The 72089-nt window shown below is 46.1% G+C and overlaps 1 protein-coding gene across 1 annotated transcript; it reads right to left on the reverse strand.

Annotated features, from left to right (window-relative positions):
• Positions 1-239: 239 nt before the first annotated feature.
• LOC308467620 (inositol polyphosphate 5-phosphatase OCRL-like) lies at positions 240-39700 on the reverse strand (the record flags this gene model as incomplete). Its single annotated transcript, XM_080989360.1, is given in 17 exon segments — positions 240-355; positions 439-550; positions 1352-1490; positions 1587-1600; positions 2188-2265; positions 2789-2838; positions 2841-2919; positions 6336-6544; positions 20665-20830; positions 21313-21402; positions 21899-22034; positions 25968-26077; positions 36410-36463; positions 37951-38153; positions 38265-38385; positions 39104-39218; positions 39684-39700. Coding segments are annotated over 17 exon segments (1809 nt in total).
• Positions 39701-72089: the final 32389 nt, after the last annotated feature.

Raw genomic sequence — 72089 nt, forward strand, 5'->3', positions numbered from 1 at the left:
GGCAGGGGAATGACTGTCCTCCAACAGGGTCCCTCCCCAAACACCCTGAACCTGCTGCCAATGCCCTGGAACCATGTGGAAAGCCAAGTGTGCAACCGTGTCAGGAGTCAAAAGGAAAAGGTGGAAAGGGCGAAGCACAGGGAAGGGAGCTGGCACATGGCAAGATGGCACAAGGGGAAGGGCAGGCACCAGAGAACAGAGGCTGGGCCTTGCCTCTTCCCTCCCCACTTCGTCTCCAGTCACGCTTGGCACCTTTCGTAGTCATCCGCCCCCAGCAGGAAGCCCAGGAGGAAGCCGATGGCACTCGGCAGAACGTTGAGCAGAGGCCATAGCAGGAGGCTGGCGAAGAGGGTGGCTGCAGGGAAGCGAAAACATTTGCATGAGAGGAGGCGGGAGCAGGAGGAAGGCCAGCTCCCAGCCAGGACAGGCAGGCCTTACCTAGCATGTTGCCACTGACGTTGTTGCTCTCAGAGTATTTCAGCAGCTCCTGCAGGAAAGCCACCACGAAACGGAACACATTCTGGTGCGACCGCGGCAACTGGCAGATCACCGGCAAGACAGGGAGGGGCGGTTTGGAGTTTCAGTGTAGAGCTTTGCTAGAGGAGGGGCATGGATCACTAGCACGGTGTACTTGTTGTGTTTGCAGGTTTAGACCTGGCATTAAAAAAAGAATGTTTAAAATGGTAACCGGACTAGAACCCTGCTGGGAACTTTGGGGAATAATACACCTGTAAAGTCGGAAGGGACCACGAGGGTTAACTAATCGAACCCCCTGCAATGCCTAAGGTGGGGCTCGAACTCAGGACACTGAGATGAAGAGTCTTATGCTCTACCAACTGAGATATCTTGGGGGAAGGGCCATTGCTCTGCTTTTCATGCAGAAAGTCTCAGGCTCCACCCCCAGCATCTCCCAGGAGGGTAGGGAACATCCCTTGTCTGAAATCCTGGAGAGCCACTGCTTGTCAATTTCGACAATACTGAGCTAGATGGCCCAGTATATGGCCGCTTCCTGGGTTGGAAATTCAAGCGAGGTTCACTGAAACAGGTGGGCTATTGTTACAAGTCCTGGTCAGAAAGCAAAAAGGCAACATGTGCGCACCCCACCCCCCTCCACAACCGAGAGGGATGGTTATCAAAGGAGACATCAGCAACCTCTGCAGTTAACAAGGCTTCCCAGACCAGACTAGCCCTCCTGCCAGTGTGCCGGTTTACTGGCTTTCAGGGATGTTTTAGTGGATTTCCTGTTACTCGCGGCAACATTTGGACTAGATGACTTTGGAAATCCCTTCTGATTCTATGCTTCTGTACACACCAAAGACCAGCCAGCAAGAGATGGGGCTCTGGGGCCGACCTGGCGACAGAGGTGGCTGTCATGTGAGCACTCAAGGCAGTGTTGATACAGTTCATAGCAAAGGACTGGTTCTGGCACTGCCTCCAGGAAGATGTGCAGAGCTTCGGCCACCGAGTGGTCACTGCCAGCTATTGACAGCCTGGCAAGGGAAGTGTTCTGTCCTGTTACCTGCAGCCTGCCTCCTTCCCAGGCTGGTCCAAAGCAAGAAGCTTGGTCCTTTTACATCTGGGCCCACCTTGCAAGTTCCCCCTTTTGGCGCAAGGTGGACCTTGAACCCGCAGCCCTGAGATTAAGAGTGTCACGCTCTACCAGCTGAGCCATCCCACTGTAATTATCCCACACCTCCCCTCTTGACGAAGCTGCCTGCAAAGCTGATCTGCCGAGGAAATGTCCTTCTGCAGGCATGGTTTCAATCCAAACAACAAATACTAGTGGTCAACTCCAAAAGTGCGGTCAAGAAACCCTGCTTGCCAAAGAACAATTGAACGCGCCCTTGAAGCTCCTTTGCAGCCATGTCTTTACCTGTCTCCACACCTGACATCACGTATGATGCTAGATGTGGGGCCTGCGGGCCTCTCAAGGTTCCCCACCTCTGCTCTATCTAGCCAGGCTGATGTTTTCAAATGGGGGTTAAAGCTGTGAAGCTGTTTGGATGCATGACTGCACTTGACTGTGGGCATTTCATTGTGCTGTGTCCCAGAGCCTTAAGGATGGAGTGGCCTAGGAACCTAAGCCACCAGGTATATAAAAGTGAGGTCCACTCCAGCCAAGAGCGAAAGAAAACCACCAAGCAGCACTGCTCCCCAACAATGCCCCCCAAAGAGGATGCGGATCGTCTCGGGAATGCTGGTGTCCAGGCACTCAGTTATCTCCTGCAGCTCTTCCTGCATGCCCGGGGTCTGGAAGAGGTCCTCCTGAAGCAGAGTATCACCCATGCGTTAGGAAGGGATGAGGTAAATCCTGGATAGCATGAAGAACAATCCAGCCCTGGGGTGCATAATGTGAGGTCGAGAAATGCCACAATGGAGAGAAGCCCATCACCAAGAGAGCTGGCACAAGGGCTGAGAATTGTATCCCGCCTGCTTTCCACAGTAGCATTCCTACTACCCTTCTCATGATTTGGGGCAATGGGAGAGTGAAATCATTCCCCGCGTCTTCTAGTGACGAGTCTCAGAGAGCCGCTTTGCTAGGGATAGACAGACAATGGTTGGGAACACTTGGGTTCTTCTGAGCCGCTCTAAGGAATAGCATATGCTGGATGTCCCACCCGCTGCCGCTCCACCAAGGTGCCACTATACTCACAGCAGGAGTTTGTAAGAGCGAGTCGGTAGCTAAGATATAAATCAATTGTGGCGTTTGGAACCTGCACACCCCAAAACTGGTACTGGATTCCAGCCCACACCCATGCTTTCAATGGTACAGTCCCCCTCAGCTCACCTGGTGGCAGGCATTCTTGAAGAGGTGGACCACCAAAAGCCAGATCTCTCTGGCCGCTCAGTGGAGTCATCACCATCCTGGGGTACGATATCCAGAAACTGCTTCTCCTGGAGGTCCAATGACAAGCGGGACTGGCATGAGAGCCTGACAGAATGTGTGCCTGTATGCATTCTTTCCTTGCTCCAGCTGGGTGGACAAGTCTTGCCCTCTGAGGCCACAACTAGGGCTGGGCGATAGCTGGCTTTCAACACGGTGATATAGCACTAGCTAAACACTGCAATATGTGGGAATGTTCTGGGGTGCAGGAGAGGATATATTGACTAATTATATCCTTATCCAACTTGTGCTAACAAGTTCCCAAAATATCAGCAGAGTTTATAAACATTCCCCTTTAAGTTCGCAATGGTAACGTGTGCACAGGTTCGCTAGAACCTCTATAATAATTACCCTGGTAATTTCCCCTTTGTTCCCTCTTAAAATACAAGACACGACACAGTCTTTATGAAAGTATAAAAGAGTTTACTCACGTTCTGTTCACAATATGATCCCAGAAGGCAGACAGGCTTAAAAAGGTTATATACATTCAGAATCTATCTCATAGCAAGATAGTCCTTTCCTCCTCTCTTGGCTGAGAGCCAAGAGAGCATCTTTAGATGCTTCCTCATCGAAGGAAAATGGCAGAGAGAGAGAGATGGCTGCCTGCCCTGTGCTTTTGTCATTACCTGCACAGGTGAGGCCACACCCACCTCTGGTCACATGCGGAGGAAGTCCGTCCCCAGGAAGTTTACCTGCTTGCTGGACAGACATCCCTCCCCATGTTCTAACATGTACACTCTAGGAATGTTGTCATTGACTGCTCCTGTGTTTACATCCCACACAATACACCAATATATCGCGATGTCTGAAATAAGATGGAGCTATGTAGAGGCATTGGCTGGCTTCACGGTTTCCCCCGCATTGTGATTTTTGCTGCCCCCTGCAGGAGGGCAGGGGAAAGCTGAACCGGCAGAGTCCACAGGGGCTGCAGGAATCTTGAGAAGCATTGTCTGGCTTCACAGTTTCCCCCCACATGGTGTTTTTTGCATAGCACACACACACATCATGATTCGCAATATATTGCCAGGTCAGAAATTATGAAACCAGTCTCACTATCTAGACTTCAAGCTGATTTCAAAATATATCTATATTGACATATTGCCCGGCCCTAGCCACAGCAAGCATCTCAAGTGGGAAAACAAAAAACAAATTGCTCGCACCCCAAATCCAAGCTCCCCCTCCCCCTATTAATATGCAGCTCGTAATCTTCCCACTCCGGATGTGCAGCTCACCCAAAAGCTTACTGAATATGCAGCTGTGGACATGAGGTTTGGCTAACATTTTATTTAAATTGCTGGAACCTGCCCTGGGACCTTAGGGTGAAGGGCAGGAAATAAGGAACAAAAACAGCAACAGAACATGGATGGGCCTTCATAGGTTGATGGGCTGCAGCCCCAGCCAGCATGATGAGATGATGGGGTCACATGTTCACCACCCCTTGTCTAGAGCACGTTGCAGAGGCAGTGGTAGAAACTGAGCAACAGCTGGAGCCCCAGCCCACGACTTTGTCTGGGCAATGCAGCACACAGCAGCTGGTGAACCATGCCTCCTGCCTCCTTCCCATCTTCCTCTCCAGAAATGTTCAGGGTGGTTAGTTCTATCTCAAGCTACCACATTCAAGAGAAAGAGGAGGGGGGAGCAAGAGAGCTTTAGGAGCACAGCAATGGCAAGCAGCCCATCACTAAAAGGAGCTGGCAAGGATGGAGAATTTGACCCCCTCATCCCCAGGGCAGCTGTTGATTAGGACCCAGTTCATCCCCCCCCCAATACTCCCCGCCCCTGTCTTGAGAGAGAGAGTGTGTGTGTGTATTGGTGTGGGGAATGACACATACTGTATCAGAGTCTTACTGCAAGAGTAGCTGGTGCATGCTAAAGAACACAGGAGCCTTGCTGGGTTAGATCAGCATTTTGTTCCCACAATGGCCAACCACATGCCCTTGGGAGTCCATAGGGACACGGGGACAATAGCACTCTGTCTATCATGTTCCCCAGAAACTGGTAATCAAAAGCATGTGGTTTCTGATAATAGTGGCAAGAAATAGCCTTGACCGGTAGCCACTGATAAACATATCCTCCATGGTTCTAAATGTCTACAGCTGTCCAAATTGACAGTCACCACTGTCTCCTTGTGGCTATGATAATACACCCAAGTAGATATGATTTCGAGAGGAGTGACATTTCCCTGAGCCACCCCAAAGCAGCCACTACTGCTTCCCAAATGCCAGTGCTCAGGTGGTAAGAGTAAGCCAGAGTGGTATAGCCTGTGCAGCAGTTGCTGAGCACAGAGACAAGGAGAAAACTGGCTCTTGGGGCCAGAGGGGGCTGGCGCCTGCATCATGAGACTGGGCTTTCTGCCTCCCGTGCTGCCAATCGCAAGCGGACCCAGTCAAGCAGCGCAAAATCAGTGACAAGCAGTGATGGCAAATTCTGGTTTCGTCTCCATTCTCCTCTGCCGAGTTCTACAAGGGCCACGTTGAGACTAGGGAAGAGACCAAAGCAGAGAGCTAGAGCCACCACCTGGACTGGATTTGAGTCAGAAGGCAGGCAGGTGCGGGTTGCCTGAGAGGAAAGTCAGGTTGGTGGGGTAGTGCCTGGTTTGCCCTAAGGGACCAGCTGCCACTGCATGGAGCAGCTGCTGATCGTTGACAAGGGCAACTCCATTTATGTGCCTTCGGGGCACATGCACACTGGAAGGGGCACTTGAAGGGGCAAAAATGTCCCCCCCAAGAGCACTAAAGCGGCAAAGCGGCATGGAAACAGCATCTCGACTCCCTCCCAGGAGCTTTGGCACCGACCTTTCAGGCCTGTGGAGAGTTGGAGCAAGGAGTTTTGCAGGGAGGCTGGCAAGTGCTGCTGGTTTTCAAAAGGCCTTTCAAAAGGGTTTCCGGAAGTTTAGAGGGTGTTTGCAGGCTTTTCCAATGCTGTCCCCAATATACGCAATTTCATTTAAACGCACGGTACCTCGGAACGCAACCCCCGTGTAAACGGGGCGTTGCCTGTACCTGATTTGAGCCCGCTACAAGAACATCTAGAGGATAGCAAACCAACTGTTACCTTTTCTAGGAAGCTGTCTTCTCCCCGAGATCAGAGGAGGAAGGCAAGAGCAAAAGACAACCAAGGGTGTTAATGGCACAGGCCCTGAGAAGAGAAAGAAACAGCCCGTTGGCTGAACAGTATCTGGGCAGATGGCAGGGAAATGCACACGGTTCAGTGGCCCTGCGAAAGGGCAGGTGGGAGGACCAGAACCTGGGATGACTCAGTCAAGGCAAACAAAGGGCATGAACAGCACACAGGAAGCGGGTGCACAGCTACAGAAGCTGAATGCAGCGGAGGACCCCCAGCCCCCACATTGCTGAGTGGAAGAGCAGCTGTTTTTCAAGCAGGCAAGCAGAGTGGGAAGGGTAGACATCCAGCAGATGAACCTGCCAGGTAAATCAACCCCTTTCCCTACCAGGTCAATAAGTCTGGTGACGGGAACTTTGCCAATCGGCTGCCTCATCCAGCACAAGGCTTCCAAGGAGGTCCTGAAGCAGCTTGGTAGGTAGCTCCCACTGATGGTGAGGAAATAGTCCTTGCCACGGTCAAGGTGAAGGACAAAGATAGCCTCAATCTTCTCTTCCTTGCTGACGTACACATCCAGGGAAATGTCCACCGTCTCACCTAAAACGGGTGGAGGTCAGGTAGATACACTCTTTGGCACAGCCAAGTTGGCTTGTCTGTAAATTAAAAGTTAAGACGGTGAATAATTGAACAGAAGGACACAATAGGAGCCTGCTGGATCAGGCCAATGGCCCATCTAGTACAGCCTCCTGTTCTCACAGGTGTATCGGGAAAACCTTAACTTCAAGAATTAGGAAAAGAAGCGACTCAGTTCCCACCCCCACCCCACTTTCCTCTCTAGTCCTCCAAAGCAGCAGCTGCACAGAAGATGGTGACAGGATACTGGGGGGTGAGAGAAAGTGACCCTAACAAAAGAATATAAAAAGGGAAAGCATTTATTTGTCTCCTAAAGGATTTTTGCGCCCCAATGTAACTTTCTTTTTTAGTGTACATTTCATTGAGTTTTTAAAAGTTTGGCTAGTTCTATATGTTCCTGTTATGTACTGAGTTGAATAGGATCCAAACTGTAGCAGTCTGATTGGTCCTAGAACAATAGGATCCAAAAGGCAGCAGTCTGATTGGTCCTAGAACAATAGGATTCAGAATGCAGCAGTCTGATTGGTCCTAGAACAATGCAGCAGTATGATTGGTTGGCAGGAACCACCCAATCCTGCTCCAGATAGAAGTGAATCCACAACCTGATTGGCTTACAGTAGAATTCCAGAATTAGCCAATCATGTGCAGCCCATTGTGTAAATAATGTATATAAAGCAGATACTGTGAGGAGACATTTATTCATTCCTCCTCACCACTATGAGCTGAATAAAGAGCATGAAATCACTTTGCGACTCTGAGTATATTTCACTGGCGACGAAGGTGGGATCCCGCTGAGCTGACTGCCACACACAGCACCGCAGCACCGCCAACTGCCGCACCGCTGCCTCGCACCGTGTATCCAGGCTTCAGCTCCGGGGCACAAGGAACTCAGAATGGCAGCCAACAGCAGCTTCTCGCCATTCAACCCAGCATCTGGAGACTGGGAAGCGTACGCCTCCCGTTTCACCTTCCTCCTAGAAGCCAAAGGGGTCACCGACGAAGAAGACGCCAAGAAGAGGGCGATATTCTTCAGCGTCTGCGGAGAGGAGACGTTTGAAATCGCCCGGGCTCTCCTTGCGCCTGAAGACGTCGCTACTGTTCCATACAAAACAATAATGGAACAGCTGAAGGGGCACTTTTCGCCGCAGCCCTCAGTGGTGGCTCGTCGAAATGCCTTCTACGCAAAGCGGCAAGCCCCTGGGGAAACCATAACTGGGTTTGTGACCTCTCTCCGCCAAGCCGCCCGGTTCTGCAACTTCTCAGAGCTGGAGAACATGCTTCGTGACCGCCTCGTCGGTGGCCTGAAGGATGAGAAGCTGCAACGACGCCTCTACGCTAAGAAGGACCTAACGTTCCAGGTCGCTCTGGAGGAGGCCCTGGCAACAGAAGCTGCCGAGAGGTCGACCCAAGAGGCACGGCCGAGCCTGCCATCCCAACCGAGGGTCCACCATGAAGACCTCACCGACGACTCAGGATCCGACAGGGAGGAGGTGCACCGAGTACAGCAGCGCACTCAAGCAGCGCACAGACCACAGCTGCCTCGACGAGAAGGAGGGAACTGCGCAAGCTGCGGGGAGAGTCACGAGAGGAGGACCTGCCGTTTCCGCAACGCAGAGTGCAGGCAGTGCAGAAAATCGGGACACATCGCCCGGGTGTGTCGGGCTCGGCCCACCCGACACCAGGCATCAGATGACCAATCCAAGAGCCCCAGGTCCCGGGGCCCAACGCACCAAGGCAACTCGACGGAGCTCACGGACTTCCAGGTATACCAGTTGCCCCACCCCAACGTAGAGAAAATTTATGTAGAGGTACAGATAGAGGGGGCCCCATGCCGCATGGAGCTTGACACGGGTTCAACTCTATCCATAATCTCGGCAAGGACCTTAAGGAAACTGTGTCCCACTGGGGGTCCCAAACTCAGGCCGGCCCCATTCACCCTCCGGGACTTCCAGAAACGTAAGGTCCCCACAATGGGGGTGGGGACCTTCAGGGTGCAATACCGAGGGCGGACGCGGCAACTGGACTTGCTTGTGGTCAAGGGCCCCTACATTAGCTTACTGGGATTGGCATGGTTTGGACCACTGGGGCTAGCTGTCACCGGGGTGAACCACACTAGCTTACAAGTGGACGTGGACGCCATATGCAAGGAATTTCCAGGGGTTTTCGATGGGAAATTGGGACAGTATACGGGCCCCCCCATTGCGCTACAGCTTGACCCCGCAGTACGACCGGTCAGGCTCAAGGCCCGCCGGGTCCCGTTCGCCTTGAAACCCCGTATAGACGAGGAATTGGACCGACTCGTAGAGCAAGGAGTGCTGGAGCCGGTGCCTAATGCTCCCTGGGAAACCCCAATCGTCACACCCGTCAAGCCTAATGGTTCGGTCCGCATCTGCGCAGACTACAAATGTACCATAAACAAGGCCCTCACGGCCCACGCATACCCAGTGCCAGTGGTCAGCCATGTCCTTGCCACCCTGGCTGGGTCGAAAATTTTTGGCAAGCTGGACTTGGCCCAAGCATATCAACAGCTGCCAGTAGATGAGGCCACAGCAGAGGCACAGACGATTGTGACGCATAGAGGAGCGTTCAGGGTAAAGCGGCTGCAATTCGGTGTCAGCGTGGCACCAGGCATATTCCAGAATATAATGGACTCTCTCCTTAAAGGGATTCCTGGCGTCACCCCCTTCTTCGATGATGTGTTGATTGCCGGCCCCACACCAGAGGAGTTTGAGGACCGCCTCCGCACCGTTCTGCACCGTTTCCAGACGGCGGGTCTCAAGGTGAAGCGGGAAAAATGTCTACTAGGAGTGCCTCAGGTGGACTTTCTGGGATTTATGGTGGACGCAGAAGGGGTCCACCCGACTGGGGACAAGGTACGGGCCATTTGTGATGCCCCAGCGCCCAAGAGCAAGACTGAACTTCAGGCCTTCTTGGGACTATTGAACTTTTACCATTCCTTCCTTCCCCACAAGGCGGCGGTAGCGGAGCCCCTACACAGACTCCTGGACAAGCGGGCCCCTTGGGTGTGGGGCCAGCGCCAGGAGGCCGCATTCCAGGCAGTCAAGGACTTGCTTGTCTCAAACTCGGTCTTGGCACACTTCGACGAGAGGCTGCCGGTGGTGCTAGCATGCGACGCCTCACCCTATGGCATTGGAGCTGTCCTGGGGCACCAACTCCCGGATGGAAGAGAGGTACCGGTGGCGTACTTTTCCCAGACACTCAACACAACCGAGCGGAACTACTCGCAAATCGACAAGGAGGGTCTGGCAATCGTAAAGGGAGTAAAAAAATTCCATGATTTCTTGTACGGGCGGCCCTTCACCGTGGTGACTGACCACAAGCCGTTGCTTGGCTTGTTTGCCCCCGAAAAGCAGACCCCCCAAGTGCTGTCTCCTCGCGTCCTCAGGTGGTCAATTTTCCTTGCCAGCTACCAGTATGCACTGATTCACCGACCTGGGAAGGCGATGGGCCATGCGGACGCCCTCAGCAGGCTACCACTACCGGAAACAGGCCCTGACCCAGCACCTGCACAAGAGGTTATGAGCCTGGAGCTGCTTCCCGACCGCCCCATTCAGGCACAAGAAGTTGCACACCATTCCAAGAAAGATAGGGTCATCTCCCGGGTCCTGGACTGGGTGTGGAGGGGATGGCCCAGCAGCAGCCCCGGGCCAGAATTCGCCGGCTACACAACCCGCAAACATGAACTGTCGGCCCACAAGGGGTGCCTGTTATGGGGAAGCAGAGTCGTTGTTCCCCAGCCCCTCTGCAAAAGGGTCCTCACAGCCCTACACGAGACACATCCAGGGGTAGTAAGAATGAAGGCCCTTGCCAGGAGTTATGTGTGGTGGCCGGGGATCGATGGAGAGATAGAGGCCTGGGTCAAACACTGCCAGGCCTGCCAAGAATCCCGCCCAGATCCCCCAAGGGCCCCAGTCCAGTCCTGGGAGTCCGCCCGAGCACCATGGTCACGCCTGCATGTGGATTTCGCTGGCCCCTTTCAGGGGAAAACATTCTTCATAGTGGTGGACTCCTACACCAAATGGCTGGAAGTCGCACTGGTACCGTCCACTTCCACGTCCGCAGCCATCCGGGTACTACGCAGGCTGTTTGCAACCCACGGGCTCCCTGACACTCTCGTCTCAGACAACGGGACTGCATTTACGTCAGGAGAATTCCAAACCTTCACAGCGCAGAACGCCATCCGCCACATCCGTTCGGCGCCGTTCCACCCTGCCACCAATGGCCAAGCAGAACGCATGGTGCGGACCACCAAGGACACCCTTCGCCGCATGACGCAAGGGGACTGGGAGTACCGCCTTGCCACATTCCTTCTAGCACAGCACAGCACCCCCAGCTCAACGACTGGCCGGAGCCCCGCTGAACTACTAATGGGTCGGCGCCTTGCAATCAGATTGGACCGCCTTCACCCCGATAGAGCTCAGGATGAGGTAGTGGTGGGGGAAGGCAGGAACCCCCGGACCTTCGAGGCCCAGGACCCAGTGTACGCAAAGAATTTTGGGGCAGGCCCAGCATGGGTACCCGCCACAATCACCAGGGTCACTGGCCCCGTGTCGTACGAGGTGCTAACGGATGGGGGGCAATGCTGGCGCCGCCACTGCGACCAGATACGGCGACGATTCCCGGGAGAAAACCAGGAGGAGGACAGGTCAGAGGAGTCCCAAGGGAACAGCGGGGCAGTGAGGCCCATAGAGCAGGAGGGGCCAGCAGGAGAGGCAGAATCAGTAAATACAGAGAGGACCCGTGAGGCCGAAAGGACACCGGAACCAGAACCACGACTGAGCGAGCCGGTTGCACCAGACCAAACAGCCGCATCACAGCCAGCATCCTTGGAACACGAGCCAGAACCCGGAGCCCGGACCAGGGAACACCCCAGGCCACAACGCACACGTAGGCCGCCGGCATACCTTGAGGACTATGAATGCGACCTCCCGGGCAGGACTGGAACTTAGAGGGGAGGGGTGTTATGTACTGAGTTGAATAGGATCCAAACTGTAGCAGTCTGATTGGTCCTAGAACAATAGGATCCAAAAGGCAGCAGTCTGATTGGTCCTAGAACAATAGGATTCAGAATGCAGCAGTCTGATTGGTCCTAGAACAATGCAGCAGTATGATTGGTTGGCAGGAACCACCCAATCCTGCTCCAGATAGAAGTGAATCCACAACCTGATTGGCTTACAGTAGAATTCCAGAATTAGCCAATCATGTGCAGCCCATTGTGTAAATAATGTATATAAAGCAGATACTGTGAGGAGACATTTATTCATTCCTCCTCACCACTATGAGCTGAATAAAGAGCATGAAATCACTTTGCGACTCTGAGTATATTTCAGTTCCCCAAGATATTTTTCTTCACAACATAAAAATACGCATTTTTTTTTTAAGAAGTAATTTTTGGACCCACTGCTCTCACTGGTTCCCTGCGATGCCAAAAGGTTTTTTGGGACCCTCCAGCATTGTTTTGCTTCAATTCATTTGTGTGTGTGTGTGTGTGTTTAAAGCTGGTCACACACACTTTTACACTTTGGGCTCAGCTGCTTTGACGTGTGGCCCTTGGAGGCTTGAGCATGGGGCAATGCAGCCCACAAATGTTTTTTTTTAAATAAGATATTTATTGAGATTTTCAAAATATTACAAAATAAAAATAAAAAAAGAAGAAAATACAAAATAAAAATGGTTAAAAACAACTCAATCTTTCCATTACTTATTTTTCATTAGCTTGTTTCCCGGACCTCCTCACGCCTCCTTTTTTTGTATTCCAGTTCGGTTTGTTGGTTCAGCAAATCCTTACCCTCTTTGTTTATCCTAGTCTTTAATCTTAAAATATTGTAACGTTAAATTTTTACCTATTAATAATCCATTTTTCATACTCCCTTATAGTATTACAGCTGAAAACCACTTAATTTCTATCCAACATCATCCTAACATTCATTAATTTTACAATATTTCTGTAGATAGTCTTTGAATTTCTTCCAATCTTCTTCCACCGACTCTTCTCCCTGGTCTCGGATTCTGCCAGTCATTTCCGCCAGTTCCATATAGTCCATCACCTTCATCTGCCATTCTTCCAGAGTGGGTAGATCTTGTGTCTTCCAATACTTTGCAATGAGTATTCTTGCTGCTGTTGTGGCATACATAAAAAAAGTTCTATCCTTCTTTGGCACCAATTGGCCGACTATGCCCAGGAGAAAGGCCTCTGGTTTCTCCAAGAAGGTATATTTAAATACCTTTTTCTTTTTCTTTTTTTTTTTTAATGATATTTATTCAAAGTTTCATCAATACATAAAAAATCCCCAACCCTAACCCAAAAAAGAAAAAAGAAAAAATAATAAAATAAGAAAAAAAGAGAAGAAAAAATACAAATCTCAAATTTCGACTTTTCATTTGCTTGATTCTTGAACCTCCTCACACCTCCCTTTTCGTATTCTAGTTTAATTCGTTATTTCAGCAAATTCTTCCCATATTTCTCAATTTTAATTTATAATTAATCTTCACAATCTATCTTATTTGTTAATCGACATAACCTTTCCCTCTTTTAATATAATCTGTTATTCAATTTACCTTAATCTTTAACCTTATCTTATCTTAAAAATCTTAAAATTTCGAAATCTCATCACATTCATACATTTCTCCTTAAAATCATTTCTACTAAAGCCAATTTGGTTCCTTTCCAGCATATTCCCTCAAATTTCATTGATATTAGACAAATTTCATTAATGTTAGACTAATTCCAAAATTATCATAAAAATTTCTATGATTTTCATCCAACGTCCCATCTTCCTGGTTTCAGTCATATCAGTCCTTTCTGTCCGTTACATAGTCCATCAATCTGGTGTTCTGATGTCCGAGGCCCTTAAATCACTTCTAGGCCCCTTCTGCAAATTTTTTTGTTCTTGTTTGTGTTTACGCAGTTCTTTGTCTATTGTTGGTTTCTGGGGGAGTGGGTCTCCGGAGGGTTCCATCCAGTGATAATTTCCATTTTCCTTCATTATATTGTCCCCTTCCCCCCAGTCCCACTCCCAATCTTCGTCTTTGTAGTCCAAAAAGTATGTATCCAGAAGATAGTTATTCACCTGTTTCACGGTCACACTGGAGTTAAAAGCTTCCTTAACTTCAAATGCTTCCCAGCACTCTCCAAAGTCCATCTTCCAACGCAGTAGCTTTTGTTCCTGGAAAACTTTGGGTCTTTCCATTTGTGTTGTGTAATAGATAGCTACTGCCTCTTCCTCCTCCATCTGCCCTTGGACTTGCTTTATCAAGCCAGGTTCATCCTTATTCCCTGTTAAATCATATTGGCTGGCCACAGCACTCATAAAATCCAGTTTTTCATTCATCAGACTCACTTTCTCGTGCAGCTGCTCCAGCAAAACATTAGTCCTACCAAGGGCAGACACCAAACCTTCCTGCCAATACATTTCTATTCGAAAACAAGGTCAAACGGCTGTTCCCACGATCCAAATCTCACAAATGCAAGCTGCGACTGCAAACTGACAGGCTCCCTCTAGGGGACACAATTTCTGTTTGTATCCATTATTATTATTATTATTTAAAAGAAAGTATCCAACAAAGAAAGTTACTTTCAATTTCAGGTCCTTTCAATTTCAAATACTTTGTTTCTTTAAAGAGCAAAAATGCAGAAGGTAGCGTTGAAGTTAATTTGTTTCTTCTTCTTCTTTTTTTTTTTTTTAACTATCTGTCAAAAGTACTCCACTTTCAATCAATGGACGTCTCAAGCGATTTCTGTCCCGACACCCCGTCCCCAGGTTTGGGACGGTGGAAATTTAGATTCCTTTTCTCACTTCCTGCAGGATTAAGCTGTCAAATCCCCCCCCCCCCTTCTCCTGCTTCCAAGGGGGTTTTGTTGGTTATGGGTGCCGGAAATTTCCAACTTTAAAAGAACTTTTCAGGCTATTAGGTTGCAAGATCTTTGCTTCAAGCTGTATACAAGGACGGGAGGCGGACTTCCTGTTTACACCTTCCCGCTTCGTGCCTAATTTCATAAATTTAAAAGTTCCTTAGTCCAATTCTCCGTTTTTACTCACGGGTACTTGATTTAGAGTCCAAATGTCATCAGGAAAAAGTCAGCGCTCTCCGGCGATGGCTGCGCGGCTTCCCTCCATGGAAATAGCAATCAGTTCGCAGCACTGCGCTGCTCCACCCGCTTCACTCCGGAGCCCCGAAAATGGGTTTCCTCGTGAGTAGGGGAGGCGCTTTGGTGCTCTGCCGAACCCCACGTTCCCAGGCTTCTCCCGCCTGGGATTTCTAGTGGGCCCCCGCCTTTGCCGCGGCAGGAAGCCCCAGTTTCCACAGAGACCGTTCCTCCAGTCGGAGGAACTCCGCCATTCACCGATGGCGCTGACCCGGAAGTCCTTATTTAAATACCTTTTTCAATTCCTTCTAGATCATCTCCCAGAAAGCCTTAATCCTTGGGCACGTCCACCAAAGGTGAAAGAATGTACCTTCAGTTTCTTTACATTTCCAACATTTATTATCGGGCAAATGACAGATTTTTGCAAGCTTGACTGGGGTCATGTACCACCTGCATATCATTTTCATAATATTCTCTCTTAAGGCATTGCATGCCGTAAACTTCATACCTGTGGTCCATAACTGTTCCCAGTCAGCCATCATTATGTTATGTCCAACATCTTGTGCCCATTTAATCATAGCAGATTTCACTGTTTCATCCTGAGTATTCCATTTCAACAGCAAGTTATACATCTTTGACAAAATCTTAGTTTTGGGTTCTAACAGTTCTGTTTCTAATTTTGATTTTTCCACCTGGAAACCAATTTTCTTGTCCGAATTATATGCCTCCATTATCCGATAATAATGAAGCCAATCTCGCACTTTGCTTTTTAGTTTCTCAAAACTCTGCAATTTCAGTCTATCTCCCTCTTGTTCCAGAATTTCCCAATATTTCGGCCACTTGGCCTCCATATTGAGCTTTTTCTGTGCTTTTGCTTCCATCGGTGACAACCACCTTGGGGTTTTGTTTTCCAATAAATCATTATATCTTATCCAGACATTAAACAATGCTTTCCTGACAATATGATTCTTAAATGCTTTATGTGCTTTGACCTTATCATACCACAGATATGCATGCCATCCAAATACGTTGTTAAAACCTTCTAAATCCAAAATGTCTGTATTTTCAAGAAGCAGCCATTCTTTCAACCAGCAGAAAGTTGCTGATTCATAATAAAGTTTAAAGTCTGGCAGGGCAAATCCACCCCTTTCCTTTGCATCAGTTAATATCTTAAATTTTATTCTGGGCTTCTTGCCCTGCCAGACAAATCTAGAAATGTCTCTCTGCCACTTCTTGAAGCAGTCCATTTTGTCCACAATTTGCAATGTTTGAAACAAAAACAACATTCTAGGCAATACATTCATTTTTATCGCAGCAATACGACCCAGCAGTGAAAGCTTCAAATTTGACCAAATTTCTAAATCTTTTTTCACTTCAGCCCAGCATTTTTCATAGTTGTCTTTAAATAGATTCCCATTTTTAGCTGTCATGTTAATCCCCAGGTATTTCACTTTCTTAACCACTGTTAAACCTGTCTCATTCTGAAACCTCTCTCTTTCAAACGGTGTTAAATTTTTCTCTAAAACCTTGGTTTTTAACTTATCCAGTTTAAATCCTGCAACCTGACCAAATTCTTGAATCAGTTCTAAAACCCTTTTGGTACTAGATTCTGGCTCCTGTAACGTCAATACTAAGTCATCTGCAAATGCTCTCAATTTGTACTGTTGACTTGTACTGTTGACTTGTATACCTTTAACTAACTGGTCCCTTCTAATCATATTCAGCAAAACCTCCAGGACCGATATAAAAAGCAATGGGGAAATTGGGCAACCTTGTCGTGTCCCTTTTTCTATCTTAAATTCTTCCGCCACCACATTATTTACAATTAGTTTAGCCTTTTGTTCTGAATAAATTGCACTTGTACCATTTTCAAAGCCTTGGCCTACCCCCATCCCCTGTAGGTTCTTCTTCATAAAACTCCAAGAGATATTATCAAAAGCTTTCTCCGTGTCCACAAATATCAAAACTGCTTTAGTATTTATGTTCACTTCTAGTTTTTCCAAAATATCAATTGTATTCCTCAAATTGTCAGACAAGTGTCTTCCCGGGAGAAAGCCCGCTTGGTCTTTATGAATCTCTTCCATCAACACTTTTTTCAATCTCTTGGCCAAAATGTCTGCAAAAATTTTGTAATCCACATTAAGTAATGATATGGGGCGGTAGTTCTTAAGCTGAGTCTTTTCAGTCTCTGTTTTCGGTATAAGTGTAATATACGCTTCTTTCCACGACTCTGGTGCCCTTTTCCCTTCCAATATTTCATTGCAGACTTCCTTTAAAGGTTGTACTAACCACTCTTTCAAGGATCTATAGTATCTAGAAGTCAGCCCATCCGGTCCTGGAGATTTGCCCAATTGCATATTTTGAATGGCACCTTCTACTTCCTGTTCAGATATTTTATATTTCAACATTAATTTACTTTCTTGAGAGATTTTTTGTAATCCATTTATCTTCAGAAATTGATCTATGTCCATTTCTTTCTGTGGCCCTTGTGTGTATAATTGTTTAAAGTACCTCTGGAAACAGTTTCTAGTCTCATTTGGGTTGTGTATGTTCTTTCCTTCCACTTCTAAATTTGTAATAATATTTAATTTTTGTCTTTTTTTCATTTGGCAAGCCAGCAATTTCCCACATTTATTAGCTGATTCAAATGTTTTTTGTCTCATTTGTTTAATTTTCCATTCTATTTCCTGATTCATCATTTCCATATATTGTACTTGATATAACTTTATTTCTCTCAAAATCTCCTGCGACTTTGGTTTTGCTCTCAATTTCTTCTCACTTTCTTTTATTTTCTCCAAAATTTTATCTTTCTTCTCATTTTGGCTTCTCTTCTTTATTGCATTCTGTTGTATCAGGAACCCTCTCATGACCGCTTTGCTTGCATCCCAGATTACTCTTTTTTCAACATTAGTGTTCATATTTATTTCAAAATAGTCTCTCAAGGTTTTTTGGGCCTTTTTATACACTTCTTCATCTCTGAATAAGGTGTCATTCATCCTCCATCTGAAGGAGCCAGTTGATATTAGTTTCATCTCCATCCTTACAGCATTGTGGTCGGAGCAGGTTTTTGGACAAATTTCCACTTTCTTTATCTTTGGTGCCATTCCTCTAGTTACCCATATTTGGTCAATTCTAGTCCATGTCATCTTGGCTTCAGAAAAGAAGGTTCCCTCTCTTCCCAACGGATTCTTTGTTCTCCAAGTATCGACTAAGTCCAAGTTGTCTGTCAGCTCGAAAAATGTTTTCGGTAGTCTACCATCCTTGGTGACTACCTGTCTTTGTGCCTTATCCATATTTGTAGATACTACTCCATTCATATCCCCCATCAAGATCAGATTGTAATCCAAATAGTCCTTTAAGGTCTCATGCAACTTTTGAAAGAATTCAGATTTCCCCTCATTCGGTGCATAAATTCCTACTATCAAAAATTTCTCTCCTTGAATTTGAATTTCAATTGCCACAAATCTTCCTTGATCGTCTTTAAAAATGAATTTCGGTGATAGTCTCTCCTTTGCATAAATCACTACTCCTCTTTTTTTAACTTTGTCAGATGAAATAAACTCCTGTCCCAATCTCTTGTTGATCAATACTTTCCTATGTAGCCTTATCACGTGTGTTTCCTGTAGGCAAATCAAGTCCAATTGTTCCTTTTTTAGTAAATGAAAAACACTTTTCCTTTTCCGAGGAGAGTTGAGGCCATTACAATTCCAACTTAATAGTTGCAGAGCCATGATGGGGTTACTTCTCTTTACCTCCAACTGCGCCAAGTGTTTGTTCTTGTTCTGTCGGTGGTGTCACTTTCTCTGAACCATGCAATCCAAAAGATAAGTTTGCTATATCTAGTATTCCTCTTTCCAGTGCTTTTGGCTCTTCTCCAGATTCCACTTCTTTCTGTAGGTCTTCTCCGTGGTCTTTCAAGAATCTATCTTTGTCATTGACTGATCTTATTTTTATCTTTCTTCCTTTATATTTAAAGGACAGGCCTTGAGGGAATTCCCACCTAAAGATGATTCTCTTCTCAGCAGGGCAACCAGATCTCCGTAATTAAGCCTTAAGTCCAAAAGATGTTTTGGAATGTCCTTAAATATCTCCACACTTGACTCATATATTTCCAGAGTCTTTTGGTAATGCAGATTCAAGATTTTGTCTCTCTCCTCTTTTGTTCGAAGGGTAATCAAACAGTCTCTCACCTTGTTCTTCCTTCCTCCTCTTCCAAGTCTAAATGCGCTCACTATCTTAAATTCTTCCTTCCCCAAATCCTGTTGCCAGAAGTCTGCAAATTCCTGCGTAAGAAAGTCAGTCAAGTTATCTTTCTCAAGTTCTGGTACAGCCCTGATTCTCAAATTTCTTTGTTTCTCCTTCAATTCAATCATAGACAACGTCAAACCGTGGTCCTCGAGTTGCCTATATATCGGTGGTATCTTCTCTTGAGTAGCAGTTGCTATGTCTTTTGCTTCTTCGGCTGTCTTTCGGGTCAAAGCAGATTCCTGTAACAATTTCTCAATAGTCTCTGTATTGGTATTCACCTTCTGTCCCAAATTATTAATACTTGTAGTATTTTGGTCAATTTTAACTGATGCTTCGGCTACTTGTTTATTTGTTTCAGCTACTTGTTTAGTTAAATTTTCCAAAGATTCATTAATTTTTCCTAGTGCCAGGGCCAAAATGTCTTCAGACAACATTACTTTTGGTTTAACTTCTGGGGGTGCAGCCCCTGATAATCCAGATGGTCCAGAAGGACCAGATGTTGAAGCTCTTCGCTGCGACGCAGTATCTGTCCGATAGGGTCTGCCAGACCTAGTAGTTTCTTCCTGAATCAACTCTAACTTTCCTCTTCCATCTGCCATAACACTCTCATAGAAGTCCAAGGTCAATCCCACGGCTAGAATTTGTTTTGAAATGGAAAATTCCCCTAGCCCAGTTGTTATTGTAGCAATGTCAAACCTCCTCTAGGGGGACACAGTAACAGTCAAAGCTTGCAACTTTTTTTAAAAAAGTAGTCCTTATAAATCCCCCAATTCACAAGAAAACAACAGTTTCAATTGCACTTAATCAGTTACTTTAAAGCCAGGAGAAGTCCAGAAACACTATCTCTCTTGCAGAGTTAGCTGTCAAAAGTACTCTGTTTACCGATAGTGCTTTTCACAGAGCGGCATTCCTTGTCTCAGGGCAGTCCGTTCCCAGGTTCTAAGCGGTGGATTTTAGCTTCCTTTCCCTCTTTTTTTTTTTTTTTTTTTGCAGATAAATACAGTTCAAACCTTTCCCCCCTCCTCTCCTGCAATCCGGAGGGGAGATCGCTTTTCTGATGTTAGGATTTAAGTCTTTTTTCAAACGTCTTTCAAAGTTTCCGCTTACAGTCTCTTTCCTTTGATCTGTTTACAAGAAAGGAAGGCGGACTTCCTGTTTATACCTTCCCGCTTCGGTGCCGAATTAAGTTATTTTTCCCTTTAAATCCAATTTTATCCTACTCACGGGTAGTTGCTTTCGAAGTCAAATTGTCCCAGGAAAAAGTCAGCGCTCTCCGATAACGGCTGTGCGGCTTCACTCCGCGGAAGAAGCAGTCGACTCTCAGCACCGCGCCGCTCACCCCGTCTCGCTCCGGAGCCCATAAAAGGGTCCCTTCGCAGTTTGGGGGGGGCGCAAAAGGTGCCCGCCAAGTCCCCACGTTCACAGGCTTCACCCGCCTGTGATTTTTGAAGGGTCCCCACTTTGCCGCAGCGGTCAGACCCGATCCCACGGAGCTGGTCCCTCAGAAACTCAGAGGGAATCCGCCATTACCGATGGCACCAACCCGGAAGTCTCTGCAGCCCACAAATGTTAAGCCTCCCCTGCTCTACCAAACTCCCAAGGTTTGAGGGAGGAGGGTTGGGAAGAGGAGGGGAAAAGGGGGGATGAAAAGGAAACCAAGGCCTTCCCTAGATGACCCTTGGGGTCCCTTTCCAACTCTACAGTTCTCTGATTCCAGAGAGAGACGCGCTGGGCTCCAAGTATCCCTCGCAGGGCTCAGCGCGAAGCCATGGCTTACAATACTGGCTGTCACTGAGCTTGGGGATAAAGGAGAAGTGGAGGGTGACCTGCCCGTTGTTTGTGATCTGGAACTTCTCCTTCTGCAGCTGCCGGAACGTCACATTCTCAAACGGAAACTGCAGAGCAAAAAGGGGGGGGGAGGAAAGAGAGTGCTTGCCTTCAGCAGAGGCAAGGAAACGTGCTCCAGGGGGAAGTTTGTCCTTGGCCCCGGGCTATCATTTAGGGGACTGCACATGCAACAGGTCCACGTGGGGCTCTCCAGATCTTGCTGCACTTGCCACTGGCCATGTTGGCTGGGGATGATGGGAGTTGTAGTCCAGCATCTGGAGGGCAACATGCTGGCTACCCCTGGAGTCTTTGCCTGCGAGGAAGAGGAAGAGGCTGCTGCTCAGTGGAAGGGCATCTGCCTTGCATGCAAAGGTCCCAGGTTCTATCCCCAGCATCTCCAGGTAGGGCTGGGAGAGATCCCCCGGAAATCCTGGGGAACCGCTCAAGACTGAGCTAGATGGGCCAAGGGCTTCTTTCCCCCCTGGTCTTTTTGCAGCAAACCCTCTTTAAGGGGTTGGAGAGGATCCTATTCGTCTTTACCTCCCTCCAGGGAGGGAAGGAATTCGTTCTCCATCCTGTCCATCAACTGAACAATATCTTCAAACACTTTCTGGTACTGTCGGTCAGCCACAACCTTCACCTATGGGGGGGGGCAGAGCACATTTGTTGGGGCTATGGACTGAAAGGGGGGGGCACGAGTTAAGAGCAGAAAGGCCTGATGCACCCCCCTGTTCCCAGCCCTGAAAGAGGCAAGTACTGTAACTCTGAGAGCTTTCCCAGGATGGCAGCGGCTGTGACTTCCAGACCCAATGGGCTGAAGCCAAATGCTCCAAGCCAAGTACCACAGAAGCTCCATTGCATGAATGGAGCCAACGGTTAAGGTATACAGTTCAGCCCATGTGGTCTGCCATGCCTGCAGGAGCAGCGTGTACTCAGAACAGTGGAGAATGGAAGCCTAGGGATTTAACAGAGCCAAAACCTGCCCACTCCTTGCACCGGAAGTCATTGGCCAAGGAGGAGCTCTGTGGAAAGGGGCCTGGTTGTTGGTCAGGGCTTGCCCAGATTCGAGGAGGTGCCACATAGCAGGCAACTAAAAACCCTGAATAGACGATAGCCCTGGCCAGGGCAGGTGTTACCCCTGTGAGGAAGAGGGAGCTGACGGGCTTGTGGTCGCTCCTTTTCAATTCCATGTGGCTTCGGTAGCTGAGCTGATTCACGCTGCCTCCTCTCCAGAGGATTGGCTCACACCATGCTGGCACACGGCACTTCCCACTGCAAGGAGACAGGAGAGACACCAGGACTGTTGGACTGGCTGAGGCAACACACAAGGCTCACACAGTCAAACTTTGGCTTCACACATGGCGTGTGATCTTGACCACGGTCAAGAGCTGGAGATGATGGGGCTTGGGAGTCCAACTTCTGAAGGGGCGGACCTTGCAGGTGTGCAGGCATTTTGCCTCATGGAGAGAGTTGTCAGGAAATCAAAAGCTGCCTTCTACCAGGTCAGAATGAATTTCTGACCTCCCCCAGTTTGGATTCCTACATTGCAGGGGGTTGGACTAGATGACCCTCGTGATCCCTTCCAACCCCACAATTAATTAAGTCTACTCTGGCTGGCAGCAGCTCTCTGTGGCCCAATCCTTTTTCAGGTGGCGGTGCCTTTCAACTTGAGACTCTGCATACAAAGCATATGGCACACCACCAAATGATGATCCTTCCCCAAAGCAAGGGGCCCCGTTATTCTTGTTCAGACACTATTTTTTCAGTGATCCAAAAGACCCTTTCTGGCACCTGAAATGCTGCCCAAAGGAGCCTGCCCTTTTCCGGCTTCGTCACTACATGTTCCGCCTGTCCTTTTGATTTCCCCATTACCACAGCAAGAGCAATTAAACTAGCAGGCCTAGGTGGCTTCTGACAGTTGTCCAGAACCACAAGAATATGCCAAATCCTGGATGGTGAGGCTCAATGGCTACTAGCCATAATGGCCACAGAACATACTCCACCAGGAGAAGCAGTATGGCTTGGAGGAGGGGAGCGTGCTGTTGCACTCAGGTCCTGTTTGTGGGCTCCCCAAGAGGCATCTCATTGGCCAATGTGAGAACAGGATGCTGGGCCAGATGGACCAATGGCCTGATCCAGCAGGGCTGCTCTCATGTTCTTATGCCCTGGCAGACTCATCTTGAGAGAGCACCAAGTCTAATTCCCAGACTTCCTTGACACAAACAGGATTCTCTGCTTATACACGCCATGAAACAGAGGATGCTGGTTATCAGGACAAATGTGGGGGAAAGGCTGCTTGTGGAAAAGGAGCCAAAACATTTCCAGAGACTTTGAGCAGGGATGGCTTGAGGAAGACAACATATCACAGCCTTGCATTTCACAACTCGCCTAGCAGCCTTTGGCAACCAGGAATTCCATGCAAGCAAAGTGAGCAGGTGAAGGAGTGTAGCACCCTGCTTGTGGTTAACGCTTAGCTGGAATGAAATACTCAACGCAGCAATAGAGAAATTAAAATAATAATTTATTTGTCAGACAAATAAATGAGAGACACAGTGGTATATGAATACCAAAGCTCTGCCCACTCCAGCCCTGATGGCCAGCACTTATATTTCCTCAGCCCAGCCCCCTTGCTCCTCCTTTGGCTGCCTCTGTGCAATCAGCCTGGTTGAAATTCCTATTGGCTGTTTGCTAGAACCAATCATAAAAGATACACCCATTTCCTATTACCTTTTATGGGAGACAAAGAGCTATATTTCCTTCTATCCATAAATGGCAGACAAGTAGCCATATATCTTACATTTGCCTCGACCAGGCACCTTAATTACCAGATCATCTTTGCCCTATTGCCCTTTCACTCCAAAACAGATGGCTAAAACAGATGGCTCATGGTTTTAATTTTTGTCTTAAACAGAGATCTTGGGTTCACCTTCTCACACACCATCAATGAAATAAGAATCTAACATAAGAATCTAACATTTCTTACTTTCTAAATCCTTTGCATAATTACATTTAAGCCAATATATTTCATACATAACATATATAGATTTTTAGAAGAAAAGGCCTTTTCAAAGTAAAAAGGAACTTAGTAAAAACAGTTTCCAAAAGCAACCCCTTAAATTTACACCCCCCTTTCAAGCCAGCTGCTGTTTCTATTAGCTCTTGCCCTTTAACCTTAGGAAGATGTGGCTCGAGTCTGATGGGAAGCACATGGTATTTTCTGTTAAACAATAAATTTCACTATTTACCAACTCTTAATTAGTGTTTTTGCAGCTTGATTGTATTCTGTAATTTGTATGGTCAATATGACCTTTTGCTCCCAGCCTGTAATTTCCTTTTACAACTATAAGAAACGTGTCTCCTGTTATAAATCGGGGGGGGGGGGGCTGTTCAAGGAGATAAACATCTGCCAAAGTACTTAGCCAGCTGCTTTATGCCTGGCATGACAAGCCTTGATCAGATGCCTCAGGAGAGCTGGATCTCTCTCTTCCTCCGTGGCTTGGTGTCCATTCTGGCTGCAGAGGAAAGGAAGTCCATCCAGCCCTCAACTCTAGCCCTCTTCCAACAGCTTGCTTAGCAGAAAACCATTTTTAAAATATATGTTTTACTAGCCTGCTCAGGAGGATGGAAAGGCAGGACACTACTAGCATCTCAGCAGACTAGGAAAAACAAACAAGCCTTGCAGAAGAATGATTGAGAGGACTTACTTACAACGGCTCAACTATCTTTTTTTAAAAAAAAATATTAATTGATTTTCCAACCGTTTACACACAATAAAACAGAAAAAAACAAAAAAGGAAAAGAAAAAGCAAAGAAGAAAAAGAGAAAAAAGATAAGATTAACAAAACAAGACGCAAACCATTTAAAGCACAAAACGATTTCAATGTCTTAACTTTCATTCCCGTATTTCCACGACCTCCTCACACCTCCCTTTTTGTATTCCACTTCTATTAATTGTTTCAGCAATTCCTTTCCATCTTCCTCTGTTTTCTATCCTATGATTATCTTAACATATTCTAATCTTATTTTTCCCTTTAATACTCTATTAGTCTATTTATACTTAATTCCTTATAACATTTCTACTAAAACCATATAACTTCATTCCAACATTTTTCTAACATTCATTATTTTTGCAATATTTCTATACATAGTCTTAAACTTTTTCCAGTCTTCTTCCACCGACTCTTCTCCCTGGTCTCAGATTTCTGCCAGTCGTTTCCGCCAATTCCATATAGTCCATCAACTTCATCTGCCATTCTTCCCGAATAGATAAATCTTGTGTCTTCCAGTACTTCACAATGAGTATTCTTGCTGCTATTGTTGCATACATGTGACAAATTCTATCCTTCTTTAACACCAATTGACCGACCATGCCCAGAAGAAAGGCCTCTGGTTTCTTCAAAAGGGTATATTTAAATACCTTTTTCATTTCGTTATGAATCATCTCCCAGAGTGTCTTAATCCTTGGGCATGTCCACCAAAGATGAACTCTAATCCTCAAATTCGTCTGTTTTTCCTTAAGTTCAGTCATAGCGAGCGTCAACTTATGTTCATCAAATTGCCTCTGTAGGGCTGGGGCTCTCTTTCTCTCCAGTTGTGTTTCTGTACCTTCAACAGCAACAGCTTTTTCCTTGACTTCCTCCACAGCTTGCCATATCAAAATAGGTTCTTGTATCAATTTCTGGGTGGTTTCTGTATTGGTATTGTCCATACTCCCTGCATTCAAGTCAACCTCAACAATTGAAACGTCCACTTTTGCATTTATCATGTCCATTTTCCTGTGAAGCTGATCCAATGAATCATTTATCTTATATAATGCAGCCACCAAAGCCTCTTCTGTCGACATTCCTCTTAGTTTCAAATGTACTAGTACAGAGACAGCAACAAAAAGAACAGGAGGGCCTAATATTAGACCTCTCCTGGATTGTTACCAAGTCCTCCCAGACCTTAATGTTTTATCAACAGTTGACTGGTCTGTTTTTCCTCTTCCATTTACCATAACATTTGTAAGATTCAAGGTCAGTCCCAGAGTCTCACGGTTTTTAACTTGCAGCTGGAAATTCCCCTAGTCCAACTCTTGTAAATCAACCAGTTTCAAAGGCTTCCACTAGGGGGAAACAGTTTCTCTTTGTAACAGTCAATAGTATCCTCTTTTAAACAATCCAAAGTTAGTTTCAAATTAGTTTCAACTATCAAGCAGGCGCTTACCTGGAGTCCCAGCGATCTGTTTTAGAGGCGAATTTGTACGTCAGGATGAACTTGATCTCTCCCTCTGTGAAATCAGCAAAAGCTGTCTTTTGGGTATGCTGAATGTTCAGCTAAAGCCAAAAAGAAATCGCTGTCAGTGTTTGTAAAAAGCAAAAAAAAGAAGGAAAGGGTTCTGACCTCCCTTTGTCTCTTCAGCCTGGTCCTCGGACCCTTGTCTGCATAAAAGAGTCCACGAGAATATCCTTGCAGAGTTTTATTCTTAAAAGTCTTTGTGCAAAACACGACTGAAGAACTATACACACCAGCACGCACCAACCCAAACACCAGCCTCAGCACAAACTAACATTTCTCACTTTATATATACAACCTGCTGCAGGCCGCTGAGTCATGCTGACCCAGCTTTATTCGCATTAAAGAAACAGCGGCCATTTTAGCCGTGACACCCCTTCTGCTTCTTAAATGCGAAAAACCCCAACAGAAACAATACATACATACATATGCGTGGCCTTTATAGATTTCAAATCTGCTTTTGATTTAATACCGAGGGACAGGCTTTGGGGAAAGCTAAGCGCCACAAATATAAACAAACGCCTACTGTATCTCATCCACAGTCTATATGTGAAAATACACGGATCCGGGTAAGGTGTGACCGACAGGGCCACCTATCCAAGGAAATCCAAATCCATCAGGGGGTCAGGCAAGGGTGTGTCCTTGCGCCTACTTTATTTAACTTCTATATCAACTCGTTAGTAGGAAATATGGAGAAAGAAAATGCCCATCCCCCCAAATTGGCTGGTACGCCCCTCCCGGCCCTTTTATATGCGGATGACACAGTTTTAATTTCTTTTTCTTGTGTTGGATTAAGAAAACTTTTGAGATCTCTTACCAAATACTGCAGCATCGAACAACTAACAATTAACTACAACAAATCCAAAGTCATGGTGTTCTCTAAAAAAAGGAGGAGGCACAAATGGAGAATAGACAAATCGCTCAATAGAACAGGTAGCAACCTTTAAATACCTGGGTGTAACCTTCCAGGAAAGGGGCTCCTGGCGCTTTCAGATTAATAATACTATTGCAAATGCAGAAAGATCTACCAAAGCGTTAATAAGATTCTTCTATGGGAAAGGGGGCCACACATACCGGCAGCCTCCCAGGTCTTTGCTGCCAAAATACTATCACAATTGTTATATGGATCCCAGATCTGCAGCTTTAAAAACCTTACTCTCTTAGAGGCATTCCAAACTAAGTTTTTCCGCTGCCTGCTGGGGATCCCCTCTTGCGTATCCAACATAGCGGTCCGTTTGGAGGTTGGGCAAATTCCTATCAGTACTCGGATATGGATATTGAAGATCCATTATTGGCTAAAGCTTATTTTCTTCCCGGTTGGGCTGGCACCTTTAACCTTATTAGATACCTACCAATCCAAATGGAAAGCTACACTGCTGGAAAAGCTTAAAGGCTTGGGGATCCCACAGCAGACCCTGATAGCGACAGGCTTCGAGAAAGCTAGGACTACAATTCGCCAGCGTATCTGGGACGTAGAATTACAATGCCACATGAGCGAAATGATCAAACATCCAGCAATAAGGGACCATGGGAGAGGTTTCTCTCCAGCTAACTATCTGTCAGGTCTTCAGGTACCCAAATACAGACGGTCTTTTACCCTCGCCAGATTCAACGTTCTCCCTTCTGCCTTACTTCAGGGCAGATTTGAGGGTAAACCATACACAACACAGGTCTGCCCTTGTGGCTCGTTGGAAGTTGAAACTACTTCACATGTACTATTACGTTGTCGTCTTTATGAGGATATACGTTTGACTTTTATTACACCTGTTTTGCAAAAGTCCAGGAAAGAATTGGAACACCATAGTTTAAAATTACTGTTAGAGGACAAGAATCCCAAGACTACATTAAATGTAGCCAAATTCTGTACGTCTGCAATTAATCGCAGGAAGCAAGTGGTATCCCATAATGACCAAACCCCCAAATGTTAATTATAGGGGGCACGCTAATAATTAACTTTAATTTTTTTTATATTTAAATCCTTGTTATATTCATATTGTCCTCCGTATTTCTGATATTTTTTTTTTTAATGATCTGTGATATTGTGTGTGTTGACGCTGGTCTGTGACCGTATTAATAAATTCATTCATTCATTCATTCATTCATTCATTCATTCATTCATTATATACATAAACCCAGTTTTGTCATCAATTCATTATGACATGTTGCTGGCAAAGGCTTGGTAAACAAGTCAGCAATATTATCTTGTGACTGACAATACTCCAGTTTGATTACCCCATTCTGTACACAATCTCTAACATTCGCATGACGGATAGCAATATGTTTTGGTGCGGATTTCATTATTTCTGAGCCCGCTAATGCAATGCACGATTGGCTATCTTCATACACTTGGATAGGCAAATCTACTTTACAATCTAGATCTTTTAGTATCTGTATAAACCACATGATTTCATTGCATGCTAGCGACAGGCTCCCATATTCTGCCTCACAGGATGAGGTCGCAACAAATCCTTGTTTCTTTGACCTCCATCCAATTATGGAATTGGCAAACATCATAACCATTCCACTTGTAGATTTTCTGGTAGCTACACAGCTTCCCCAGTCCGCATCAACAAATACTTCTAGTTTTTCGTCTTGTGTACTAGATATCTTCAAACATACATTTAATGTCCCCTTTAGATATCTGATAAGCCTTTTCAAAGCACACCAATCAGCAGTACTGGGTTTAGATACACGTTGACTCAGAACATTTGTAGCGCATGCAATGTCTGGCCTTGACCACTGGCTTAAATACAACAGTGATCCTATTTTTGAGTGATACAACTCAGGCTGATCAAATTCATCATCACACACTGTCTTTGGGAAATCTGGTGTCATGGGAGTCTGAACTGGCTTACAGTTTTCCATGCCAAACTGCTCTATCAAATGAAGAATTTTCTCTTTCTGGCTCAATAGGAAGCTTCCATCAGCTTCCTGCCTTACTTCTACTTACAGGCCCTAAGGCTTTAAGCTTAAACCTTTTCCCCAGTTGACTTGTGAGCTTCTGGATCTCATCTGTGGAACTCCCTGCTACAAGCAAATCATCAACAAAGACTAAGAGCATTAGATATTTGTTGCCTGTCCCCTTGGTGTACAGGCATGGATCAGCCACACTCCTTTTAAAACCAATTTTTACAAGGGCTTCATTTAAACACTGGTTCCAACACCTTCCACTTTGTTTGAGACCATAAACAGCTTTTTTCAAACGCCAGACTGCACCATTCCCCTCTTCAAACCCAGGGGGTTGTCTCATTAACACTTCATGGTCTAAATTTGCATGCAGATATGCAGCATCAACATCAAAATGGTGCACTGCTAGTTGTCTTACAGCAGCAATGGAAAGCATTAAACGGAAAGTTTCACTCTTTACAGTGGGAGAAAACACTTCATCATAACTCTCCCCTTTAATTTGAGTGAACCCTCTGGCTACTAATCTGGCTCGAAAACGTGGTTCCCCAGATGCAAGGGTTTTTCTTTTGTAAACCCACTTGCATGACACCACTCTGCCACCAGGTGGCGGCATTATAACCTCAAACACTTTGTTACGTTTAAAAGAGTCCATTTCTTCTTTCATGGCTTGTTGCCACAAAGCATGTTCTCCAGGGGGTAAGTCTAAGACTTCATTATAACTTTGTGGTTCCACACAACTCACATTGCATACTCTCACTCCTCCTAGGGTCAAACGCTGAGGAGGTACACCCTTGTTTAAACGCTGGGAGCGCCTAGGCACAAGTACTTCTTCTCCGCCCCTTATCTCTGGCTCTTCTTCCTCTTCCTCTAGAGAAGTATTATCTATTGCCACATCCTTTGGGGAAATCTGTGCCTCCTCCTCATGCTGCTCCTGTGTTGCCAATGGCGTAGAAGAAGCCTCTTCTCTTACCTGCAGGGGCAGTAGGCAATCTGGGTTGGCATGGATCACAGTCCATCTGTCCTGGTCAGCAAAGTCTGCGCTTCGTGACAGAACCAAGCGTCCTGGGCGTAAATTGAAACGCCACCCTTTGCCATAGGACTGATATCCCACAAACCGCAGTTTCTGCGCTCTAGCGCCCCCTTTCTGGCGCTGAGCTTTGGGGATATTTACATGTGCCCAAGCACCCCAGTTATGGAGCATTGTCCACTCTGGTTCTTTCCCAAACAACACACGATAAGGAATATCTTTTATAGAGCTAGACCAGGTTCTATTAATCAAAAAGTTCGCTGTCAGAAAATCCTCGCCCCACAGCCTATGGTTGTGACCCAATCCTGCATCCACTAGGAGGCAGTCCTTTACTGACTGTATTACAGCCCCACGTCTTTCACACAGACCATTTTCAGCAGGGCTATAAGGGTTAGTCAAACGATGAGTGATCCCCTTACATCGCAACCATGCCCCAAATTGTTTGTTCAGAAGTCTCCGCCCCATCTGTTTGCAGCTGCACAACAGGCTGAGCGAAGAGCTTTTCAGCTTGGGCAACCCATTCTCTGAATGTGGAGAAACACTCAGATTTCTGCTTTAACAAAAACAGCCAACTAAAACGTGATTTATCATCTATTACCAGAAAAGCATATCTGGCGCCCCCTTCAGTCTTCTGTGGGAAAGGGCCTATCACGTCACAATGGACAAGTTCTAAAACCTCTTTAGATACTCTGTCACTTTTAGAAGCCACAGGCTTCCTCTTAGATTTGGCCATTTTACATACATTGCAATCTAGGAAACAGTTACAGCTATTTACTTTTAGGTTCTTGCACACCTTTTGCATCTCTGAAAGCACATGGAAATTGGCGTGACCCAGTTTTCTGTGCAGTTCATGTACACACCCCTTATGAACTGGCAAATTTTCCTGAACCACCTGGGCTGCTTTAACAGGCTTGTCCTGCATTACATATAACCCATTTTCCAACTTTGCATGGCCACATACCCGAGTTCCATTCTTTATCAGACAACCATCCTGTGTGAAGTTAACACTATACCCTGCATTAATCAAACAGCTTACAGACAGCAAACTATAGTCCAAACTGCGGACAAACAGAGTCTCTGGTAGAGTAGTGTTCAAGCACTGCAGGAAACATGTTCCCTGGCCATCAATCTTGCTTCTACGACCATCAGCAAGATAGATTGAGTCTTTTCCATCGGCTGGCTTCTCCAGGGTCTTAAAGTCCTCCCGACTGTTGCAGATAATCCTGCTACTCCCAGAGTCCAGCAACCATGTTCCTCGAGGTATCTTTCTCTCCTCTCGAGAAAATGCAGACACAAACTGAGCAGAACGCGTGTTCTTCTTCCCTGAAGAGAACCCCTTCTGCTTATGTTTCTGCGTCGATTGCTGTCTCTGCTCCACGTCGTCTCCTGGAAGTCTTGCCCTGCATTGACGTTGGAGATGCCCGGCTTGGTTGCATCTATAGCACCTCCTCACCGCCATGGCCAAGTCCAAACCTTGGCGTTGCTCCATTGGCAGATTCTGCTGCTGGCCCCCTTGGCTGTAACTCCTCCGTTCTTGGGGTTCAGCCTGTCTATCTGACCTTCTTTCTGCTTCTTCGGTCAATCTTCCAACCACATACTCAAGGGTCAGATCTCGGGGAGGCATACTCTCCGTGCTGTTAATCACAGGCAACCAGCTTTCAGGCAAACTTGAAAGGATAATGTAGGTTTGGTCAGTCTCATCATAATGCTTACCTCTCTGCTGTAGTTGAAGAAACAGAGATTTCAGCGTTTGAAGATGAGTTGCCAAACTCTCACCTTCTTTCATAACAGTCCTGAACAGCCTTCTGGTCAGAGAAATTATAGTTCCAGCAGTTTCTCTGACATGCATTGCCCTTAATAAATTCCATCACTCAAACGCTATGCTGGCATTTGCTACATGCAATAACTGAGAGTTGCTCAAACACAGCATAATTTGGGCACGAGCCCTTTCATCTAGCCGTTTTTTCTCAGCAGAGTCAGTCCTCAAAACCTCAGTTTCAACACATTCCCATAGTCCATCTCTCCTTAACAACTGCTGCATTTTAATTGACCAACTCAGCCAGTTGCTCTCTGAGAGAAGTTCAAAAGGGATGCCTCCCCCAATATTTACAACTTGGGAAGACTGGAAATCTGCCATCTCTGCTGGTGCTTGCTGAGCCCCTTCTGTGGGGTCTCCAGCAAGCTCTCCTGACTCTCTCTTTAGAGTCCGACTGGATGGTCCTGGCTGGCACTCACCGGCTTCTAGCTGCTGCCTCTGTTGACCCTCAGGTCCTGCCTGGCCCTGCAACTGGTGTAGCCGCTCTGTGAGTCGCCTACTGTGGTCCTCCAGTAGTTCAAACTGTTCCAGTAGCTGACGCTGAGTGCTTTCCAGATCCTCAGATCCTAGCCGCTCCAGCGTCGCTGCAGACAGTTACAGCTTGCCACCAACTGCTCCAACGCACAGCCACGGGCTTTGTACACCACCAGGACTCAACAGCTCCCTGCTGAGATGCTGTCAGTCGTTTTGCACTCTGCACATGCTCAGAAACACTGGGCCCATAATCTGTCAGTGTTTGTAAAAAACAAAAAAAAGAAGGAAAGGGTTCTGACCTCCCTTTGTCTCTTCAGCCTGGTCCTCGGACCCTTGTCTGCATAAGAGAGTCCACGAGAATATGCTTGCAGAGTTTTATTCTTAAAAGTCTTTGTGCAAAACACGACTGAATAACTATACACACCAGCACCAACCAACCCAAACACCAGCCTAAGTCTCAGACTAACATTTCTCACTATATATATACAACCTGCTGCAAGCCGCTGAGTCATGCTGACCCAGCTTTATTCGCATTAAAGAAACAGCGGCCATTTTAGCCGTGACAGAGAAGCAAAAGACCCCCTGTTGCCTGACAATGGAGTCTATTAACAGCCACTGTTGTGCTGGAAGACCAAGGTGAAGTACTAGTAGGTTAAAGGTAAAGGTAAAGGGACCCCTGACCATTAGGTCCAGTCGTGACCGACTCTGGGGTTGCGGCGCTCATCTCGCGTTATTGGCTGAGGGAGCTGGCGTACAGCTTCCGGGTCATGTGGCCAGCATGACTAAGTCGTTTCTGGTGAACAAGAACAGCACACAGAAACAGTGTTTACCTTCCCGCCGGAGCGGTACCTATTTATCTACTTGCACTTTGACGTGCTTTCGAACTGCTAGGTTGGCAGGAGCAGGGACAGAGCAAGGGGAGCTCACCCCGTCGCGGGGATTCAAACCGCCGACCTTCTGATCGTCAAGCCCTAGGCTCTGTGGTTTAACCCACAGCGCCACCCGCGTCCCTACTAGTAGGTTAGCCAAGTGCAAAAAAAGGGGTATACCTGCTGAAATCCTATCTTATACACAATTATTAAAGGTACAGGATGCTTGTGCTTTTTTGCCCCATGTCATCTTAAATTACTTTGCTGCATCACACGACAGGAAAATCCTCTAACTCAGGAGCAGCAGACACGTGGCCCTCACAATGCTGCAGAACTACAATTCCCATCATCCCTGATTACTGGCCATGATGGCTGGAGCCAACAGGAACTGCAGCTCAGTAACATCTGGCAGACCACAGGTTAGCTATACCTCCAATAGACAATGTTATATGTACCAATAATCCATACAAACTGTTAACAGCCACCAGAATACACCCCCGACACTATGAGCAACTGCAAAACCATCCTTTTGCAGGTGTGGCAAGGTGTACAAGAATTAACAGGGTATAAATCCAAGGACTCCCTGGCAGACGAGGGAGGGGCATCCCTCGCAGAGGATTTGAATGCCTTTTTTGCCCGTTTTGAAGTAACATCTGCAGCAACACCTGCTGAGGCGTTACCAACACCACCACCACTCCCTGTGAAGGCTTTGCCATCATCACCACCATTACCATCATCAGTACAAAGGAATGTAGTAGTCTCTGTGGAAAAAGAAGAGATGAGGAAGGTGTTGAAGGGAATCAACCCAAGGAAGGCCACAGGGCCAGATGGGGTAGCTGGAAGGGTATTGAGAGACTGTGCAGATCAACTAGCAGGAGTTTTCACTGGGATTTTAAATCGGTCCCTAGCCCAGGCTATTGTTCCATCCTGCCTAAAGTCCTCTATTATCGTTCCAATAGCAAAAAAATCTAACCCGGAAGATCTGAATGATTTTCGTCCAGTAGCACTCACACCTATAATCATGAAGTGCTTTGAAAAGCTGGTCATTGCCTGCCTACCAGAGGGACTGGACACATTCCAATTTGCTTATAAAACGAAAAGATCGACAGAGGACGCTGTTGCAATTGCCCTCCATGCCGTCCTTGCACATTTGGAGCAGCGGGGGGGGGGGGGGGGTTATGCCAGACTGCTTTTTTTAGATTTCAGCTCGGCATTTAATACCATTCTACCACAACGTCTGATGTCTAAACTGGAAGATCTGGGGCTTCCGTTATCACTTTGTGGGTGGATATTGGACTTTTTGTCAGACCGCCCCCAGAGGGTTCGGTTGGGCCCTTATACCTCTAATATGCTTAAGACTAACACAGGAACACCACAGGGATGCGTACTCAGTCCGCTCCTTTATATTCTCTACACGTACGATTGTGTCGCTACTCACCCTAATAACAGGGTTGTTAAATTTGCAGATGACACAACCGTGATTGGGCTCATCCCTGAAAGGGAGGGTGAAACGGATTATAGAGATGAGGTGGAGCAGCTGACAGAGTGGTGCAGAGCTAACAACTTGCTCATAAATACAAGGAAGACAAAGGAGCTTGTGGTGGACTTCAGGAGACAGAAGAGCAAGGTCCAGCCACTTTTGATTGATGGGGTCTGTGTGGAGAGGGTAACAACGTTCAGATTTTGGGGCATTGAATTACAAGAGGATCTGTCCTGGAGTGTCAACACAAGGGGGCTTGTGAAGAAGGCGCAGCAGAGACTGTACTTTTTGAGAATACTAAGGAAAAACCATCTTCCGCAGAAACTGCTGCTTGCCTTCTATCACTGTGCCATTGAGAGCGTGCTTACTTATGGCTTATGTGTGTGGTACGGAAGCTGTACTACCCAGGACAGGATGGGGTTGTGCAGGGTTGTTAAGGCAGCAGAGAGCATTGTTGGCTGCCCACTCTCCACCTTAGAACAGATTTATGCCACAAGGTGCCATAGGAAGGCACTGGACATAGTAAAAGATCCATCGCATCCTGGTCACTGTCTCTTTGAGCTCTTGCCGTTGGGACGGAGATACAGGACGATGAAGACAAGAACGAGCCGTCTTAAGAACAGCTTCTTCTCCAGAGCGATCTCGGCCCTGAATGGGAAGCCCGGACTTTGAAAGTCATCTAATCTCCCTTGCTGTATTATACTGTATTGTTTAATTAGTGTTTTTATGGAGCAGTCAAGTAATTTCGTTGTCCCCGAAGGGGGCAATGACAATAAAGATATTATTATTATTATTATTATTATTATTATTATTATTATTATTATTATTTTGCATTCTACGTTGGCTCCCAGGACGTTTCTGAGCACAATTCTCGGTGTTGGCGCCAACCTTTAAAGCCCTAATTGGCCTCAGCCCTGAAAGAGTGTCTCCATCCCCATTGTTCAGCCCAGGCATCAGGGTCCAGCACCGAGGGCCTTCTGGCGGTTTCCTCACTGTGAGAAGCGAAGTTACAGGGAACCAGGCAGAGGGCCTTCTGAGTAGTGGCACCTGCCCTGTGGGACACCCTTCCATCAGATGTCAAGGAGATAAGTAACTATACAGCCTTTAGGGAAGTTTTTAATGTTTTATTATGATTTTGCATATGTTGGAAGTCTGAGGCTGCCCCCCCTTGCCTTCCTTGCAGCATCCTTTTCAAAGGGCTAAGGCATGACTACGCTCACAGTTTAAATCCACCATAAGGTGCAGCAATCAGGCCTCTGTTTCAACACAAAATACCAATGATCCTTATGCCAAGTGGGAGAAAGGTCGTCAACATGATGAACACACAAACCTTGGAGAGAAAAATGTAAAACAAAAGGCATCAGCAATTTTATTGGACTTAATGGAAGTCTCTGCTGATAAGAACATGTGAGCAACACAGATTTTCCAGACAGATGCAAAACCTAGAGCAGGAAACCTTAGACCTTTAGATATTGCTGGACAGCAGCTATGCTGGGGCTGATGGGAGTCCAACAACATCTGGAGCGTGTGCTGAGCTAGGAAAGCCCTCTAACTGGGAAATTGCAGAGCAGTCCTACTTATTCCAAAGCAACCCTCCAACTTAATTGGGACTTGCTTCTAATTCAGGTTGCACAAACCTGCAACCTTAAAAAGCATTTGTAGAAGTCGCAGTCATCCTATGTTCTTTGCTCCTAACTGTCTGAAAGTGGTTTCTCTAGCCTAGGCTGGGGTATCCCAGACAAAGGAAATAAACAGGGCAATATCCTAAACCACCACATATAACACAAAGATGTCTCTCACCTGGCCGTAGGTCAGAAGTCGCTGAAGCTCATTTTTAGTGATCAGATGACAATGCTGGAAAAAAGCAAAGAAACCACAGCTACAGGCTAGCTCACGGGGGCGGGGGGCAGCCTGCTGCCACTTCCTGCAATATGTAGTAAGACTGATAACTAGGATTGGGCAGTATGATCATATTAGGCTAGTGCTCTGTGAACTAGACTGGCTCTTGAACTGCTTCCAGGCCCAATTCAGAGTATCCCATTTGGCCTTTAAAGTGTTTCAAGGTTTGGGAAAAGGGTACCAGAAGAAGGCCCACTTATTTTTGCACTGCCTCTCCACTGACTCGAATCTTTAGCAGGGGCAGCCCTTTCCCAGGGAACTCCTGCTCTTTCAAGTATGGCAGGGCCTTTTCAGTCATGGCACCCGACCTTTCAGAATAATCTCCCAAAGAGGTTCACCTGGCCCCTGCTTTGATGTCCTTTCAGCAAAGACTTTTAGAATTTCCCCTGGTTCTTGAATTCATGGGCAGGGCGCTTGTGGCCCTCCAAACCCTGCTGTACTACACAGGAACATAGGAAGCTACCTTATATTGAGGCAGACCATTGACCCATCAAGCTCAGGATGGACTACATGGACTGGCAGCAGCTTTCAGGCAGAGATCATGCCCAGCCCTATCTGCACACACTGGTGACTGAGCCGGGAACCTTCTCCATGCAAAATGGCCACTCTGCTTTTGCATTACTGCCCTTAACAAACTGCAACTCCCACCCCGATCACTGGAGAAGTTGCCCACATTTGCTATAATCTAATCTAGTACATCTCTGCCACTCGGTTTATGTTGCTCTCTACTGGCTGCTCTAGTAGAAACCTTAGTGGTGCAGCTGCAGCAGCAGGGATCGCCGACACTGCACCCTCCTGGTGTTGCTGAAGTGGAACTCTCATGAGCCCCAGTCAGCAAGGCCAGTTCTTAGCAATTATGGGAATTTTGGTCTATCAACATTTGGAGAGCACTATGCTGCCTGCCATAAAGAAGGCTGATCACCGAAGAATGGATGCTTTTGAATTCTGGTGCTGGAGGAGACTCTTGAGAGTCCCATAGACTGCAAGAAGATCAAACCTCTCCATTCTGAAGGAAATCAGCCCTGAGTGCTCACTGGAAGGACAGATCGTGAAGCTGAGGCTCCAAGACTTTGGCCACCTCATGAGAAGAGAAGACTCCCTGGAAAAGACTCTGGTGTTGGGAAAGATGGAGGGCACAAGGAGAAGGGGACGACAGAGGACGAGATGGTGGGACCGTGTTCTCGAAGCTACCAGCATGAGTTTGACCAAACTGCGGGAGGCAGTGGAAGACAGGAGGGCCTGGCGTGCTCTGGTCCAGGGGGTCACGAAGAAGCGGACACGACTAAACGACTAAACAACAACAAATGCTGCCTACCCTGAGCTACACACAGGCAGGAAAGTTACAGAAACATGACTCAATTTGCTTCTCCAGATAGCGGAGACCAGCAAGTTACATCAGCCAAGGCTCTCTCCCTCCAAGCCCTCGAAACGCACTTGTGTTTCATGATTGTCAGCTGCAGCAGACCCTGGTCAGGGGGCAGGAAGCTCATCTGGGCACAGATATCCTTGTAATCCTGGTTTCGGCACTCAAAGTCTTCCACGTGGGCAGCAAGGTGGGAATTGACAACGCAGAAGCTGGTATTGTTGCAGACAAACCTCGCGGCCACACACCCCTTGTTACCCTGCAGGGGCGGAGCAAAGATGGCTGTTAGAGAGCAAGCAGGAAAGAGGGGGGAACTGGTTGGCAGAGATTAGAAAAACAGATAGACAGACAGAAAGAAAGATTGACGTAGGGAATTCCGCTGTCAGGGTCTACTCCCCATCTTCCCCATGATGCCTGTGCCCACTGTCTCCCTCATCACTTCCTTGATGCGGCTGAGCTGGTCCTTCCTGACAACGATGAGCAACATCATTCCGACTAGACGCACCAGCTGCACCTAGAAGATGCAAGGTACTGGGATGTCTACCAGCTCTGTTCAGTGCTTGCTGTCCTGGGCCGGCTGGATGCAGATAGGAGTGGCAGGTGGCACCAACTGGGGATCCCCCAAGGGAAGAAGGCTCAGAGCCAGGGAACTGGTGGGGGGACGACGAGGCTGAGTCGTCCGAGGGAGAAGAGGGAGCAGACTGTGAGCAAGAGGAGGAAACTGAAGAGGCAGGAGGGCAGGAAGATTCTGTGGCAAACAGCAGCCCAGAATCCGAGGCAGAAGTGGAGGCTGGAGGCGGGGGTCAAGAGGCAGAGATCAGGCAGGCTGCTGAAGAAGCCAGGGGGTCTCCCCATCCTGCTGCGATCAGCTCCCCTCCCTGCTGGTCTCCCAAAACACAGAGAAATTAAGAGGAGGGAGCAAAGACAGGCAAGGTGTCAGAGTCTCAGGTTGCTTGGGAAGGACCAGGGGGAGGAGGAGACTTCAGAGAGTGGTGGGAGGGTAGCAACCTTCAGCCTTCACAACTACCTCACTGGGGCAAGACCTGTTGGGAAAGGTTTCTGTGATCACGAGGCCTGCACGGTTTGGGTTTCTTTGAATAAAGAATGTTGGCTTCTTTTGAATAAAACACCACTGACACCAGGTGTTTTTTTCTGGCTGACCTCCTCCTCCTCCTCACTCCAGCTCCTGACAGCTGTCTGGCTGCTGAAGAAATGGGTGGGGTTGGACTTACTTTCTTGTACTTGGACTTGGAACGCAAAGCCTTTTCCACAGCTGTCAGCCACTCTTGCTCCTTTGTCGAGTCCAAGTAGAAGAAAGCCTCTGTGCTCAGGTCCAGCTCCTGGAACCTAATGCCAAAGTGCCAAAGAGAAGGATGTGGAACTGCAGGAATAGGACTCCAATCGGAACAGACGTGCTGGTTAAATATGCAAAGACAACAGGAGTGTGCAAGGGCAGGCAAGATCAGGACCAAGAACAAACAAGTAATACCAGCCACTTCTTCCTCAGCTTAGCTATTCTGGGCCCCGGACTTCCGGAGGCGGCGCAAAACGGCAATGGCGGTCCTCTTTGCGCTGTGAAGAGGGGCTCCGCGGAAAAGGGTCGTCCGCTGCGGCAGAGCGGAGACCCGTTAAGAAAACCCACAGGCAGAGTGAGCCTGTGGCCGTGGGACTCGGCGGGCACCAAGAGCGACCCTGAAAACGAAGAAGGAACCCCGTAAGGGGCTCCGGAACGTGAAAGGGGGAGCGGTGCTGTGAGTTCATCGCTCTTTCCGCGGAAGTGAAGCCGCGCGGCTGCTGCTGATGAGCGCTGACCTTTCTTCTTTGAACATCCGATTTTAAACAACATACTCGTGAGTAAGAATCACAAGATTTGGGGAACTAAATTATTGAATTCGGCTGAAAACGGGAGACGTCAAAAGGAAGTCCGTCTTCCGATGCTGCTTAAAGTTTAAAGCAAAGACCCCGATAAGCGGGAAGCGCTGAAAGGGGGATTTTAAAGGAAGTTGGTTTTTACTGTGCAAATTCTGAACTCGTTATTTAGAAGTAAAAAAGACTATTCTCGTGTAAATTGACTGGACTTGGACTGGGATTGTTCCTTTTCTTGGTGGATTACAAAAATCCTGAGAGACCAGTCTGCGGACTGTCAGGATACAAAAGAACTGTCAATTTGCGGAAACTGTATTTAAAGCTGAATGTGCTACATTTGAGCATCATTGTGGGATACAAATAAGGAACTGTTGCTTGCACCATTATTGAGACTTTGTTTTTAACTTGGGTAAAGCTCTGCAAGTTTAAAAGGATATTGAAGGTGTTTCCCCCCTTTTTCCTCTTTTTTTTTGGTCCACTGGGAATTTAATGGCGGAAAGTTTTCCCCTCTCTCTAACTATTGGGGAGCTCCCCCTATAGGACTGTGGAATATTTAGTCTCTGAGAACTGCATATTGTTTTGTTCATCTTCTGCCTGGATGTTTATATTCTGGACTGTTTTTCCCATGGGATTTACAAATTGACCTTGATACATAGACAGCTGTGGAATGAGTGGCGCAGGAAAAACAAGGGCTGCCAAATCAAGAGCTAAACAATCTGAACTGTTGCAAACAACTTTGACTGTGCAGCCACGTAGATCATCTGTCCCTACTGTTTTAAGCTTGCAAGAAGGAGAAGTTAAACAGCCAGCCCCAGGGGATATGGCTTCAGGAGGGCTTGACCCAGTCTCTAAAGAAATTTTGGAACAACTGGCAACTTTAAATAAAAAAGCTGATGAACAGGCGTTAAAATTTGACCAAGTGACAGCCACTATTAACAAATTGACTGAGCAAGTCTCTCAAAATACACAAGTAATTGGGAATATTCAGACAACAACTGCAGAGAATCGTAAACTGGCTGAAGAAGCAAATCAAAAAGCAGAACTAGCCAATAAGAAGGTCGAGGAAGTAAGAAGGGAAGTAAGGCCACTGTGCAGGCAAATCAACGAACAGCAGGCCTATCTGTCTATGGTGGAATTGAAAAATCGGGAAAGCAATCTCAGATTGAGAGCAATACCAGAACTTGAAAAAGAAGATTTGATTGGCTTTTTGACAGCAGAATTATCAAAGTTCTGGGGCATAGAAGAAGATAAGGACTTTAAAATTATCACCGCTTTTAGACTGGGAAGAGTGGTGAGGAAGGATAGATCTAGAGATTGCCTGATCATTTTGAGATCTAGGCAAGAAAGAGATAACATACTAGGCCTACATTTTAAAAATTCACTGGTGATTCAAGGCAAAAAGGCAGAAATCTACAGAGATATACCGAAACAACTTTTGGATCTAAGAACTACATATAAAGATCTAGCAGGATTATTGAGAAACAACACAATTCCCTACAGGTGGGAGTTCCCCCAAGGACTATCTTTTAACTTCAAAGGGAAAAAAGTAAAAATCAGAACAGCAGAGGACCAAGAGAAGTTTTTGAACGACCACGGGGAGGACCTTCGGAAAGGAGTGGCAGGAGCCTGGCCACCACCTTTGCCGGAATCAAAACCCGGGCCACCTCCGGGTCTGGACGAAAAGGAAGACGCATCTCTATAGGACTTACAAATTGATTCAGGATGTCTCTGCAGCTACTTAGTTGGAACATTCATGGCGCAAATTCCCCGGAGAAAAGAAGACGGATCTTTCATATATTGAAAAAAGAACAACTGGACATTATTTGTTTGCAGGAAACACATGTGACTAGGCTCCATAGGAAAGTGTTAATCAACAAAAGACTAGGCCAAGAATTTATTTCATCAGACAAAGTTAAGAAAAGAGGTGTAGTGATTTATGCAAAGGAGAACCTGTCACCGAAATTTCTCTTTAAAGATGAGCAAGGAAGAATCTTGGCAATTGAAATACAAATACAAGGAGAAAAATTTTTGATAGTAGGAATCTATGCACCAAATGAGGGGAAATCGGAATTTTACAAGAAGCTGCATGAGACAATGCTGGACTATTTAGACTATACCAACATCATCATGATGGGAGATATGAATGGGGTGGTCTCCACCTACATGGACAAGTCACAAAGCCAAAATCTAACTAAAGATGGCAGACTACCTAAAACCTTTTTTGAACTAACTGACAGTATGGACTTGATTGACATTTGGAGGACAAAGAACCCCCTAGGTAAAGAAGGAACATTCTTCTCTGAGGCCCACCTGTCATGGACAAGAATCGACCAAATATGGACAACTAGAGGGCTGGCACCTAAGACTAAAAAAGTGGAAATCTGCCCAAAAACCTGCTCCGACCATAACGCTCTGAAAATGGAATTGAGACTTACTCCAGTCGGTTCCTTCAGATGGAAAATGAATGACACCCTGTTAAGAGATCAGGAGACTGTGAAGAAGGCCCAAAAAACTTTGAAAGACTACTTTGAAATAAATTTGAACACTTCGGTGGAAAAGAGAACAATCTGGGACGCAAGTAAAGCGGTTATGAGAGGGTTTCTGATACAACAGAATACGATTAAGAAAAAACTCTGGAATGGAAAAAAGGATAAGATATTAGAGAAGATAAGAGACGGAGAGAAAAAATTGAGACTAAAGCCAAAATCAAAAGAAGTTTTAAGAGAAATTAAATTCCATCAAGCACAATATGCGAAATTGATAAATCAAGAAGTTGAATGGAAAATCAAACAAATGAAACAAAGATCATTTGAATCGGCAAATAAATGTGGAAAACTGCTAGCATGGCAGTTGAAAAAGAGACAAAAATTGAACTTTGTTACCAATCTGGAGGTGTAAGGGAGAAATATTCAGAAACCAGAAGAAATTAGAAAGTGTTTCCAGAGATATTTCAAAAAACTGTTCACGCAAGGGCCTCAGGAAGAGACTGAGATAGACCAATTTCTAAAAATTAATGGATTACAAAAACTATCTCAAGAGAAGAGAACAATCCTGAATTACAGAATAACACAACAGGAAATTGAGGGCGCCATTCAGAATATGCAACTAGGTAAATCTCCAGGCCCAGATGGACTTACCTCCAAGTATTATAAGATATTAAAAGACTTTCTGATTCAACCATTAATGGAGGTATGTAACCAGATCATGGAGGGGAAAAAGGCACCAGAATCGTGGAAAGAAGCTTTCATCACATTGATACCCAAACTGGAATCTGATAAGACCCAACTTAAGAACTACCGTCCCATCTCACTCCTTAATGTGGATTATAAAATTTTTGCTGACATTTTGGCAAACAGACTTAAAAAAGTGTTAAATGAAGTAATTCATAAAGACCAGGCAGGCTTTCTCCCAGGTAGACACTTGTTTGATAATACCAGGAATATTATTGACATTTTGGAATTACTGCAGACCAATATCAACACGAAAGCAGTTTTAATTTTTATAGACGCAGAGAAGGCCTTTGACAACATTTCTTGGAAGTTCATGAAGAAAAATTTGGAAGGGATGGGAGTGGGACGGGCGTTTCAAAATAGTATAGAAGCAATCTACTCAGAGCAAAAGGCCAAACTGATAGTGAACAATGTGGTGACAGAAGAGTTCAAAATTGAAAAAGGGACACGACAGGGGTGTCCTCTGTCCCCTCTGTTATTTATTTCAGTCCTGGAGGTGTTTCTGAATTTGATTAGGGAGGACCGGTTGGTGCAAGGAATACAGGTCGGAGTGAAACAATACAAACTGAAAGCTTTTGCAGATGACTTGGTTTTAACATTACAGGAGCCAGAATCTAGTACAAAAAGAGCTTTAGAACTAATTCATGAGTTTGGTCGGGTGGCGGGATTTAAGTTGAACAAGCAAAAAACCAAGGTTTTGGGAAAAAATCTGACACCTTCAGAAATAGATGGGTTTCAGAAGGAGACAGAGTTAAATGTGGTTAAAAAAGTGAAATACCTAGGGGTCAATTTGTCTACTAAAAATTTGAACTTATTTAAAGATAATTATGAAAAATGTTGGTCAGAAATCAAAAAGGACTTAGAAACCTGGTCAAGACTAAAACTTTCCTTGTTGGGACGAATTGCAGCTGTAAAGATGAATGTATTGCCAAAGATGTTGTTTTTGTTTCAAACCCTACAGATCGTGGACAGAGTGGAATGTTTTGGAAAGTGGCAGAAAGATATCTCGAAGTTTGTCTGGCAGGGCAAAAAGCCCAGGATAAAATTTAAAATATTAACTGATGCAAAAGAAAGAGGGGGATTTGCCCTGCCGGACTTAAGGTTATATTATGAAGCTGCATCTTTCTGCTGGATGAAAGATTGGTTTTTACTAGAAAACGCTGATGTCCTAGATCTGGAAGGGTTCAACAATGCTTTTGGATGGCATGCATACTTGTGGTACGACAAGGTAAAAGTTCACAAAATGTTTAAAAACCATATTGTCAGAAAAGCTTTATTTACTGTCTGGACTAAATACAAAGACTTGTTAGAAAACAAGACCCCGAGGTGGTTATCACCAATAGAGGCTAAGGCCCGAAAAAGACTTAATATGGAGGTTGGTTGGCCAAAATACTGGGAGATAATAGATAAAATTGGAGATAATTGGAGGCTGCAGAGCCTAGATAAATTAAAAAACAAGGTGCAAGACTGGTTACATTATGCTCAAATTCAAGAGGTCTTTAAAATGGATAAAAAAATAGGTTTCCAGGTGGAAAAATCGAAGTTAGAGACAGAATTACTTGAACCAAAGACCAAGGTTCTCTCAAGAATGTATAACTTGCTGCTCAAATGGAATACCCAGGATGAGACAGTTAAGTCAGCCATGATAAAATGGGCGCAGGATATCGGGTATAACATCATGTTTGAGGACTGGGAAAGGTTATGGACCACCGGTATGAAATTCACGGCATGTAATGCCCTGAAAGAAAATATTATGAAAATGATATATAGGTGGTACATGACCCCAGTCAAGCTTGCAAAGATATATCACCTGTCTGATAACAAATGTTGGAAATGTAAGGAGGCTGAAGGGACATTCTTTCACCTCTGGTGGACTTGCCCGAAAGTGAAGGCCTTCTGGGAAATGATTTACAATGAGCTAAAAAAGGTATTTAAGTGTACCTTTCCCAAGAAACCAGAGGCCTTTCTTCTGGGCATTGTTGGCCAGAAAGTGTTAAAGAAGGATAGAATTTTCTTTATGTATGCAACTACAGCAGCAAGAATTCTTATCGCCAAACATTGGAAGACACAAGATTTACCCACGCTGGAAGAGTGGCAGATGCAATTGATGGACTATATGGAACTGGCTGAAATGACTGGCAGAATCCGAGATTTGGGAGAAGAAATAATGGAGGAGGACTGGAAAAAATTTAAGGACTATCTACAAAAACATCATAAGCTATATGAATGTTAAGAATTTGCATGGCTCGGAAAGTCTAGCTTCAGCAATAAAATTTGATGATTTGGGAAACTAAGTTATAACTACGAAAAGACCAAAATCTAAAGTAATTTTTATGCCTATTTTAGGATAAAAGTAATTTGATAATAAGTATTTTAAATTTAAAGTATAATTATTGAAATTACAAAAAACGCATGAAACAAGGTAACAATTTGCTGCTATCTTTATTGTAAAGAATGCAGGGTGAGGGAGATGTGGGGAAGTCCGGTCGGTTATGAAAAAATGTTCTGGAAAGATGAAATTTTTTTATTTTCTTTTTTTTTTTTTTTTTTTTTTTTTTTTTGCTGCTTCTGTTATTTATCTGACTATATATTTGTACCTGGAAAAAAGCAATAAAAAATATTATTAAAAAAAAAAATATTCTGGGCCCCAAAGGAGCTTTGCTAATGAAAGAAAAAAAGCTTTTTCCTTGTATTTTTTAAGATGTGTCAGCCAGCCTGATATCTAAGCACTATCCCAGTAGCCACAGGCAACCAGAAATTCTTTGAAGGCAAGTGAGTTAGTTGATCTCTCCATTCTTCATTCACCTGGCAACCTGGTTTCCAGGCGGGCTTTCCGGGAGCAGAAAACCACCTCTCAGATCTGCTGTGCCAAGCTGGTTTGCTAGAAGATTACCCCGTAACACCCTTGTCCTCTTTGCAAACCTCCTAAATGGCTAGCCTTCTGTGTTTCCATGCTGGCCATGAAGGAATGGGCATTCCCGACTCTGAAAACAGCACAGAAATACAGCCTGTCTAGTAAAGGGGTAAAAAGAGCAAGCTAAACAGCCTCTGTAAAACAGTAGGATCTGAAGCTGCTAACCACATACTGATAAACATATCATAAAAGCAGACATGAAAAACAAATGGCCACTGGGTACTACTAACGGTACGAGGAAATAACCAAAGCAAAAACTTTGTTTGAAGTAGTAAGCTTAGCATTATAAGGATGACCCACACCAAGTGTTGGGGGGGGGGTCACACCTCCCTGTCCTCCAGCACAGCTTTTAGGAGGAGTTCCAAAGGTTTTGCTTCAGTTTTGGATTAACTGCATCTTGTCACAATGTCTGAAGCTGCACAAACCGCTTCATTTGAACCATGGCTCATTGAAACAAGCCAACTTCCAATCGTGGGTTTACAAAGCTGGTAAAATTAACCACCATAGGATCTGGACACACCAAACTGTGGTTAATTTAAAATCCAAGTGGAAGCTTCCCAATAGGCTTGGGGTGGGGGAGAGGTGTGCAAACCTGGAGGAGAGGCTGCCGTCCTGCTCATAAAATGAAGCCACGGCTCAGTATGTGGCACCAAGGAAAATTGCCCACCACAACTAATACTTTCCATTACCCACCCATTTGGCCTGAGTGAACAGGACAGACTTTGCCTGGCACCCAACAATAAAGCTGTCATGTAGATGTCGCTTTCTCCAGCCCCAACTCTGATACAGGTTCCACTGGTCTTTGCATGGTGTTTGCACTTTTGCATGATCTGACCTGAAATTCTGGGTGTTGACATATTCCTTCTCTCTCTTGGCGAGGACGTGCTGGAGGAGTCCCTCTCTCTGTCCGGACTGCGTATGTGTGGAAGGCACAAAGAGCTGGCGCATAGTGTGGGTCATTGGGGTTGCTTCTTGCTCATGCTCTCCTTGTCACGGATACGCCTCAGGGAGATGAGAACAGAACTCAAGTGGTCCTTAAAAGCAAGGAGGCGGGAGGGCACAGTACACCTCTAATAATAATAATAATAATAATAATAATAATAATAATAATAATAAAATTTATTTATATCCCGCCCTCCCCAGCCGAAGCCGGGCTCAGGGCAGCTAACAACAATCAAATAATCAAACAATCAAATAATCCAACATTCTAAAAACATTTCATTATAAAAAATTAATTAAAATCAAATTAATGGCAACTGTTAAGCAAAATTCTGTGCAGGTTGCCAGAGGAGGGAGTCAGGCTGCGCCCTGACCAAAGGCCTGGTGGAACAGCTCTGTCTTGCAGGCCTTGCGGAAAGATGTCAGGTCCCGCAGGGCCCTAGTCTCTTGTGACAGAGCGTTCCACCAGATTGGAGCTGCAGCCGAGAAAGCCCTGGCTCTAGTTGGGGCCAGCCTAACCTCTCTGAGGCCTGGGACCTTCAGGATGTTTTTATTTGCAGACCGTAGGTTCCTCTGTGGGGCATACCAGGAGAGGCGGTCTCGTAGGTACGAGGGTATAGGGCTTTAAAGGTTAAAACCAGCACCTTAAACCTGATCCTGTACTCCACCAGGAGCCAGTGCAGCTGGTATAGTACCGGATGAATGTGATCTCGCAGCGAAGACCCCATAAGGAGTCTCGCCGCGGCATTCTGCACCCGCTGGAGTTTCTGGGTCAGTCTCAAGGGCAGCCCCACGTAGAGCGAGTTACAATAATCCAGTCTGGAGGTGACCGTCGCGTGGATCACAGTGGCTAGGTCAGGGCGAGAGAGGTAAGGAGCCAACTGCTTAGCTTGGCAGAGATGAAAAAATGCCGCCTTTGTTATAGCTGTAATCTGCGCCTCCATAGAGAGGGAGGTATCGAAGATTACACCCAAACTCTTAACGGACGGTGCTGGCACTAATTGCACCCCCGCAAGAGATGGGAGTTGCCCCCCCCAATCCCATATCGTCCCGTCCCAGCCAGAGGACCTCTGTCTTTGAAGGATTTAACTTCAACCGGCTTCCACATAACCATCCAGCCACAGCTTCCAAACATCTGGTCAGTGTGTCTGGGGCCGAGTCAGGATGGCCATCCATCAACAGATAGAGTTGGGTGTCATCGGCATACTGATGGCAACCCAGACCAAAACTCCGGACAAGCTGGGCGAGGGGGCACATAAAGATGTTAAAAAGCATCGGGGAGAGTATTGCACCCTGAGGCACTCCACACACCAAGGAGTGGCGCGATGACAATTCCCCCCCAAGCGCCACCCTCTGTCCCCGACCAGAGAGAAACGAGCGCAGCCATTGAAGGACTGTGCCCTGGATCCCCACGTCGGCAAGGCGGTGGTCCAGGAGTTCGTGATCGACCATGTCGAAGGCTGCTGACAGGTCTAGAAGAATCAGCAGCCCCGACCCGCCTCGATCCAGCTGCCTGCAGAGATCATCTGTTAGGGCGACCAGAGCCGTCTCGGTCCCATGAGCAGCGCGGAAGCCGGACTGGAATGGATCCAGAGCCGATGTTTCATCCAGAAACCTACCAAGCTGTTCAGCAACCGCTCTCTCAATCACCTTACCCAGGAATGGAAGATTCGAAACCGGGTGGTAATTGGATAGATCTAAGGGATCTAATGATGTTTTCTTTAAGAGCGGGCACACCACTGCCTCCTTCAGTTCCCCTGGGAATGTCCCGGTGCCAAGGGACAAATTGATGATATCCCCCAGGGGGGCCCGCACCTCGTCTGGACACGCTCTAATCAGCCAAGACGGGCACGGGTCAAGAGGACAGGTGGTGGGCTTGCTTACAGCCTGCTTGGTGGCAGCGGTGGGGGTGGAGGCTCCCGGCGGGCACTCATTTGCTGATTCTGCAGGTTTCGTTCCTTCTCCATGAAGTTATCCTCGAATCCCAGAATTCCGGAGAGAGGAAAAGACTTCTGAGGTTAGAGAGGCTTCAGAACCGTTTGGGGAAGTTTCGGGAAAGGAACTTAGAAAATACTTAACTGCAGGAAAATCTTCCTGCCTCCTCACAGCACCACATTTGCCGGACAATTGCCTCTCAGCTTATGCACGTTAGGAAGGATTGTGAAGGCAACAGGTCCTCCCCTCAAGGCCTTTTCCTCTAAAGGAGGTAGACTGGTCTTCTCCAATCCTCTGGCCACTGCTGAGTTTTCCAAACTTGCTGGCATATTGCGTGTAGCACCTTAACAGCATCATCTTTAACAAAATTTAATAGTTCAGCTGGAATGTCATCACTTCCACTGGCCTTGTTATTAGCAGTGCTTTCTAAGGCCCATTTGACTTTGCTCTCCAGGATGTCAGGCTCAAGGTCAGCAACCACACCACCTGGGGTGTATGAGACATCCATATCTTTCTGGTATAATTCCTCTGTGTATACTTGCCACCTCTTCTTGACGTCTTCTGCTTCTGTTAGGTCCTTTCCACCTTTGTCCTTTATTATGGTACTCTTTGTATGAAATGTTCCTTTCATAGCTCCAGTTTTCTTGAACAGATCTCTGGTTCTTCCCATTCTGTTGTTTTCCTCTATTTCTTTGCATTGCTCGTGTAAGAAGGCCCTCTTGTCTCTCCTTGCTATTTTTTGGAAATCTGCATTCAATTTCCTGTATCTTTCACTATCTCCCTCGCATTTTGCTTGCCTTCTCCAAGTCCACCTTTCCTTTTGAAGCAAAATGTCCTTGAAATGGGGGAGAAATGCCCTGCATGAAGTCTTGGGTTTGCAATTTGGGGAGAGGGAAGACTGTCTGTGGCGCTGGGGAGCGGGCAGGCTGGCGAGGCCCCCTAGATCTAGAGGCCCTAGGCTTCAGCCTACTTAGCCTATACATAAATCCGGCCCTGCCTATGTCACAGTGAGCACAGGCCCATCAATCACGTGCAAGGCATTCTGCGTGTTGGGAAGGAGCCTCCTGTTCTGGGCCAGGGGGAAGAGTGACACCAGCAGAAGACTGGGTGCTGGGGTCGAAGCTGATCCCGGGGAGCACGTGAGGAGTCAAGGCTTCCCGCATGAAGGCCTCGCTTCCCCTAGAAGTTCCTGCCTCCTGGTCTGTGTTCGCTTTCTTCTTCAGGTACAGCGCCAGCATGGATCCATATCTTTCTGGTATAATCTCCTCTTGTCCTTTATTATGGTACTCTTTGTACCATACTTTGTACCATACATATTTTGTGCCACTACTCTTTTGTCTCTTCCTTCTGAAGGATCCCAGTGAACAAGCAAAAAGCCCATGAAACACACACACACACACACACACACACACACACACACACACACACGAGGACAAGACAAGACAGGGCTGTGCACCACAAACCATCCCAAAATAAGCCTCCATTCCCCATCAATCAATATTGGGCTAAAAGCTAAATGCACCTAAAAACTGGTTTTGAAATAGCCTTGGTCTTGCCTAGTCCCTCAGCCTTGTGAGTTTGGGAGCTAGTCTGCAAGGGTGAAAATCTAATGGAGGATTCCATTGTTGAATTAACCAAGCAAGGGTCATAGTTGCCACCTATGTACCTTGTGGTTGCTCTGTGCCAGAGGGCAAATGAGGGTGGGCCTCCTCCCTCGCCTGGCTGGGAATGAAAAAGGAAAAGGTCAGAGTTGTGTGAGAGAGCTGGGCTGGAAGTTGGCCGAAGTCACAGAGAGAGAGCCATGCCTGATTTCTTCTTGATTCAAAGGCTGTAACTGGAAGAAGCAAGACCTTCTAGGGCGTTAATGCTGTGAGCCTCTCCATCTTCGGCTCAGGTTGTATATGTGTGTGAATAAACCATATATCATAAAGACACCACAGTCTCCGCTGAGCCTCATTCCAAGGAAACTTGCACTAACAACCTCACTAATGCAGCCCTTTCAGTCCTTTATTCTAGTTCCCCTTTCCATGCCATACCATACAAGGCTTTGCCAGTATTTTCAGGGTCATTTTCCACCACAATTTAGGGTTGCCATATGTCTGGGGAAACCTGGACATGTCCTCTTTTGGGGGACCAACATGCCTATCTGGGCGATTTTTTACATTTTAAAGGAAATGTCCAGGTTGAGGGTGAGTTGTTGGGGTCTCGGGCTCAGGTGGCTCGGGATTGGGCTGCTCTGCCCATCATGGCCCCTGCCAGCCCGAGCTGGGGAAAGGGGCATGGCAGTGGCAACCCCGCCCACCTCTTTTCCCAGCTCGGGCTGGCAGTGCCTCAGGCTGTCCTCTTTTTTTGCTCTTGTACCTTTGTTTTCAAACAGCTTAGTTCTTGAACGTTTTGGCTCCCGGAACTGATTCCATTCAACTTCCAAGGTACGACTGTAATCAAAATCAAAACAACCACCACCCAGTAACCCACAATTGGATGGCCCCATTGGGTTCTGGAATTATGGAGGGATGAAAAACTGATCGCATTCCACTTGCTCTACACTATGCGTGTACCCCTGACCGTGTCCTCCCTTACTCATTTCCCCCCTAAACTAGAAAGCCCCAAATGTTTTAGCTTCTCATCTGGGAGTTGCTTCAGCCCCTTGATAATTTTGGTTGCCCTCTGCTGAACATTCCTGCCCCCCTCCCAAGCTCTGTCTTCAACTGCAAACGTGGCAGACAATGCCTTCCCAAAAAAGTGCAGTTTTACTTTTAAGGACAGGAAATTCTCCTGCAGGCCATCTGTGCTAAAGAGAGGGTGCAGATATAACTCTCCTTGTTTTAGACCACCCAATTTGCATAAAAATAAGACAAGATTAAAAGTGTTGAGTTTTCCCCACCCCATGGAAAAGGAGCAAATGAAAAATCCTCTCCTGAGCTGTGGCTGCTACTTGCTGAGCATGAGAGATGAAAAGGGCCTGTATGGATTTGGCAAAGTCAGCATTCACAGTTCGAGAATCACACTTGGCTCATGACCAAGGGTGTCCAAAAATAGCAAAAGCCAAACTTTTGGCTCAGAGTTGAAATGCTGACGTTCCTCTTCTCTATGGCCTGCTGGTCAGCGGATGCCTTCACCAAGGCCTGGTTGTCTAACTTTAGACCTTTCGCCTACACCTGCTGTTCTGGGCTATGAAACAACAGCAGCAATTCAGCCCTTGGCTCACTGCAAATCATGTGTGCAAACTCAGAATCTGGCTTTGGGCTGCTTTGCCTCTGACTTACTTTGCAACATCCTCTCCCTCCAGAGGAATCTTGCTTTGAACAAAAGTAACCCACACTGGAGGATCAACTTCACTGTATAAGCCCTGCCCCCCCCCACTCCACCCCACATATGGGGGAAATAATACTGTTATAACTGACCTCTCCTGAGGATCCCTTGCTGTTATTCTGTGAGGTCCAAAGCTTTTCGTGACTCCACCAAGCCCCAAACAATGTGGTCCTTAAAAAAATATATGCCTGCACCCGCTTTTACACTTCAGTGGCACTTACTTTGACATGTTGATCATGAATCAGTGTGGCCCTCAGCCTGAAATGGGATTAGCTATCGCTGGTCTGCCCCTTAACTCAGAAGTTGCTGGATCCACATTTCAAAGCCTGCCTTAAGACAGTAAAGCATATTTTTCTACAGCTGAGGTGGGGAATCTGTGTCCCTCCAGATTTTGCTGGTCTCCAATGCCCATCACCATCATGACCAATGGTCTGGGGTTATAGGATCTGGAGTCCAGAAACACCTGGAGGGCCTGAGCTTGAAATTAGGAGCGTCAGTTTTTCACTCTGGGCCTGTGACATTCTAAACAAAGGGACAGTCTCTGCAAGAGCGCTCCAATGCTGAAATGAAAAATATGGCATGTCAAACAATAGCTTGGGATCACACATCTGCTCCGGAAGTCCTAAGGCCAGATGTGTGGGAGCTGCTTGGGCTTACTCACTGATCAGAGAAATGAGTTCTGGGCACATCATTTTTTTTAAAAAAGCATTCCCTTCTTTTCCTTCTTTAATTTATGCAAGTGGGTTCTGAAACAGAACGTTGCAACTTGGCGAGTACTTATGCCCAAGGCCAGCCTAAGACATTTTGCTGCCTGAGGGAAAGGACAAAATGCACTGAGGTCAGCTGGGTTGTTAGAAAGGTAGCGGGCAAGGCACGTGACAGCTCTCTTCTCCCACAGAAGCAGCCTAGTCAGGAGTAAGAGCTGAGGGGAATACTTTGCTGATAAATCTCATGGTAGTAATGTGCCTAGATAATTAACATTTTCAGTACAAGTATGAAATTGGTATTGTTTATACAGTTGAACAAAAATATATATTTCCTAATAACATCAACTCTGATTTGGACCTATTTATAGTATATCCTGAGATTTTGCCAAGACATCTATATTTTGCATTATTCTCCAGACATGCCTGGAGTTGTTCAGTGACCAACCGCTCAATCACCTTGCCGAGGAATGGAAAGTTTGAGACTGGACAATAATTGGACATAATGGCCAGGTCCAAATATGTCTTTTTAATAAGCAGTTGAACAATCGCTTCTTCAGGTGGTAGGTTTCACTTGTTCAAGTCTGTCCACATCCTCAGAGGCAACAGGTTGTAATGGATCCCATCCAACTTGACTAGACCCAGTGGCATAGTGGGCTGTGGGGGCACAGGGGCAGTCGCCCCAGGCACAAAATTGTTAGTGCTGCCTCAATACAGCTGCACGCTTCCATCACTGGGGTCCGATGACAATGGCTTGTCCATGCGATCAGGTAAGTGACCTCTCCAGACAATGGGGTGGCTCTTCTTTTCTTATCTCTGTGGCTGTGATCCCCTGGGTGATGTGGATGCCATTAGGCAGTCGAATGCGCATGCATACTCCGTCCGTTTCCCTCCCTCCTACCCCCTCCTCCACGTGGCCCCGGGAACTGGCAAGCCATATTATGTCTCTGACTAGGCAGAGCTCTGGCACCCTCCTACCTTGGTGGAGTCTACCTCTTTCCAAACCTGAGCAATTTTATCTGGAAAAAAACTCATGACAGGAGTCATTACAGGAGATCTTGGACTCTGTATCAGACCCTGATGGCAAAGGTGGTTCTGTTAGACTATGAACCACCTGAAAGAGTCTCCTGGTACTGTTTTCACCAACAGATCCAGCAACAATGGTCCTCCTCACCGTCGCTATTGCCACTTGGTAGGCTCGACGTTGAGCTCTAACCCTTGTTTGGTCTCATTTGACGTGGGTTTTTCACCACCAGCACTTTAGCTGTCTCAGGAATTGTTTCCTCACCCTCAGCCCCAGGGGTAGAACCACAGGGTCATCCAAGTTCCATGCCATTGGAGAGGGTGCTTTTTAAGGTTTGTGGAGCAGCACCCTCTTATTCCCCACCACCAAATGTGCTTTCCATGTGTTTGGCCGCCATCTATCGGGTCTCCCCAGATGAATTTGCTATTAGAAGGAGGCATGTGAAGCCATAATCCTGGAAAGAGATTCTGGAGAGAAGCACTCGACCCAATTTTAGCCTTTGATTCTGTGAGAGGCGCCCAGTGCTTGGTCTTACTAGCTGCAGCTCAACTTTAACTATGTTTACAGCAGAGGAGCAAGTCCTGGAGGGCTGGCTTCCTATTCTGCCTCTATGGGTGAGTTGGCATTTATGAGGAAAATTCCAGGGTGTGAGGCTACTCAACAGCCCAGCTCGTCGGGCAGAGCCTGCGGGCATTTGCGGTCAGAAATGAAGGAGATTCCAGCCACAAATTGTAGCAAAACAGCGGTCAGTAGACCAAGCTCCTTTTTTTCTTGCGCAACAGGTTCCCACAGGAGTAAGAACCCCAAACATGGGGTGACATTGACTTTTAAAACTTCCCACATTGCGTACAGACTCAATCGCCTTCTCAATCCAGCCCGCGGATGGTCCAGGAATCAGCGTGTTTTAACATGAGTAGAATGTATCCTCTTACTCAAAATGCATCTCTGGGTTATTTGTGGGGCATAGGAATCCGTTCATTATTTTTTCCAAAATATAGTCCGGCCCACCACATGCTCTTGTGGGATGTGAAACACAAGAGCAGTCAAGTACAACATTCCTAGAGTGCACATGTTTACACATGGGGAGGAATGTTTGTCCAGCCAGCAGGTAAACTTCCTGTTTTCTTCTGGGCTGGGACAAACTTCCTCTACATGTGACTAAAGGTGGGTGTGGCCTCACCCGTGCAGGTAACGACAAAAGCACAGAGCAGGGCAGCCATCTTTCTCTCTTTCACCACATGCATCGAAGAAGCAACATCTGCTTAGCCAAAGATGCCCCAGCCGAGTCTTCAGAGATGTCCTGCTCTCAGCAGAGCAGCTTCTTCCAGAGCAGTGGCGGAGCAGGGTGGGGGCGGTCCGCACTGGGTGTCATCCTGCGGGGGGGGACATTCACTGTAGGCTTGGGAAGCTGGGAGTCGTGGGTGGGCGCTCCCGGCTGGAGGAGGCAGGCAGGGGAGAGGACGGGAAGGAGGCAGGTGAGCAAAGAACGGAGGGGGGCAGGAAGGGGACAGGAAGGAAGCGGGATCGGTGGGTGCGCCTTTCATTCTGCCTGGAAGACCAGCGCCTACAGCTGGACTATCAAGTGGATTGAAAGGGTCACTTTGGGGGCAACACTGCAAATGCAGAAGGGATCTTGGCCGGTTTCTAAAAAAGGGAAAGTGAGTTTCCCTCTGACAAACGCTTTTTGCCTCCCCTCTGCAAAGCTCCACACGTTTCCGCCCCACCCTGTCCTCAGCCAACCCCCCACTTAGAAGCCACTCTTGGGTTATTGACTTCTGTGTGCTTGTGTATCTGTGTCTCCCGTGTGGGGTTCCTCTCTGCGTGAAGTCTTCAAGCTGTGCCTGTGTGCGCCTGACAAATCGGCCCCATTGCCTTTCCCTCGTCAAAATTTATCTTTCCCCCCACCTCCAGTCTCCGTTGTTGTGGGTCCTGGCTGAGAGGAAAAACAGAAGACGGGGGGGGGGGCATCGGTCAGGGATAGTCTACTTGAGATTCCTGCATTGCCCCAGGCTTGATGACCCTCAGGGGTCCATTGCAACTCCACTCTTCTCTGGTGCAGGCTTATGCAGCTTTTAGGTACAAGTTGGGTGCAAGGGGTGCAGCCCATCTTATGCACCGCCGGCTCGGGAAGAAGTCCCACTGATCATGATGAGACTCGCAGGCGAGTAGATTGCTGCTGTGCAGGCCTGCTGTTGAAATCAATGTTTTCCTTTTCAGAGCATGGTGAAATCCCCATAACTAAAACCTCCCCTTCCGTAGTTTCTGTCAGGAGTTCAGCCTACACTCGAGCAGGACTTCTCATAGGACTTCTCACTCCTGCACAATCACCCATCCTCATTTTCTGAAGCAATTGCTCGATTTTACCTCTCTGGCTGAGCAAAAAGCTTCCATCCTGTGCACACTCAACACTGACACCTAGATAGGTTTTGACAGCACCAAGCTGTTTAAGCTTGAATCGTTTACCTAGCTCTTTGGCAAACTTCTCCGCCTGTTCATCTGTTTCTGAGAAGAATAACACGTCATCAACCCAAATCTGCAAATACTCTTGTGTTGCCCCTGATCCTCTCAAATAAAAGCAACTATCAGCAACACTTCTCCTGAAACCTAGCTCTTCTAAGGCTTCATTCAGGCACATGTTCCGATTTCTAGCAGATTGACGTAATCCATAGATGGATTTGTGCAATCTCCACACAACATCCTGCCTTAAGTTCTCAAACCCCGGAGGAGGAATCATGTACAGCTCCTCCTGGAGATCTGAGTTAAGGTAGGCAACATCCACATCAAAGTGGTTTACTTTCCAGCCTCTCTGTGCTGCACAAGCTAAAAGCGTTCTCAGAGTCTCCGCTCGTGACGTTGGCGAATACACCTCCGTGAAGTGTATTCCCTTCCTCTGAGTAAATCCTCGAGCAACTAACCTGGCTTTATACTGCGGCTCTCCGGCGTCCGTGGGTTTCAAGCGGTAAACACACCTGCAACTCACAGCCTGCTTGCCCGGTGGCAACTCTGTGAGTGAGAACACCCCTAGATCTTTCATGGACTTCATCTCTTTGTCCATTGCCCTGTGCCACTTGCCTGCTTCTTCCTCAGGTAAACTCTGAATATCCTCGAAGGATTCAGGTTCACATCTTGCAGAACCTACCCAGACGCCTGAAGCGTCGTACCGATCAGGAGGCCTCCTTGTCCTCGCTGATCTCCTCAGTGTGAATGCTGGTGACCCTGCTGCTTCACTGGGTCCAGCTAAATCATCCTCAACTTCAGTGTCTTCCCCCTCTGACCTGCTGCGCCTCTTGGGCTTTACAGCTGGTCCAGCAGGTGAGGAAGGCTCACTCTTTGGCTCAAACTTGACACTTGCCTGAGGAGGTGTTCTAGGTTCCCCCCTCTGAGGGATCCTGAGCTGTCCCTGCCTTGGACTCTGTCCCTGTGGTGAACCCTGTTGCTCTGGACCATGGTCCCCAGCAACAAGTTCCTCTTCCTCCTCAACATCTGAGTTATAGAACTGCTGTGAAATCACGTCTGGATTAGCGTGCAGACGCTTCCAACTGGCTTGCTCACAGAACTCAGCGCTATTGCTGATAACCAACCTTGACTGGTTTCCACTTGGGTACGCAAACCGCCAGGCCTTTGAGCCAGGCTCATACCCTACAAAGATCATTCTTTTAGATCTTGGCTCACCTTTCTTGCGTAGAGCCTTTGGAATAAGCACCCAAGCCTCACAACCAAACACACGGAGGTAGTGTACCTTGGGCTTCTTTCCATGCAGTAAGAAATACGGTGTGTTTCCTACACTAGAGTTGTACACTCTGTTCTGCGTATGAACTACGTAGTGCCAGGCCTCAGACCAATACTTTTCGGGTAGCCCTGCGTCCCACAGGATCGCAGACACAGCTTCCTCCACCGTCCTGTTCTTTCTCTCTGCCAGCCCATTCTGTTGCGGAGAGTAAGGAGCGGTCAAACGGTGGCTAATCCCCTTCTCCCTAAAGAAATCCTGTAAAGCAGAACCAGTGAATTCAGAACCTCTGTCACTTTGAAAACCACGAACTTTGGTGGAAAAGGTTACCTCAACTGCGGTGATCCAATCCCTGATCATTTCAGCCGCCTCCCCTTTCGTTTTCAGAGAGAAGCTCCAAGCAGACCTCGAAAAATCATCAATCAGAAGCAGAGAATACTTTGATCCTCCCAGTGACTCAACTGACATGGGGCCACACAGATCTGCATGAATTAATTCAAAGGGTTGTGTGGTCTGCCTCTCTGACTTTGGATATGAGCATGTCACAATTTTTGCCTGTTTACATGCATTGCAATCTAAAAATTTGTCACAGACATTAAATTTGGACCCTTGCGTCAGCTCTGGTGCTTTCTGGAGATATCTCCCATTCAAATGGGCGAAGCATCGGTGCCAAATATGTGAACAACCATGGTGGGGCGCTACATTCACACATTGGCCCTTCGCATCTTCGGTGTCATCCTCTCCTGTGGAAAAAGGCACATTTACAGCAAACAAATTATCTTTAGACTGCACTGTGTACACGTGTTTCCCATCCTTGGAGAATTCACATTTGTCACCTGCAAAAGAGACATGAAAACCATCAACGAGTAGATCATGCACACTTAACAAACAGTTAGTTAAACCGGGCACTGCATAAGCTTTGACTTCATGCTTAAGAAAGGGACAGAAGAAAAAGCCTGTCTCTGTTAGTCTTTTTCTACTTCCATCTGCAATCGTCACAAATTTCTCAGTTTTTACTGTCCTAAAATTTCTTAAAAGACCAGGAGATGGCACCAACGAGTTTGTGGCACCACTGTCGATTATTACAGTGAGAAAGTCTTGTTGCTGACATTCCTGGGTCGCCAGGGCAACAATCTCCTCACTACCCCCCTCCTTGGGGCTTCTGCAGATGTCCTCTTTGGTTGTCAGGGCAACAGACTCCCCCTGGCAGGAAGGCTTGCCCACGACCTTCACAGCTTCCGTAGATGCAACTCTCTCAGTTGCCATGGAGACTGGACTTGTCTCGGCGTTCTCACACAACTCCACAGCTCTTATCTCTACTTGCTGCAGGTGGCCAGCCTTGAAGCCTCCAGCACGGCTAGGCTTCAGCTCTTGGCGTAAACAACTCTTGGCAGCTTTTGGAGAAAGAGGCGTCTCTGAGCTTTCACTGCTCACTGCCCCCCCACTGCTCACGGGGTCTCCAGGACGTTTTCCTGCACCCCCCCTGATGGGTAAAGGGCTCCCAACATTGGCCTCTCTCCAGGTTCCTCTCACAGACACGTTGCAGCATCCAAACAGCTCCCAGGCTCAGCAAAAGCACCAGCAGCATTGCCAGCAACAGCAACAGCAACAGTCCCTTCACCCCCCTGTGGGGGCTCACAGCTCCCCCCAGCTGTGTATCGGCTCTCAAGAATGTGGCCGGCGCCATCTTGCCTCTCCCTTTCGGATGCAGCCACTTCTCGGCCCTTGCTTCCCACCCCAGCTCCACAAGCCTCTTGGAGTGCTAGCCAAGCGGCCTCTGGCCTTCTTGCACCCAGGACAACTGGCACCAGTTGAGCATCCACATTTTCTGCCAAAAAAGCAAGCACACGCTTCTCAACTTCACTTTGCTCTGCAGCCCTCTTAGCCTCTGCTTTCCCAGCTGCATTCTGTGGGGGCTGAACTACGTCCCATAGCTGCTCCCCCACCAGCAAAAGCTCCACTTGAAAGCTCCACTGAAGCCAATTGGTTCAATGGCACAAGACACATCATATGGGGACTTCCGGCGAGGCAAAATGGCGGGTGCCACGGCAATGAGCAGCTCCTGAAGCTAGCCAGAGCCAAGTGCACTACCAGGCTGGCTCCGGGCTGCTGAGACTGCCGCTACCGCTGCCACTGCCGAGGGGAAACCAGGGATGCCCAGCGCGTCAACTGGGGGAACCGCTGACACACACCCCCAGGACCCAAATCGAGGCAGGAGCGAGAGCGCCCGGCCACATGGCCGACTGCCCAGCGGCGCTCCAGGGCCAGTAGAAACCCCGGAGCCAACCCAGGGAGAAGGAGGAAAGGAGAAGGAGAAGGAAGAGAGAGAAAGAGGAAGGAGAAAAAAGAGGGGAGCCCCGATCTTGCGGTCGCTGAGGAAGAGAGGTAGGAGAGCACCAGGAGGGCAAGGACACGGGGCCGAGCCCAGGCCCGACCCAAGCCTACTCCACGGCAGATAGCACTCCAAGAGATCAGGCTGGGGCCCAGAGGAAGGCCACACGACAGAGGAGACCCAGAAGAGAAGGGGGGACTTCCGGGGTGGCGCCATCGGCAATGGCAGATTCCCTCTGAACTGGAGGGACCAGCTCCGCGTGAAAGGGGTCTTTTCCGCTACGGCGAAGCGGGGACCCTTTTAGAAATCACAGGCGGATGAAGCCTGTGACCATGGGACTCGGCGGGCACCCTTAGCGCCCCCCCAACCCGCAAAGGAACCCATTAGCCCGCAAAGGAACGGGCTCCGAAGCGAAGAGGGGGAAGTGGCGCGGTGCTGTGAGTCAACTGCTATTTCTGTGGAGCGAAGCCGCATAGCCGTTGCCGGAGAGCGCTGCCTTTTTCCTGGGACAATTTGGCATCTAAAATAATCACCCGTGAGTACTTAAACTTTGAACAATTGGACTTTAAATAAGGACTGGCGAGCAGAAAGGAATTGGACTTAAAAATTTACTTCAATTTGGTACTGAAACGGGAAGGCCTAAACAGGAAGTCAGCCTTCTGTTTCTTTGTAGACACAATAAAGCAAAGACAACATAAACTAGAGCTTAGAAAATTACTTCCAAGGATTGGCTTTCATCATTTAAAATTGTTGAACCCCTCTTCGGTAGCAGGAGAAGAAGGGGGATCTTTTTTGGACTGTTTAAACCTGCAGAAGTGAGTTTAAAGTAAAGTAACTTTCCACCGTCCTGATCCTGGAGCGGGGTGTCAGGACTGACGTTTGAAGCTCATTGACCAGAGACAAATGTTTTTGACAGACAGCTAAAAGAAGAGTAACATAGTGATTCCACTGTTTCCTTTCGCATTTTAAAGGAACAAATATTGACAAAATATCTCAAAAAAGAAACTTTGTTCCTATTGTCCTTAAAAGAAAGAACAACCAAAAGTTTTCCCCCTAGAGGGGGGACTGTGTAACTGTAACTAATTCCAGGGAGCTTGCAGCTGTCACAGATTACAATCGTGGGAAAGGACTTGTGACCTTGCAGGACAATGTTTTCAGAAGCTCTGTTGTGTGCTCTCTGTAAAACAAATGCCCTATTGGATCAGTTAAATCAGAAGACGGATTTGATGACTAATGCGGTCAGAACTTTTGAACAGGCAGTGGGAAACTATATGGAGCCCACCCAGGAACTAAAACAGGAGTGTGCCATGACAGAACAGATGAGAGAAGAGGACATTGCTGAATCTTGGGCACCAGAGATGGAGGGAGCTGTGGCCCTGCAGGAATATGAGCCTTTGGATTTGACAAATGAACTTGGAAAAAACCAGATTTGGAAAGATAAAGTTTGGATTGGTCTGGAAATGGGGGGTTGGATTGACCCCCCCCCCCCATGCAGGGATGTTTGGACTTTCCGAGTCTGGCAATGGGCCGTCAGATGTTTGGAGCTGTGGGGGCTCTCAATTTTGGAGGGAATCTGAAACATGGTTTTAAATACGACATGGAGTTTAGTCCGGACTATGGAAAAGGGGCTGATTTGTTGAAAAGGGTCAAAAACATTGCCAAGCTGGAGTTCCCATGAGTGAAAGGAAAATATGAAGAAGAGCCGCGGAAGGGACATGGAAGAGACTTGAGGCCCTCGGATATAAGGTTACCAGGTTAATGCGCTAGATCAATGGGATAAAAAGGACTGACAAAACCCGGGACCAGGAGGAAGGGACGCTGGATGAAGATTGGATTGTTCTTATTTCTTTTTTTTATCATTAGGATTGTTTTATAAATTGATGAATGTTAGAAAAATGTTGAAATGAAATTACTTGGCTCTAGTAAAAATGTTTAAAGAATTAGGTAAGAATGTTATGGTTATGAGAAGTTGATAAAAATAAGATTTAAGTTTTAAGCTTTAAGGTTTTTTATAAGATAAAATGAAAATAGATTAAGGTAATTGTAATGAGTATGAGTTACTCGTGCGTAAACTGGTGCCTCTCTAGGCTAATTTGCCTTGTTAAACCTTTCTGACTGCACAGCCCTTTCTCATCGTGACTGCCTCAGTCGCTGGCAGAATCCGTCAGTGGGCGTTTCTTGAACCTCTTCCAACATAAAAGTTGTTTGACACCCAGTCTCCTCCTCCTCTCACTGCACGGGAGTCTTCTGCGCAGGGAGGGCGTGGGTAGCGGAGGACCTGTCCCCTCCTCACTGAGGTCCAGTGAAGAGTCCTGGAGCCCTCTCTCCGATTCCCCCATCTGCCCCCCTTTATCCCTGGTGTTGCGCTGATTTGCTTCCCCCTCTACTGAGCTGTTTCTCCCCCTGCTGCTGGGTCCTTCGCCAGCAACATCTAGGAGCCTCCCCTTCGCCTCTCAATAAATATCATTTTTTTTAAAAAAAGAGAAGGTATTACTTCTTATTTTTTAAAAAAAGATTTTAAAAAAATAACATTTTTTTCTCTTTTGGGAAAAAAAAAAGTGTCCCCAGATTCTTTGAAAAAAATCTGGTAACCTTACCTTAAATCCTAACCTTCTGATTCCAAGTCTCTTCTTTCTCAATATCCCCATTCCATTAACCGCACCAAGCAACAAGCTGTAAAATACAAGTTTAAAAAGCAAGCTTTCCTTTGCATCTCACAGAACTTTAAATGTAATTCGTGGTTTTTTTCACCTGTCCGCCAAACTTGGGTCGTTTTGCCATCCTTTAAATGGGAAATCAGTAGTCAAGCCATACTTTTTGGTAAAACGCTCGTCTGGATCCCGGAAGTCCTACCTGAGAAGAACAATGGGAGTTTCCGCTAGCGCCAGCCGCTTCTCCTTCTGCAAGCAGCGCCACCCGAATTCCCACCTGGGATGAGCCGCTTGGCGCACTAAACTGAGCCGCCGGAGAAAGACTGGGGCGGGCGGCAAGTGGGAGGGGGAGGTTGTGCGCTTCTGTCCTGTCAGAAAAGTGCTGGGCTCTGTCTCTCCAGTTGCGCTTCCTCGGTTCAGAGGTGGACTATAGCAGCTGGGCTGGGCTGCCTCAAAGCCCATCAAGGCCACAGGCTGCTAGCATGACTCATCCCGGCTTTCTCATCTGAGGTGAAAGGATGCGCGGTCTTAAATGCTGGCCTTGGCAACTTGGCTGAGCTACCTTGGTCCAGTCCTTGGGCCAGCTTAGCCTCCCACCCCAGCCGCTCCAGGATGGGAAGTGCGTCCCGGGGGAAGTGGGATTCAGGCGGAGGAGGACGTCGGATTGGGTGGGGGTTGCCAGGAGCAGCACGATGTCCCTCCAACCCCCGGCTTCCACTCTCCAGGCAAGCGCCCAACGTGGCCAGCTGGCAAGGGCTCTTTCTTACTCCAGCCTTGGCGTGCAGATCCCGGGTTCAGCCCCAGATCTCTGGAGCGGAAAGGCTCTTGGGCGTTGGGTGTGAATATGAAAGGCAGCACCTGTCAGAATAGGTCATACTGAGCCAGTACAGATGAACGTGACTATTGGTTCGCTTCCTCGGCATCCCAGAACTGTGAAGGTTGCCTCAACTGTTGAGCAACACGGCTAAGGAAGAAGGAGTGGAGTGTCTCCGGGGGGGGGGGGGGAGCATAGCTCCCATTCCCTTCCAAACACACAGACAGAACAGTGTGGTGGCACCCAGGGAATAGTTGCAAGCAGCCGGATGGCTGGCAGAAACACACACCATTGCACTCTTTTTGAATGGGATTCACTCTGAATCAGCCAGTTAGTGAACTTGGTGCTCCTGCGCAACAAACCCACTACAAAATTGCTCTTCCCCGCACACTTCCAGGTCCCTCCAGCTGGGCTTTTTGAGTGTGATGGATTTTTCTCACTCCAGAGCAGTTTGTGTTTAAGCTGAAGGTCAGCAGGAAAGCAAGGGAGACTAAAAATTATGCATTTGTTGATATAATAAGGTTTTAATAACACTAATAATGACTGTGTGGAAATCACTGGAAAAAGGGAAAAAAGGAAAATCAAGGTTTTTGACTCTTGGTTTCCTGGAAGATGATCCAAAGACTCCCCTGGACAAGAAGAGACATCTCATTAACAACTGGAGAAATGCCAAAGAACTTTGGATATCTGCTTGGGAGTTTTCTGATGCAGTATTAATTTAACAAGGAGACAGGAGTGAAACTGAAAGTAGACTGACCAGCTGTTGTTGTTGTTTAGTCGTTTAGTCGTGTCCGACTCTTCGTGACCCCATGGACCGGAGCACGCCAGGCACTTCTGTCCTCCACTGCCTCCCGCAGTTTGATCAAACTCATGCTGGTAGCTTCAAGAACACCATCCATCCATCTCATCCTCTGTCGTCCCCTTCTCCTTGTGCCCTCCATCTTTCCCAACATCAGGGTCTTTTCCAGGGAGTCTTCTCTTCTCATGAGGTGGCCAAAGTATTGGAGCCTCAGCTTCACAATCTGTCCTTCCAGTGAGCACTCAGGGCTGATTTCCTTAAGAATGGATAGGTTTGATCTTCTTGCAGTCCATGGGACTCTCAAGAGTCTCCTCCAGCACCACAGTTCAAAAGCATCAATTCTTCGGCGATCAGCCTTCTTTATGGTCCAGCACTCACTTCCATACATCACTACTGGGAAAACCATAGCTTTTACTATACGGACCTTTGTTGGCAAGGTGATGTCTCTACTTTTTAAGATGCTGTCTAGGTTTGTCATTGCTTTTCTCCCAAGAAGCTGGCGTCTTTTAATTTCGTGACTGCTGTCACCATCTGCAGTGATCATGGAGCCCAAGAAAGTAAAATCTCTTACTGCCTCCATTTCTTCCCCTTCTATTTGCCAGAAGGTGATGGGACCAGTGGCCATGATCTTCATTTTTTTAATGTTGAGCTTCAGACCATATTTTGCACTCTCCTCTTTCACCCTCAATGGAAGGTTCTTTAATTCCTCCTCACTTTCTGCCATCAAGGTTGTGTCATCTGCATATCTGAGGTTGTTGATATTTCTTCCGGCAATCTTAATTCCGGCTTCGGATTCATCCAGCCCAGCCTTTCGCATGATGAATTCTGCATATAAGTTAAATAAGCAGGGAGACAATATACAGCCTTGTCGTACTCCTTTCCCAATTTTGAACCAATCAGTTGTTCCATATCCAGTTCTAACTGTAGCTTCTTGTCCCACATAGAGATTTCTCAGGAGACAGATGAGGTGATCAGGCACTCCCATTTCTTTAAGAACTTGCCATAGTTTGCTGTGGTCGACACAGTCAAAGGCTTTTGCATAGTCAATGAAGCAGAAGTAGATGTCTTTCTGGAACTCTCTAGCTTTCTCCATAATCCAGCGAATGTTTGCAATTTGGTCTCTGGTTCCTCTGCCTCTTCTATTTTTTTTTTTTAAATGATATTTATTAAAGTTTCAATAAAAGATTAAACATAAAACATAAAAAAGAAATACACAATTCAAAAATACACAATACATAATCCAAAAGAAGAAAAAAAGGAACAAAACAAAAAAAAAAGACAAAAAGGAAAATAGAACAATTAAAAACAATATCACCTTTTCATCTCCATTTTTACATTTACTTATTTTCTGGACCTCCTCGTACCTCCCTCTTTTGTATTCCAGTTCAAATTGTTTGTCCAGCAATTTCTTTCCCTCTTTTTTAATCCCAATCTTTACTCTTAATATAATATAACATTAAAATTTTACCTTTCAAAGACCAAATTTCCATTTCCTTAAACTTTTTTAATCCTAATCCTTAATCTTAATCTATCCATAACTTTAAATCCTGTACAGCTGGAAGCCGCTTATTTTCAATCCAACATCACTCTAACATTCTTTAATTTTGCAATGTTTCAGCAGATAGTCTTTAAATTTCTTCCAATCTTCCTCCACCAACTCTTCTCCCTGGTGACGGATTCTACCAGTCATTTCCGCCAGTTCCATATAGTCCATCAGTTTCATCTGCCATTCCTCCAGTGTGGGAAGCTCTTGTGTCTTCCAGTACTTTGCAATGAGTATTCTTGCTGCTGTTGTTGCATACATAAAGAAAGTTCTATCCTTTTTTATCACCATTTGGCCGACTATGCCCAGGAGAAAGGCCTCTGGTTTCTTGGGGAAGGTATATTTGAATACCTTTTTTAATTCATTATATATCATTTCCCAGAAAGCCTTAATCTTTGGGCACGTCCACCAAAGGTGAAAAAAATGTACCTTCAGTTTCTTTACATTTCCAACATTTATTATCGGGCAAATGATAGATTTTTGCAAGCTTGACTGGAGTTATGTACCACCTGTATATCATTTTCATAATATTCTCTCTTAAGGCATTACATGCCGTAAATTTCATACCTGTGGTCCATAACTGTTCCCAGTCAGCGAACATAATGTTATGTCCAACGTCTTGTGCCCATTTAATCATAGCCGATTTTACCGTTTCATCCTGAGTGTTCCATTTCAGCAGCAAGTTATACATTCTTGACAAATTCTTAGTTTTGGGTTCTAAGAGTTCAGTTTCTAATTTTGATTTTTCCACCTGGAAGCCAATTTTCTTGTCCAATTTAAATGCCTCCATTATCTGAAAACAATGAAGCCAGTCTCGCACTTTGTTTTTTAGTTTTTCAAAACTCTGCAATTTCAGTCTATCTCCATCTTGTTCCAAAATTTCCCAATATTTCGGCCATTTGACCTCCATATTGAGCTTTTTCAAGGCTTTCGCTTCCATTGGTGACAGCCACCTTGGGGTTTTGTTTTCTAATAAATCCTTGTATCTTATCCATACATTAAACAACGCTTTCCTGACAATGTGGTTTTTAAATGCTTTATGTGCTTTGACCTTATCATACCATAGATAAGCATGCCATCCAAATACATTGTTAAAACCTTCTAGGTCCAAAATGTCAGTGTTTTCAAGAAGCAGCCATTTTTTCAACCAGCAAAAAGCTGCTGATTCATAATAAAGTTTGAGGTCTGGCAGGGCAAATCCACCTCCTTCCTTTGCATCTGTTAGTATTTTAAATTTTATTCTGGGCTTCTTGCCCTGCCAGACGAATCTAGAAATATCTTTCTGCCACCTCTTGAAACAGTCCATTTTGTCCACAATTTGCAAAGTTTGAAACAAGAACAACATTCTAGGCAATACATTCATTTTTATCGCAGCAATACGGCCCAGCAGTGAAAGCTTCAAATTTGACCAAATTTCTAAATCTTTTTTGACTTCAGCCCAACATTTTTCATAATTGTCTTTAAATAAATTCCCATTTTTTGCTGTCATGTTAATCCCCAGGTATTTAACTTTCTTAACCACAGTTAAACCTGTCTCATTCTGAAACCTCTCTCTTTCAATCGGTGTTAAATTTTTCTCTAAAACCTTAGTTTTTAACTTGTTCAATTTGAATCCTGCCACTTGACCAAATTCTTGAATCAGTTCTAAAACCCTTTTAGTACTAGATTCTGGCTCCTGTAACGTCAATACTAAGTCATCTGCAAATGCTCTCAATTTGTACTGTTTAGTTCTGACCTGTATACCTTTAACCAACTGGTCCCTTCTAATCATATTCAGCAAAACCTCCAGGACCGAAATAAAAAGAAGTGGGGAAATTGGGCAACCTTGTCGTGTCCCTTTTTCAATTTTAAGTTCTTCCGTCACAACATTATTTACAATTAGCTTAGCCTTTTGTTCTGAATAAATTGCACTTATACCATTCTCAAAACCTTGGCCTACCCCCATACCCTGTAGATTCTTCTTCATAAAGTTCCAAGAAATGTTGTCAAAGGCTTTCTCCGCGTCCACAAATATCAAAACTGCTTTAGTGTTTATGTTCACTTCTAGTTTTTCCAAAATATCAATTATATTCCTCAAATTGTCAGACAAATGTCTTCCTGGGAGAAAGCCCGCTTGGTCTTTGTGAATCTCTTCCATCAACACTTTTTTAAATCTCTTAGCCAAAATATCTGCAAAAATTTTGTAATCCACATTAAGTAATGATATAGGGCGGTAGTTCTTAAGCTGTGTCTTTTCAGTCTCTGTTTTCGGTACAAGTGTAATATATGCTTCTTTCCATGACTCTGGTGCTCTTTTCCCCTCCATTATTTCATTGCAGACCTCTTTCAAAGGTTGAATTAACCATTCTGTCAAAGATCTGTAGTATCTAGAAGTCAAGCCATCTGGTCCTGGAGATTTACCCAATTGCATATTTTGAATGGCACCTTCTATTTCCTGTTCAGTTATTTTATAATTCAAAATTAGTTTATTTTCTTGAGATATTTTTTGTAATCCATTTGTTTTCAAAAATTGGTCTAAGTCTGTTTCTTTCAATGGCCCTTGGGTATATAATCGTTTAAAGTATCTCTGGAAACAGTTTCTAATCTCTGCAGGGTTCTGTATATTTCTTCCTTCCACTTCTAAGTTCGTGATTGTATTTAGTTTTTGTCTCTTTTTCATTTGCCATGCCAGCAGTTTACCACATTTATTGGCCGACTCAAATGTCTTTTGTCTCATTTGTTTAATTTTCCATTCTATCTCCTGATTCATCATTTTCATATATTGTACTTGATGTAACTTTAACTCTCTCAGAATCTCTTGAGATTTTGGATTTACTCTCAATCTTTTTTCACTTTCCTTTATTTTGTCCATTATCTTGTCCTTCTTCTCATTTTGAATTCTTTTCCTTACTGCGTTCTGTTGTATTAAGAACCCTCTCATAACCGCTTTACTTGCGTCCCAGATTACTCTTTTCTCCACGTTAGTGCTCAAATTTATCTCAAAATAGTCTCTCAATGTTTTTTGGGCCTTCTTTAATACTTCTTCATCTCTAAATAAGGTGTCATTCATCTTCCATCTGAAGGAGCCAGTTGGTGTTAGTCTCATTTCCATCTTAACAGCATTGTGATCGGAGCAAATTTTCAGGCAGATTTCCACCTTTCTTGTCTTTGGTGCCATTCCTCTAGTTATCCAAATTTGGTCAATTCTTGTCCATGTCATTTTGGCTTCAGAAAAGAAAGTTCCCTCTTTGGCCATGGGGTTTCTTATTCTCCAAATGTCCACTAAGTCCAAGTTGTCTGTCATGTCAAAAAAGGTTTTCGGTAGTCTACCATCCTTAGTGACTACCTGTCTTTGTGCCTTGTCCATATATGTAGATACCACTCCATTCATATCGCCCATCAGAATCATGTTGTAATCCATATGGTCCATCAGGGTCTCGTGCAACTTCTTAAAAAATTCAGACTTCCCATCATTTGGTGCGTAAATTCCTACTATCAAAATTTTTTCTCCTTGTGTTTGAATTTCAATTGCCACAAATCTTCCTTGGTCATCTTTAAAAACAAATTTCGGTGATAATCTGTCCTTTGCATAAATCACAACCCCTCTTTTTTTAACTTTGTCCGATGAAATAAACTCCTGACCAAGTCTTTTATTTATCAACAATTTCCTGTGTAATCTTGTTATATGTGTTTCTTGTAGACAGATCAAATCCAATTGTTCCTTTTTTAATAAATGAAACACTGATTTCCTTTTCTGAGGGGAATTCAGGCCATGACAGTTCCAGGTTAGTAGTTGCAGGGCCATGATGTAATTATTTTAGTTCTCCTCCAACAGCACCTAGTGCCTGTTCCTGTTCCGTTGGTGGTATCACGTTTTTCAGGCGGTCTTTTAGTTCCAGAGATAGTCCTGGTGTTTCTAAAGCTTCTCTTACAGTTGTTCTTAACTCTCCTGTGACTTTCTTTTGTAGGTCTTCTCCGTGGTCTCTCCAAAATTTGTCTTGGTCGTCTTCCGATCTTATTTTCCTCTTCTTTCCTTTGTAACTAAAAGATAGGCCTTGAGGAAATTCCCACCTGAAATTAATCCTATTACTTTTCAGCAAAGTAACCAAGTCTTTATAGTTAGATCTGAGATCCAGAAGGTGTTTCGGAATGTCCTTAAATATCTCCACTCTTGTCTGATGTATTTCCAGTGTCTTCTGGAAATGCAAACCCAGGATCTTATCCCTCTCTTCTTTTGTTCGAAGAGTGATCAAACAGTCTCTCACCTTCGTTTCTCCTCTTTTTCCAAGTCTAAAGGAGTTCACTATTTTAAAACTGTCCTTTACCAATTCTGGATTCCAAAAGTCTAAAAATTCCTGCATAAGAAATTCTGCCATATTGTCCTTCTCCACTTCAGGTACCGATCTGACCCTTAGATTTACTTGTTTTTCTTTCAACTCAATCATAGACAGGGTTAACTTATGATCTTCCAATTGTTTATGTAACGGTGGTATTTTCTCTTGAACCTCTTTAACCTCTGTAACAGACGCTGTAGCAATTTCTTTAGCCTCCTCGGCAATCTGACGTGTTGAGGCCGATTCCTCTAATAATTTCTGAATAGTCTCTGTATTAGTATTTACTTTCTGGCCCAAATTATTTAAACTTGCTGTATTTTGATTAATACTTGTTGTATTTTGATTAATACTGGTTGTATTTTGATCAGTCTTGTCTGATGCCTCTGCTACTTGTCTACTTATTCTATCCAAAGATTCATTAATTCTAGCCAAAACTTGAGCAAAGGTTTCATCACTTGCCATACCTTTAGTTTTGGGTTGTGCCGATGAGGCTGCTATTGGAGCCCCAGAGGGACCAGAGGTCGAAGCTCTTCTTTGAAGTCCACCTTCTGTTCGCAGTACTCTGCCTGACCTTGTTGCTTGTAACGCCTCTAATTTCTCTTTTCCATCTGCCATACCCCTTTAGATAAAACTCAAGGTCAGTCACGCAGTTAAGTTCAAAATTGTTTTGAAGTGGAAAATTCCAAAAGGGCCGTGTGGGAAAATCCTCAGGCCAGCTGCAATTGCAATTGTATCTAGTTGTAACAAATCCAAGTTCCACTAGGGGGACACTGTAACAGTCATAAAGTTCTTAAATACTTTACTTCTTCTTTAAGTCCCCCCAGTTTATCAGGAAGATAACAATCTATCTTAAACAGTTACTTTAAGACCAGGAGATATCTATCCACAATATTGTATCCAAATTGTATTTCCAGTGCAGGACTAGCTGTCAAAATATATTTAAAGACAGTACCTTTTTTCCAACTTTAAATTGTCTCTGGGAATCCGTTCCCGAGGGATTGAGCGATGGCTTTTATCTTCTTCTTTTTCTCACCTCTTCTTGAAGAAATAACATTCCAAGTTTCCCCCCTTTTCCCTCCAGTTAAGGGAGGAAAAGTCCTGGTTAGATGTTTGGATTAAAGTCCGTTTAAACGTCTTTTTCTAAGCTTCCGCTTTCAAGTTCAATGCTTTGTTTTATCTACAACGGAGAGAGGCAGACTTCCTTTTTATACCTCTCCGCTTTCGGCCGAATTCCTTTTAAATTTGTACAGTTCCAATTGCATAAAATCCTACTCACGGATCGTAGATTTTCAAGCCAAATTTCCAAGAAAGAAAGGCAGCGCTCTCCGGTCACAGCTCGCGGCTTCACTCCACGGAAGAAGCAGACAGCCCACAGCACAGCGCTCCTTCCCCCGCTCCGATTCCGAACCCGTTGCCGGGCTCTTTCACAGGTTGGAGGGGGCGCCAAACGTGCCCGCTGGGTCCCAGGTTCACAGGCTTCCCCCGCCTGTGATTTCTAGGGTCCCCCGCTACGCCGAAGCGGGATCCGACCCTGTTTTCCGCAGAGCGATTTCCTCCTAACCGAGGAAATCCGCCATTAACCGATGGCGCCATCTCCGTAAGTCCTCCTCTGCCTCTTCTAAATCCAGCTTGCACTTCTGGGAGTTCTCGGTCCACATACTGCTTGAGCCTTCCTTGTAGAATTTTAAGCATAACCTTGCTAGCGTGTGAAATGAGTGAAATTGTGCGGTAGTTGGAGCATTCTTTGGCACTGCCCTTCTTTGGAATTGGGATGTAGACTGATCTTCTCCAATCCTCTGGCCACTGCTGAGTTTTCCTAATTTGCTGGCATATTGAGTGTAGCACCTTAACAGCATCATCTTTTAAAATTTTAAATAGTTCAGCTGGAATACCATCACTTCCACTGGCCTTGTTATTTGCAGTGCTTTCTAAGGCCCATTTGACTTCACTCTCCAGGATGTCTGGCTCAAGGTCAGCAGCCACACTACCTGGGGTGTACGAGCCATCCATATCTTTCTGGCATAATTCCTCTGTGTATTCTTACCACCTCTTCTTGATGTCTTCTGCTTCTGTTAGGTCCTTACCACTTTTGTCCTTTATTATGGTAATGTTTGT

The sequence above is a fragment of the Podarcis pityusensis genome, assembly GCF_964106645.2.
Source record: "Podarcis pityusensis genome assembly, chromosome: W".
NCBI classification, from domain to species: domain Eukaryota; kingdom Metazoa; phylum Chordata; class Lepidosauria; order Squamata; family Lacertidae; genus Podarcis; species Podarcis pityusensis.